Genomic DNA, 72,089 nt, shown 5'->3' with positions numbered 1-72,089 from the left:
CAAGTACGTTAACACGGCAAAATTGATTTAAAATATGGTACCAGTAGCTTCCTTGCCTAGCAATTGGCATAAAAAAGGTTGTACTGGGATAATGATGTACTAAGTTATGGTTAAACCAAGGGAAGTTGTATCCCGATTATCGGTGCTTACGCAAAGCACGTTAAAATTCAAGAGGTGTCTGCGTAAAGAGCAAGGATATTGAACCCGGATCTCTTGTATCTGACTCATCATATCTTCTTATATATGGATTTGACTGGGAATGACAATCACTTCTACATCATTGAACTTATGGCACTTAAAGGCAATTTAATACGCGAAGGCTTTACTGCGGAGTCGAGCCATTATGAAGCCAATAGGTGCAGGCAGACATTGATAAACCCAAATCTTTACGTTCACCTAAATCTTTGTGTGCACACATAAAACTTGACGTTCATATTGTATAACACGCAAGAAGTTATAGTTATTGTTTATTTCAATATTGCGCTCGAATTGGAATAGCGCGACGTCATTTAACCAGTGATAAACGACGTTACAAAATTCAGCTACATGTATTCCTTTATTCAAACGAATAATGCCGGTTACACTTTTTAAAAAAAACATAGACTCAATTGTATAAGATACTGCTAATAAAAAATCGTATTGGATTTTTAAAATGTAAATTCATGTAAGTATTATTCGCATTTGTTATTATAGTGCGAATAAGCTACGCTTTGCATAAATATGCAATTATTAATAGAATATGCAATTATTTTAATATCGACGAGTAAGAAAATGCAATATGAAAAGTAGAATACGCCAAAAATTTCTAAATGAACGAGTACTGAATTAAAATAAATACAAGTTGATATCTGTTTTTACATTTTGGCCGCGGTCGGTGATCGAGATACTCTCGTTTAAAAATAAAATCTGGGTCATCGGATTCGGACAGTTTAATCCCCGGCTTAATCCGACAAACCGGTAAAACCCGGAAAAAACATGAATTGTATTAAAGATGCAATTAAATGCTTATTTAGCGTAAGAATCATGTATCAAATCATTTTTAAAATGAATTTATAATCTTTCATTTTATCTGAAAATTAGTTTTTTTTTTGCTGATTGTAATTCATATATCAATATAGTCTCTATGTTGAGATTGTTAGGATGTACTTACACAAAATAAATAATTATACGACTGTGTCGCAACACACTATTTATTTGTGTTAGTACATACTAACAATCTTTAACTTAATGCATGTTATACTCTTCATTTAATTCAAAGCGTTTACAGGCTTTCGCCCTGTTACGGTTTGAGAGATAGTCATAAAACGCCGAATGGAAAGGAAAGTGTTTGAAGATTTCTCCGATCGTCTCAACAATAGATACATCAATACATACAGGCAATATAGTATGCGGGGGGATGAATTTTGCTCGAGGATCCTGTCATTGTAGAAAGATACCTTAATCATAAACTTTATTTACATGTCCAGTGCATTTTGTTGGATGCATTTTGTTTAGCGGGCATCTTATAGTATATTAAATACAACTCAGTCATGTTTGAAGTTTAGAGTAGATTTTACTTAAATGCCTAAATGCTTTATCTATGGCAGTGCATTGTTTGTGAAACCAAAGTTCCAGGTAAGGTTTGTATCTGCAATTGCAATTGCGTATTACTCAATATTAATAATGAGTGTTTGAAGTGACTGATACTCGATGGTTTTGATTTAATTAAGTTTCAGCATAAAATCTTAAAATATTTTCGAAGGAAATCATGACGATGGATACACTGTCTTTAGATGTTTATGCTAATTTGTTTTCAATTACATGACTATACTCACAAAACGTAGCATACCGAAAGCTTTTCAACGCTTTTAACACTTTGATTCAACTTCTCGATTGTGTGTGTCGCATACATAGTTATAAGGAATAGTTGATAGCAAATTTCTGAAATGCGCTTGACCTGATAGCACGATACTTATGCAAAACTTTTGTTTTAAATTAATTCATACACTTGGAAATTCTGAATTTTACTTCATAATTACAGTCTCGAATTACAGGATATTTTTAAAAATTTCTTACAGATTGACCGAACGTCTCAAAATATTAATATTATGTATTTTTTTAGCTTAACAATTTGAATTTAGTTCTTGATTTGTAGAGTGCCAGCCAGCCGCAACATCCAGAAGTACAATTATCCCCTCCCAATTCATTAAAAAATATTGAATGATGTTATTGGATAAATTCCGAAAACCCTTCCTTCTAAGGTTTGTGGAAACATAGTTCTATCAGGGAAACAAAGAAATAAAAATAATTTTCCCGGTTTTAGTTTCACTTTTTAAAATTTTAGCCCGTTATTATAATATTCCAAATAAAAAATCAGCGTGCAGAGGACTGGGACAAAATGTAAACAAAGTCATTTCGGAAATGATGTTGCATATGCACACAATTTTGCGTGTGTCTTTGGAATGAAATGCTATTAAAGTCTTTTAATACCGTTTTTAGATGTATAATAAACATAAACAATGCTTGTTTTAAGATATATCGCAATACAATTCATCCCTAGAACATTAAAGTAAAAATATTTTTTGTGCTCACTCTGTGAAATAAATAAAGATATATCATTGAAAAAATAATTATCTCTATATATGTTTAAATGACATCAAAGTGCCAGAAAATCTTTTTTTTTGTCTTGAATATTATTCCATAAATTTAAGCTCGGGCATTTGAATGAATCAATGAGTATTTATTAGCTCTATGCCTGTTAGAAAAGTTTGATAGCGAAAAATGACTTGAAATACATTGATAACATGTTTGCCTTCATTTTGTATTTATTCCATTTATTAACCCGGAAACAAAATCGCAGGAAAACAAAACAAACCCGTTTCATCCCATTTTGAAATAAAAGCCTAATTAAATTGTTCCTTTATGCAAATATCACAAGGCATCTGACCTCGAATTACGTCTTTCCAATCATGGACGACGTTTATTGGGATTCTTCTTCCTCTAGATATGTTTGATTTGGTTCCCTCAATATAGACTCGTTTCTTTGTTTACCAAATGTGATTTTCATTCAAATTAAAATAATCTGAAATGAGGTAACACAGAATGTTTCGCCCTGTGATAGCGTTATCATTTTGATAAAATGACGACATTGAACAATATGCGGCAAAAATTGTATTTTACCATGAGCGCTCACTACAGGATGCACTCATACTCCCAGATGAGATTTAACACAATTAATAATTTTGTTTTAATATTCCAAAAAGGATGAATAAATGTCGAAAACAATGGTTCTTATGAAGGATACCGAGTTTAATTTGAAAGAAATGAGCATAAAACACAGTATTTCTAACTTATGAGACTATAGTTGACCACAGTTAATCTTTTAGCATTGACCAATTATGTCATATTTTTGCGCTTTCTGCTATTAAATACACTTGTTATCAGTAAATAATATTTTCAATAAATGCATTATTTAGAAAGTCGTTAAAAGGCTAACTGTCAAAATTTATGTTTGTTATACAGTTTATAGTTTATATCTTTATTAGAGTCTCGTCCATATCCATACTAAAAGTTACATGCAACACATAAAACAAATAATTATATGGCCATTCTATACAGAATTACAGGAGACTATTTGACAAATACATAGAACATATTAATACAAAATAAAATACAGACTGTGTATGTATTGAACCTTTTCAAGACGACTCCTACGGTACCAATATCACAATATTTGCGGACAAGTGTTATATGGCCATGAAATTAAGTACGACATCAAGAATAACTGATATTAAATGTTGTTTTAATTATTTTTGGTTCAATACTGCTTAAAAACACCTCCAAAATCGTTAATCTTCGTTCTTTCCATTCGGCAACAGTATTTGCATGTCCCCCTTTACAGAAAACATGTAAACTCGTTCTTCAAAACTATAGTTGTAGGAGAAACTCTACTGAGGTCTCTTGGGCTTTCGTTAAACGTTAGGACATGAACGAATGGCATTAATATTACAGAAATATGTAATTCAACCATAACTAGATTTTCGTATCGAGCATCCATGCATTGTTTTAAACACCAGGCTTAATGTACTTGAACATTGCGAGCAGACATCACTTGATACAAAATTTAGTTAAAACAGGCAAATGACCATCTGTGGATTCATTGTTATGAAGAAATTTAGATAAATGGTTATATGCAGAAGCTCCATAATATGTTGTTTAAGCTGTACACAAAATCATGCATTTGATACTTTAAGAAAACTTTCGAAAAAGGTTTTCAAACTCCCTAAACCATTGAAACTAAAACGAAAACAACTTGGTATCCACAAAAACGTTGATCAGCTTTGAAATGATGTTATAATAAGTGGCGGGTTCACTTTGGTGTTAGAGGGGCAGGCATTGGGGGCGCAACTTTCAACATGCACTATTTTCACTTAGACCTTTATAGATGTGGATAACCTGTTGGTAGGGTATATGAGGCTCTCCCCAATAAAGATTTGTCCAATTAAAATTGCGAATTTGAGCGTATTTTTGGATAGGTATAGCCTGTGTGCGTGTGCGCCATTCTCTTATATCGCAGAGGATAATCGACACGCGGTTCAATATCATTTAATAAATAAATGATAGATGTCTTAACAAAATGGCTTCGTTTAACAAATTCAAGTTATTGTATTGCAGTTTTAAATTTTACTACTTATGGTGATTATGTATTTAAAATCCATCTAAAATTTTACATTGTTTAAAGATTTGAATCCAAGTGTTTTAATTGGTCTGTAAATTAACTGGCCAATGGACTGAATGGAATCACTGAGGCGTGTCTAATGACAAGGATAAGAACTATGTTGACTATGGCCCCATGAGTATTTTATTTACTCTTCTTGGTATACCAAGTTGCGAGTTCACAGCAGGAACTGGAGCTTGTTCTTTCATGTTTGGTTCTTCACCACACTAGGCGAGTGTTGCTTCTATTAAAAATATTCCTTTTAATTATTGCTCTCTTATGTCTGCGATTCCGCCGTTTAAAACGGGTTAAACCTTTACAAATATTTTAATGACCACACCAAGGCGGTGACCTTGATATTAATAATACCATGTTTATTTTAGCACAGTAACCAGATACTTATAACAAACGATGATCTAGCATGTTCGTGTGTTTTGCCTTACATGTAATTATTTTGAGGATTTCTTGATTGTTTGGTTTTTGGCTTTGTGTATCAATTGCGCTGTGCTGGTATTCAAAATTAGTCTGAATTGAATCTAAAAAGGATGTTGCTAATCGGAGTACTTATTTTTAATAACTGACCAATAGAGTGAATGAAGTCAATGTATGACCCTAAGAATAACTGAAATTGCATATTAAATACCACACGGGAACCTGTTTTGGCTACTGGCTTCGACCAGATGTTTCAATTAAATTTGTATATTGAATAGATAGCAATTGTAATCATAACAGTATAGAAGAATAGTCTGAATACATCCCCTTCGTTACAGTTTCGTCTCAATTAATACCAATCACTCTTACTTGATTCCAACAAAAGCCGATGGCGTATAGAATCATGTTTTCAAGAGGCTGGTAGTATTGGTGCTCATCTTGAGAATCCTCTAGAGAGATACAAACTTCATACCTTTTAGATTAGTGTTAGTGCTATTGAATTAAGTAATGAATATCGGTCCTTTCTGTTAACCAAAGATTTTTGCAATGTAAATTTACCATTTGTCAGACATGGAAATGTTGAGCGTTATCAAAGGATAGCCCGTGACATAATACTCGAGTATTACAGTCAAAACCCGTTGGCTCGAACTCGCTTGGCTCGAATTCCTCGTTGGCTCGAACTTGATTTAGAGGACCGATTTCTCTATACTGAAGGTTAACAATTTCGCTTGGCTCGATTTTTTCGACGCTCGAAGAATTTTCGCCGGTCCCTGGGAGTTCGAGCCAACGGGGTTCGACTTTATATGCGCAATACAAAATCATGACGACAAAATAGAGAAGGAAAGATAGAAGAACGTGCTATTGTCTCACTTGTTTCACTCTTATAAGGTGCTAACTCCTTTCTTGTCGACCATGTTCCTGAAGATCTTTTAAAAAAGAATAATACTACATGGAAGTCTTTAAAAACATACAGCAACACCATTTGCTCTTATTTACAATAAAAATAATTAATATGTTTATGACACGTGACAGACTAGCCTGGGCAAAGGAATAGAAAACTCAACTGAATACAAAGCACGCAATTGAATTCTAATTCAAAAGAAAACTACGTAATAGAAAGTCTTATTGAGTTGTCTCCAGTTTGGTATGCTTAACTAGTAAATTATTCATAGAACGTTTCTCTAAAGTGGCTCTAAAAAAGTAGTTCAAAATTAAATAGAATAATATACACAAATGTTTAAATTTAAACGATTGGAACTAGTACAGAATATTCGGTTGATCGATTACGATGGCAGCAGTCATTTAAATCAACATAACGACATATTCTGAAATAAGCAGATGAAAAGAACATTCATATAGAGAGATGGAATTAGAAGTATTATAAAGAGTAGGAATAGCATGTATACGCAGTTCTATCGCTTATATCATAGTTCACCAAAAAAAAAGATTTGCACATATGATGCTCAGTTTGCATATTTTTCTCCAAATAACCAATTTATGAGTAGTACTTGAATTGTCAAGATATCAGCGAATCACTGCAATAGTGCATATTTATTTTCGCCGATAAACTCGTACATAAATCATTTATTTTTTCTTTATGTATATAAATATACTATTTATGTTTAATTTCAGGTCGACCTTTCCTGGGTTTTCGATCATTGTACTGGTCATTTCAGCGCACGGATTTGAAATAGGTATGATGCAACCATATTTCTTTCTTTTTTATAAAGAACATATTCATTGTAGATTGTTCGACTACTTTAAAAAACACACACCTCAATTTTAATTCAATGCCATCAAATATTGATTGTATAAAAGCCATGGAGGAAAAAAGCAATTTACTACAGTTGTATTATCTTTTTAACTTTGAAAACTCATACGTTCTGCCATCTATATATTTTAATTCATTAGCATTCCTCCCTTGAAATATAATGATAAAACGTGAGTCAGGCATCATTGGTAGATGTTAGATGTAAGTTACGACCTGTCACGATATGTAGCAACATAAATGTATTTAGAAAACAACAACAACATATCTTCAATCTATCAAGGTAACAAACATGAGTTTTCAATTCAATAAAGGACTGATTTTTATTTTCGTGCTTTTCTGCAGTATGAACTCTTGGTCGTGATTTTTCAAAATCGCAGTCGAGTGTTCATACTACAAGAATGCACGAAATATAATAATCAATCCTTATATCTACGTTTCCCCTTTTCATTACTTTTTTGATAATAAAGAATTTGGTTTAATGACTTTTTTGTTTATAAAAAAGTGTTGAGTTTTTCATTCGTGTTTTATATATGCATAACCAAGGTCTTTCTTGCGCATTTCCGACTAATAGGTCAAGAATGGTCGACCGGTTCCGCCTACATAGGTCAAGAACGGTCGACCGGTTCCGCCTACATAGGTCAAGAACGGTCGACCGGTTCATGCAAAGTGTACGACAATTTTATCGTACAGAAAAGAAAGTGCGAATGTAAATATGATTTTATTAACTGCATGTAGACTCCCCCCAATATAATTTAGTTTTATGATAACCGGTATGATTTTCTTTTTTTCCAGAAGCAACGAGCGCACACAGTCGGCTCAATCTACTTCAGGCATTGCAATTATTGCAACACCGTTCGACCCATGCTTATCTTGCTGATAACATTGTGCCTTACAAGGAAGATAGCATCAACGACTTTGATACAAGTCCAACCTATTTAGATGGGTCGCTGCTAGTTGAAACACCTGTTCCTGGCAGAGAGACCAGCGCAAACAAAAGGGGTTGGGAGGATGTGTCGTTTGCATGGAGACAACCTCTACATAAACGTGGTTGGGAGAGTATCCGAGGGTTAGTTTCTTTTCCTCGAAAATTGTCACCTAAGCGAGCATTGGCCATGGTCAGAAATTTGTGGCGAATTCCGGAAATTAGGGAAAAATACAAGGCTTTGTTGAGAGAGGGAAAACGAAGTGATGAACAACTCGTGAATGTACCAGTACAGTCTGGAGACGACAATCCGACATGGATGATGGATGAAATTGAATATGATCAAAACGGAATTCCAACATTCATGCTCCCACACGACGATACGTTCTCCGGGGAAGAACTCGGTGCTAAACTCCCTGCTAATAATCACTATGAGTCAGGCAGATTTAAACAGAAAGATAGGTTAACCAAACGAGGCTGGGAATTTGTCGGCAATTTTCAGGTTGGTAAGAGATCTAGCAACAACCCAAACGTAAAAACTTCTAAAACAACTCGTGGCTGGGAAGATATGCGATGGAAGAGAAACGGTTTACGGCTCTTGAATGGACAATACTCTTTGCCAAGAAAAATCAATCCATACTTAACTCAGAGAATGTTGCCTACTGGTGACCACACACCTCTTGGAAAACGAGAGTTGTATCCATCTGCAACGAATAAAGAGCTCCTGTTAAACGAAGTATATAAGTCTAGGGGTTTGGAACCGATATCCTATGATATTGATAACGAAAAGCGCGGCTGGGAAATGTTCAGCTGGAAAAGAACTCTACCAGTTATCTCCAGATATTCCCAATCATCTTCGAACGTATTTCTTGGAGAGCCCGACGTTTTTCACTCACTGAGACGTAAACGAAGCGTTACTATTGATGGACCAAGGAACGCAGACCAGGAAAAAGCTGTTCAAATGGTTAGAAAATATGTAAAAGGAAACAGGGATGGGCTTAGGAGAATGTTCGAGCTGCCTGAATGGAAACAAAATCAACATAGGTATGATGGGCAGCAAACATCATTACCTCTTGATACGAATACTGACGGAAGGGTAGACCGCAATAGGCGTGGGTGGGAATTCTTAGACACGTGGAAAAAGAATAATTATTTTAACTTGGATGAACATACTGGACTCGTTGAAAAGCCAGAGACTTACAAACGAGGATGGGAACCTATAAAATGGAAGAGAACTTCATTAGATAAAGACAATGGTGATGTTTATGGAAAGGATAAATTGAAACTAAATGACGAAATAATAGCAATGTTTCCACATTATAACAAAGATGAAAACACTTTAGCTCCTACCAATGACGTTATGGAGAAGGAATAAAGTAGCGTTATTGTGTTTTCAGCATTAAACTGTTTATTGATAGTTCAATAAATTGCAATTATATTGTCTAGCCCATTTTATTAAAATATGCTATCTGCAATAAAATGTAAGGAAAATGAATGTAACACAATTTGCCGAAATCCTATGGGGAAATTAGTGTCCATTGTATGCGTACAATTTTATAGGATAACTACGACACCATCTCTTTGATCACATTTGTTCTCGCATTGCAACTGAAAAGCGAACAATTTCCGGTAAAAATGTAATACTAGAAGCGTGTATCCATTTACCAATTCCGATTTTTAAAGGTGAACAATACATAACATAATTGCTCCGATGGGAATGTTGAAAATTGTAGATAAAGCTAATGTTCCTTGAACGGGTAATATGAGATTCTTGATATTGATAATCGCTTGAATGTAATGGGTGGGAGTTGTTTTTGAAATTTACGCTATAATGGCATATTATATTGCATATATCTTGCACATTCATAATTTGGCCAACGGCGTGGGCTGCAATTGAGGTACTGTCGTCATCATATTTCTAATATCTTAAATGGTACAAGCTAATATTTGATATGGCAACAAGATATATCTTGATGTTAAAATGAAGTTCGACCGTTGGGTTTAGACTTCAGGGGACATGATTACGAACAGTCTCAAGTGGAAGAACTGCAGATCCTCGTCCCAGTGTTACTTTTCTTTCCAGTTGAGTTTGATGATGAAATTTACTGAATTTTATTTTAATTCGAAATTTTACAGTTATTCACATTAATTGTTGTGAAACGAATTGAATAAAAGTGATTCTTTATAATTCAATAAACGTGCGTTTCTGAGTCTGAGTCTATACTTGGACTTGTGACCGTTCGCAATTATGGGCCCAGTTCTTTCGAAGAAGTGTCATCTTTGAATTAAAATTATAAACTAAATATGCATGCATAATTTTTGGTATAAATGTATTTTAAATGTTTGCGTTATGACCATTTAGTTAATTCACTAAATTACTAACTTTTCTTGAAAAAAAAGAAAAAAGTAATTGATCATGATTATCTTCATTAAACGTGTCAAATTCTTTAAAAAGATATTTTTTCTCGCATTAAACCAAATCTTAAACCGTGGGCTATGTTTGATCCCGTAAACAAGGACTCAAGATTATTTAAGAAATTTGGATCTGGCTTTAGATTTTCCATCGCTTGGAATTAACATCGTTAATTAAAAGAAAATAATAATAATTGAGGCAGTTAATACTTTGATTTGGCACTGGACCTTAAATGTTATAAAACAAACATATCGTGAGGACATGCTTGCAACAGGCTCAACCTTAACACACTTCTTCTTTCGAGAAAATGGACCCAGGACTGACACATACACAAATGAACCTATAATTACTATAATGTGATATTTATATGAGACGGCAGAATACATTCATGTTATTGCGATGATAAACATAACAACATAATCTGTCGCCATTAAATTCAATTGCAATAAGAATTCGACAACGATCACACTAATCCAACAAATCGGTATTCGCTATTTCATTTATAGAACAGAACAGAACAGAACAGAACAGAACAGATATTTTATTAAGACTTGTACAAAGTACATCATCTTCTTAACCACATATGAATAATAAATAAACAAACACACGGTATGACATAGGTTATACATAATATGAAATAGAATTATAAATACATTAAAAAAAATATTCAAATTAGGTGAGGATGAACAAAACTATTATAATTATAAGTCAATATTTTAAGTTGATCTTCTTATACTCGAAGATTGTTTGACAAATAAGGAAAGTTCTTGTTTATTTCTTGTGTTTAACAGTTCGATGAACTTAAAAACAGACGGACGTAAATAATAATAGCGTTTTATGTATTTCTTTCTTATAGTTTCAAAACGTGTACACATACAAATAAAATGAAATTCGTCTTCTATATCTCTTGAGTTACAGCATAAACAATGTCTTTCTTCACGTTGTATTCGATTACGATTATATCTACCCGTTTGAATCCTTAACGGGTGTGCAGAAAGTCTAAGTCTGCAGAAAAATAGTCGTAAGCTTTTAGGTAATAAATCCAAATAATCTTCATACACAAAAGTAGTCTTAAATTCCTTATACAAAAATAAAACTGGGCTATCAAGGGAACTTTACCATTCTTGCTTAAAACAATCAATTATTCTTGTTTTAAATTCAGTTAGAAAGTACTTTCCATTTATCGTAGGAGTATCAGGCAGAAGGATTTGGCCTCAAAATATTGAAACAAAACCGAATAAAAACTCACGAGTTATACGAAAAAATAAATACAAACACAAACGATTGATGTAGTTGAATGCACTAAAACATTCTATGTTGAATGTTGGACGAAATCATGAGAATACCACGGCATGTTTTGGTTATTTTTGCGATTTGTCAATGGAGGATAGTGCGCAATGCGCATGCGCGAAAAATCGCCATAACGGCTCAATTCCAGTTCCTTTGTTATTGTTCCTAGGGCATATATTTAATACTCATAAAAAACGGTTTCTTCCAGTAGAAATAGATATCCCTTTGAAGAAAAATATGTACCTTTTTGGCGCAAACAATCCGTGGGGAAGCAAAACGTCCAATACTTTATTCCAAGACGACGGACATGTCGGGTCTTCAATATTAAACCCGACTTTTGGATATAATCCAATGTACAAGGTTCAATATATGCCCACCCATGACTCTACGGGTGAAGTGGTACAAAGACATCATAGATCGCATCCCTCCAGCCCCGACATGGCGGGCGAAGTGGTAAAAACATCATAGATCGCATTCCTCAAGCCCCGACACGGTAGGCGAAATGGTAAAAAACATCACAAATCGCTTCCCTCCAGCCCCGACACGTCGAGCGAAGTGGTAAAAAGCATCACAAATCGCTTCCCTCTAGTCCCGACATGGCGGGCGAAGTGGTAAAAAACATCACAAATCGCTTCCCTCCAGCCCCGACACGGCGGGTGAAGTGGTAAAAAACATCACAGATCGCTTCCCTCCAGCCCCGACACGGTGGGCGAAGTGGTAAAAAAACATAACAAATCGCTTCCCTCCAGCCCCGACACGGCAGGGCGGACGAAGTGGTAAAAACATCACAGATCGCATCCGACACAGCGGGCGAAGTGGTAAAAGTTATATGCATTTGCTTTATATTTGATGAGTTATAAGTATTTCTGCGGTATACTTAAGTTACATATAAATGACATTTGCAATGTATTTGAAAAACAAAAACCACAACGAGTTAGCTTTTGCTGCTTGAAAGACACCTCATGGTCGTATCTGCGAAATATAAGATCTCGCTTCTTTCTCGTTGTCTTTCATAAACTTGCTGAAACACGCCATTTTACACATACATGACATACACTGGTCGTTATTTTAGCACTTCTTTGTCTTACTATGAAGTGGCTATGAAGCCATGACCATAATAACAACACATTCTTACATTAGTTGTTCTAAATATTTCAAAACACAGTCAGAATAATTAGAACACCGCTTATGTGTTTGAAGAAGCCTAATTATTTATAGATGATACTTAAGTAACTTAAATCATGAGCCATAATGTTTGTTTTTTAATTAAATTTTGATGGCTCCTAACCACATGTAATTTTTGGATCATTAAAGTGGCACTCATATTTAAAATAAATACATACATATGTACAACAAAAACAAAATTTGAGTGATAAACTTTTATCAACATACTAAATAATTAATTTATGGAAATATTAACTACTGATAACAAGATTATAATTGTGTATATTAAATAGCTGAAAACGCACAAATATTAAATGACTGGTGTGTGTTAAAAGATTTACAGTGATCTACTATAGTCTCATAAGGTAGAAATAACGTGTTTGCTGCATCTTTCTTTAAAATTAAACACAGTATCCTTCATAAGAACCATTGTTTTCGGTATTTATTTATCCTATTCGGTAAATTAATACAATTGTTTTAAGTGTGGTACATCTTATTTTGGAGTAAGAGTGCATCTTTAAAAAGGTTATTGTTTACTCATTATTGATATGTTAAAAGCAGGATTAAAAGAACATTTTACATAAGTTAATATACCATTTATGTTTACTCTTGATTTCAACTGCAATCGGATGAGTATTTGCCCAGGTTAGTAATACTGAGGTGTACGTAATCCACAAAATGTGATGATTGCATTTACTTGTAATAATACTGGGGCCGTATTCATAAAACGTCTTATAACAAGTTATATCATAGCATAGTCATTATTTTTTTAAGTTAAGTTAATCTCACTTATCATATGAAATAATTGCTTCATAATATCTAAAATACTTTATTTTCATTGATTTGATTCAAAATACATACTTTTAAGATTTATTTTGACTTTTCTGTTAATTTGATTGCAAAAGTGTTTTTGGAATTTGACTTAATTAAAGAAAAAGATGGTTTATGAATGCCAGCCCTGATATCGGTTGAAGCATTAGTAAATAAAGAAAAGGTAGAAAAAATGTTTTTACGAGTTTCATTATTATGCTCATTTCTGTTAAACTATGTCACAAAATTATACTCGTTTTTGTTGTTGCCCATCAAGCATCAACATTTAACATCGTGGTGATTGTGAAACGTACTAGCTTGAGATAACTTGTTTTGCCATGGGCAGATTGCAACTAGAGCATTGAAAAGTACGAGAACCCTTTTTCTTATGTAAGCAACGCAATGTGCAGGTATTATGCTTTTGTTTCTCTTCACCAAATTGCTTCTGTGGCGTTAAGTAAAACATTTAGCATGGATTTGTCGACGAATCAGAAAGGCAGAAAAAGAGCCAAAACTGAAGATGTCAATCATTTTCAGACCGTATGCATATAACCTAGTGTTGGAATTGGAAGAAGGGTGTGTATATTGCTATAGTAGATATGTGTACCAATTTATACGTTAAAATGAGGGTGTTTAAAGGTAAGGACTAGTATTCAATATTGATCTTAATTGGATTCAAGGAAGATGTAGCTAACCGGATTACTTGTTGTTTATAACTGACCAATGAATGAAATCAATGATGTATGACCATAAGATTAACTTAAATCGAATATTGAATACCACCCCAGGCAGTTGTGTTTTTTTTTTGTACGGCGACGAAAAGAAAAAAGACGAACCAACATAGATGAATATGTTTTATCTTTAATGATCTAACCACACGCATGAGCAAAAAAGAAAGCGTTTATTACTTTAGCTCCCACGAGCTTAAGTCGATTAATAAGAGGGGCCTGACTTAGCGATATTAGATCAAAATATATAGTGTATAATCACGTGAACATTTGCTACAAAGAACCTGTTGCAAATATATTTTCTTCGTTTTTTTTCACTTTCAAGCTGATAAAGTAATACATATAAAGTAATGACAACAGAAATGTCTGTGGATAATTAACATTTTTTTTATTTCTTATAAAAGTCTATTCGTGAGTAGATAAAGTCGGGTTTAAGGACTCGGGTATCTAATATTGGTCTTAATTGGATCGGACATATACAGTGAATGGAGTCAATGATGTACATGTATGACCATAAGATTGACCTAAGCTGCATATTGAATACTACCCAGGCCCACAAATAAGCTAATTCTCTGATAACTCAATTAACCTTAAAGCTAAATGTTGATGCCTGGCCTTGATTTTAATATTGGTCTTAATTGGATCTAAGAACGATGTAGCTAATCGGATTGCTTGATATTAATAACAGACATATACAGTGAATGGCGTTAATTATGTATGACCATAAGATTGACCTAAGCTGCATATTGAATACTACCCCAGACCCACAAATAAGCTCTGATAACTCAATAACCTTAATGCTAAATGTTGATGCCTGGGCTGGATTTCAATATTGGTCTTAATTGGATCTAAGAACGATGTAGCTAATCGGAATACTTGTTATTAATAACTGATCAATAGAGTGAATGAAGTATTAATAACTGATCAATAGAGTGAATGAAGACAATGAGGTGTGACCCTAAGTTTAAGTTGCATATTGAATTTCTGCCCAGGTGATCCTATACTTGTTTATTATTATTTAATATGTATTTGTTTACTGATTACTTATATGTAAAATAAATGACTTCATACATAAAAAAGAACATTGTAGGGTATACATTTTTCTCTTTATTTCAACTGGAATGGGACGTATGCTACATATTTAAAATCCTTAAAGGTCAAATCCAGTTGTTTGTTATATTGTATTCAGTAAAAATCGGTTTTCTTTTTCTGCACACTAAATAAACTTTTTCCAATAATACCAAATTAGTATACGGTAACCAGGCAGCTAAAATTCACATCTGTATGGGCGTGATATCATATGGACTTTTGGCTTTTGTTTGAATAAACGCTTAACACGAAATTTATTGAATACATTCTAGAAATACGATCCTTCAAAAGCACGCCTTTTTTATGAAGATATGCGACGTATGCAAATACAATAACGGTACCAGTAACTCCATCGTCTGGTCCTCGGCTTTGAGAGTAATAGCGGACAACTTGGAAGACTCAGTACTGGATAAACCCAATAGGTTCTGTTCTGTTATGCTCTATTTAGATCGCAAGATTTGATTTATATAAACAAAGTATATACATTTAATCTTTACTTGCGGCATCAACGACAGGCAAACATGCCCCTAATTTCTCGAACTACCTTAAATCCCTTATATTAAAAGGACCGAGCTCAGCAATTTGTTTTTGTTTTTTGGCATTATTTTTAGCATTATTTTCCATTTTAATGAACTCTAGAGACATTCAAGGGTAGCTATTTTTAAAAATTTAAAGATAAACGTAATTTCATTTAAAATCAATCCTATTTAAATAAGACAAATCGATTATGAAAAAAAACTAAAGCGCGTTTCTCTCATGGTTTTTCGATTAACTAGGACCTGCCTTAGAACTATAAACCTATATTTATCATTATACGCTTTATATTCTGAGAAGGGTCAGGGCAGGTATTTATGAAACATCTTAAGAAACTCACCTAACTTATGTCACTTTCCTAATTTTAGTATCATAACAAAGATAACTTATGATATCTGAAATTCATTTTTTTTCATTTATTTAATTTTTTCTTTATAGCTTTGTGTTATCCTTTTTTATTTGACTGTGCACATTCTAGGTTATCAACTTAAGTAAGTTCATGAATACCTGGGGTGGTATTTAATAAGCAACTTAAGTCAAACTTATGGTCATACATCACTGACTCCATTCACCGTATAGGTCTGTTATTTATATCGAGCAATCCGATTAGCTACATCGTTCTTAGATCCAATTAATACCAATATTGAATGCCATCAATGATCGTCATTGTTGTCTATACATCACTGACTCCATTCACCGTATAGGTCAGTTATTTATATCGAGCAATCCGATTAGCTACATCGTTCTTAGATCCAATTAAGACCAATATTGAATACCTCTCCTGATCGCTATTGTTGTCATCACCAGCATCATAATTGCCTTTTCAACACAGAACGGAGACGATATGAAATCAACGATTTATTGTAAATCTTTTGAATGTTTACACGTTTTGATATGAGCATTGTTGTTGACAAAACAAACAGACCAATCATCCTCTGCATCAACTACCCAACATGATTATCATAACACACTAGGTTTGATAACTATCAACATCAACGTGCCAAATATATACGAGGGACATTCAACAAGTAATGACACTGTCACACTCAGCTTATGTTTAATTTCAAAAAATGGCATAAATATATAATTTTATAAGCTAAGAGTCTAAAGTGTAATTAAAATCATAAAAAATCTCCGTCAAATCATTTTCAATTTTAATTTTTCAGAATGTATTTGAACTCCATAAAATAGATAAATTTAAGTTTCAGGTTAAAATAAGTAGCACACAGTTAAAATACTTTTTCCACGCCAGCCATTTATACTATCACTTATCATTTAAATGTCCCTCGTCAAATTATAAACACCCATGTGCAAGTAATACAATTTTAAAAAGCAATAAATGCGAACATAGTCTAACGAATTGAACACAAAAAGAACACCAAATTTTATGCATAATGAGTTTTGGAATCGACAAAAATCAAAAACATGTATGGTAGATAGGCCCGAAATAATTCCGGCACATCACTCATATCTGTGTTATACTAACATGAATATTCTCATGGAAAAAAGAGAGTATATCTATTTCAGTTTACTTTCTCGATATTCTTTCGCAAATGTTATGTTATGATTGGCGGATATAATTTATTTTACAAAAAAGCTATAAACATAATTCCACCATAAATGGTTTCCAAAACATAGCCAGCTATATATCTTAATATGATTTGATGTGAAAAAGCAAAGTGAAAATTTACCAAAATTATGATTATAATGTAACAAAATATAAACATTATTTTACCTGTTGTATCAATATTAAATAACATACAAAACAACACACAACGGATACGAATTTTCCAATTTGGCGATATGTATGAGCTCAAAATTCAATATACAAATGCAAAGGTACAAAACACATTATGAATTACAAAAATATCACAAATGACTTTCTCCAGTTTGTTGATTATTTGGTAGAGGCGGTCGTTTCTCATCAAGGGTTCCAACTCCAACAAAAAGGGTGTTTTCTCCTAACAGTCCTCTTGAATTACACAAGGGTTTTGGAACAGTTTCCTTTGGAACACCAAGAAGGCAGTTACTTGGAATAGATTTGTCTAAAGACAAAGGCTTTAATGCTGTTTTGCTGTCAACTGCTAGAGAGACGCATGGAACACTGAGAGTCGATTTCGAATTTGAATCTGTCGATGCATAGTTCAATCCTGTCTGATCACATTTTAAAGAAACATCACACGAACTAACGTGTAACGGTGAAACACCAGTAGTTAAAATGGAATGATTAGTTACATTGTTAGAAGTGTCTGGAATTTCAAGAGAGTTTCCATCACGTGGACAAGGTACACAACTGACTGAATGTTCAGAGTCTGGATTCACACTTCGAACGGTCGGCCGAACCTCCTCTTCCTCGTCGCCAAAGCAACCTGTTATATTCCCCACCTCTTCATCGCAAAACTTTTCATCTTCTTCCCAATCTATCAATGACATTTCCTCACTCTTTGCAGTATCAAGACTGCTTTGTCGAGAGTTGTTTAGACGTCTGGCAAGCCTGGCTTCATTAGCAATTGTTAACGGTGAGCAACAGTCCTCTATTTTATTTGTAGGTCTTAATTGTAAATACTTTTCTTTGATTTTGGATTTTTCCGAACCTGAACTAGCAGATCGTCGTATATTCCACGACTTTTTTTGTTCTTTTGGAGATTTGATCTGCCGAACAGAATACGTATGTCTGCAAATATGTTTTCTCTCACTATTACCTTCCAGTGTGCCAAGTAAAGGCTGGGACTGAGTATTCGGGAGGTCTGCACTTCTGTCATCATTAACACCTTCCACACAACCCAGGGTCTGAGTACTTGTTGGTATCTTGCTGTACCAAGACACTGCCTTCTCTTTTCTTGACTTACTTTTGTAATTGATATTTTGCTCACTAACCGGTCTTTTGATGCATGGTCGTTCGCCAAGCAAACTTGGAGAAGGCGATGAGGTGGAGTTTCGATTAAATTTCCCAGCGTCTGGATTAGAATCACTATAATGTCTCTCCCTCGGGGGAAGAGGTAATAAGCGACCATCCATGGAGGATATACTCGGGACCTTTAATGTATTCTTATCGTTTGGCACATTGATTGTAATCGCCATAGGATCCAGAAGCATACCTGAAAGGGGTGAACATAATATATATCAGACTGTGGTACCAATATAGCATCAATATATGACATTTAATCTACGTTCATATACCTAGTGGATAAATATTGTAATGCTTAAAGCAGATATACTCGATATTTGATAAAATCAAAAGACAACTTTATCAATTGTCATTATTTCTTACGTAAGTCAATCATATCTTAGTTATAATCAAATTGATACACATTGCTCACACGATTTTGGGCTATAAAGCATTAATTCCCAAACGAGGACGACGTCATTATCAAAAATGATAAAATCTTGACCCGTTTTATTTGAAAAAAGCAGAATCTTACTAAATAAAATAATAAAGAACACTGACCTCTTTCTGCGTCCGAGGTCCAAAGCGTTGCAGTGGGACTTGGCGGGCTCGGTTCACAACTAGGTGGCCGCAAGGTGAGGGTTGGGGGCGGAGGGAGCAACCGGTCCGTCGGCCCTGAGTCACCTTTGTCATCGTCGCTGTCGTCCTTACCGTTGCCGTTCACCTGTAATGTGGTTGCATTAATGATGTGAATGAAGGACGAAATATCGAAGGATATATCAATCTGTGAGAGTGCAGCTTTTAACGCAACTGATACGTTTACATACACGGCTTTTCCCGCATACTCTATATTAAATGAATACAATATATCTAGCATGGGAGGCAACAATTAGATGTTTAAGTTACATAAGAACTTGAGGTTGCCCTAAAAGATCAATGACAAAATGAAAATAAAAAGCACTGGGATTCTACAGAACAGCGTTCATATTCAAGATGAAGGGTAAATATTGATGGCCGGTTGTTTAGCTTTCCTTCACCGAGTACATTGGATTAAAGAATGATTATACCCATTGTATTTTTCCCTTTGGCTTCAAATATTTGTTTAAGTGACACTTGGGGATGTGACGGGGTCAAACCATAATGCAGCCATTATAGGTCGCGGGCAGACAGGGTTAGCGTTACCCTAACCCGACAAACTCAACAACAACAACATACCCATTGTATTTTACCCTTTATTAATTATTAAAATAAACCTAATTAGACGAGAAACACCTGAGCAATTAGCGATTATAAATACAAAATACAAGAAATGAACACTATCTTAACATTCTCATTTTATCTGTTAATTGTATGCCAGAAAGTCTTTTAAGGAAAGGGAGACAACACGCTTAACTTGGTCTGAAAAGTTTTAACTGTGTTGTAGGCCGCAATTTCGTTTGTTGAACTACTTTCAAATACTAGATATAGTGACAAGGGAAATAACTCAAAACTATGTCGCAATTGTTCTTAAACTGTTGTGTGTCGCAAACTGTTGATTGTCGCAAGGACGATGACATCTTTATAGAAATCCCGAGAACTAACCTGGCCCAATGCAAATTCCCGGACCTGTCTCCGGAAGAGGTCTTCCAGCTCCGCCTCGTCATCTATCATCTTGTGGGAGTCCTGGAGAAAAGAGGTTAAAGTTCATTATTAGTACACTCAATTATCCATGCAAATTGGGCTATGCCTACATGACCTCCTTTAAATCCTAGTATCTAAACATATTTGAAACAACAATATTTTCAGTTGAAAGAATCAGCTGCCGATTATTTAAAGCTTAAATAAGTTTTCCACAGGTTATTTTAAGGTAATTTTGCATGTTTAAATGAGTTGATTGGCTTATATTCACTTTTAGATACATTTTGACCAATCAATGAACATTTTGGCTAACTTAAACCAAACAAAGGCATTGACCAGTTTAATACAATTGACAGCGGCTGCGAAATGTATGCGTCCAGTGGTTTAAATTTCCCAACATATTTATTGATTGGTAAATATTATGTTTTAGAAAAATATTGATCAATCAAATAATTTAAATGTACCAACTCGTCACCTTAGTGCAATAACTCAATAACTGCATATAGAAATATAACAGATATTGAGTTCTTGCACTTAGGTGACGAACTAGCCTTTATAAACCAGTGGACAACTTATCAAGATTTGTTGTTTTTTACGTCTGGCTGCATGTGTGTATGATTTTGCTTGGTTAAAAACACTCTGTCTATAACAATATGATTGTCCTTATTAAGATGAATTAAGTGTGTTAGAGATGGTATTTTCAAATCATGCAGAAAGCGGTTAGTGCGTACAGAATATCAAGACTTTTTATCAACAGCTTTTTTACATCGAAAATTGCCTGTAAATAACCTGATTCATAGGAAGTATTAAAACACTGTCAAAGAGTTTGAAAGAAGTGTTTGTTGCTTACAAACAAATACTAAAGTGTTTAACAATAGTGCAAAAAGGAATTATGTTTGTGATTAGTATAAAGAAGTTAAACATCATAGATAAGTTAAGAACAGTAAAAGTAATTGTGTATTGTTTGAAATACCACCTTAAACTTTGCCATCTCAAAGTTTTCCCGCAGAGCTGCTTTTCTCATTTCGTCCATTTCGTGTTTCAGTTCTTCTTCTACTTCGTCATCGAGTTCTTTGTATTTGTAAGTCTCCTGTTTAACGCATGCAGTAAAATTAGTAAACAAACCATCCAAATTAAAGGTATTCGACCAATGATAGATTGTTGTATATATTTTGGCTAATGATGTGGCATTTTACAGCAGAAGTTAATTCGTTAATTTAAATGACATTAGATGTCCGATATACAGATATTCTTGCCATACTATGGAGCAATTTTCGATAATGTTAGTTATTACTCCTAGTAACCCACATTTCATTTTGGTATCATTTGAAAGAATATTGCATACTGATTTCATATTTGTAGAATAAATGCCTGAAGAAAAAGTATGAATAGGGTTATTGTAGTATGAGCTTTGTTCTTTATTATAAATGAAAACGGACAATAGTTTAGTTTTAATCATTCAATGCAAAAATAGTATGTCTCCCATATTGTTTTCGGTATTAAATATACATATTTACACATGAAACCAATTTCAAATATTATGCGTGTCATAAGAAACCCAGAATTGATAATAATTAATGTACATCGGATAATTTAAAGCTTTCGACGATTATGTTTGCAAAAACTGTATCTTCAAAGTTAGGTTTCGTCGTTTGATTAGCGAGCAGTAAATCTTTCATTATCAACGACACTCGAAAAAAATGCCAATGGTATAGCGGCTCATCAAGTATCACAATTTACAATTACGGTCAAGAAGTCAATCAATCTGCCAGGTAAGTAGTTAGTTTCCAGGTCGAATACCTTACGTTAATGTGATTAATGAAGTGCAGAATATGATAACGAGAGAGATAGATGTTAATGATTGATTTATTGAAAAGGGGGAACATATCTATGAATGTGAGAACGGGGAATATGTCATAAAAATGAGATGTTAATTATTAATTGATAAAATTCACACAAATCCAAGATCTATGAAAGGTGAGAATGAAAAGAAACTCGTAAGATATGGCTACCTTATTTAAAGCAACATTTACTTTTTAAAAACACAAAGGTAATGTTATTTTAATAATATACTTTTCAAAACTAAAGATTTACTGAGGCCTTTTTTTAAATGGTTTGGTAAGGGTAACATTCTTTTCAAAAACAGGTTGAGTAGGTAGGCTTTATTTTTTTTCTTAATAGGCTATATAAGAGCATTATTGTCATTATTTGAGAATGATGTTAAAGTAACCTTCAGTATAAAGCTTTGAATGTTTTAAATACATACGAAAACACACACTTAAATATATATATATATATATATATATATATATATATATATATATATATATATATATATATTTCTACCAATATAAAAAACGGTAGGGTGGACGCTTATTTCGTAGGTAGAGTCGGGTAACCCGAACCAAATGTATTTTATGCCTGAGCAACACCATACAATTCCTTTCAATAACTACATCATAGCCATATCTTAAGGGTAAAATGTGAAGAAAACACATATGATACCACGCAATGTGGCTAGAAGCAAAGAGCACACAGCTTATTACGGAGAGGTAGACATCACGTCTAGAATATCCGCTAGCCCAGAATGCTGCCTTGTAACATACACACAGTTGGAAGCATGAGTTCAGAGAGAAGTTTGCAATAGCCTTTATTTTAATTTACACTTTGAATACAGCTTGTTCTAAGTAAAGCACGTAATTTCCTTCAATCATGATCTTATGATTCTAAAGTGATCTAGTTAATAAGCATTCATTAAAAATGAATTTAAAAGCAATACCTGATGGTTTACAGCAAAATGTTGGAACTTTTGATTCCATTTTACTTTCAATGCTTATTCAAATGATGATAGACAAGAATAAAGGAGAACTCCTAAAATCTGAGAAGAAAATGATTTTTTGATGGATGTTATTAGGAAATTCTTTAAACTTAGAAGGAAATGATGTTTATTTATAATGTGTATTCTCAAGCATTGTTTCTCACAAAACAATCCGTACTAGACGTGCACAAATTGTTTTACTTAGTTTTCATAATCAGAATGTTAGTAAATGTTCATTAAACACTAGAGTATTAAAATATTATGGTGTAACACAAATAAAAGAATGCTTTTAGTAGATTGAATGACTACATGCTGCTGTCAATACCTCGAGGTGTTTCATAAGAACAGCGACCACGACGTTGACAAGGACAAACTGGGCCATGAGGACGAAGATGACAAAGTAAACAGGGGCGATAACTGGATTAACGCAACAGTTGATTTTACAATCTTCGCTCTTGTTACAATCCTCGCGTAGAGTGTCCTGCAAATAAGAAATTTGTTGGTGAGTCCGAGTTTTTCACTTTTGATTCCTCATAATACATACATGTAGATTATACATACACTGGTATACAAATGTAAAACTCATGTAACAAAATTGTTTTAGAGGAATTATATTTGAGCTTTCTGTTTTGTGGCTGTTAGTAACAATGAGAAAAGAAATGTTTGTGGTTCACACGTGTACTAATTTATCTAGCTCGATTATGAAGGCACGTATTTAGAATATAAATCACGATGTCCAATAAGCGGACAGACTCTGGGAAGCCAACGTTTCTGGGCTCCAGGGGGAATATGGCTGCAAAGCTGAAACTTAAAGAGCGCATCACCAGGAATGGAGCCTGTGGCTTAATTTGACTCAACACCGGGAACCTCGCCCGGCCCGGACACTGCAAGGATTGACCGATTGAGAGCTCTTTCAGAGTATTTTACCTGGCTATAAACCAATACTGATGTCCATGTTGATATGCTAAAAACGTATCCTTGCTAGGGAACTAACCCATAAACTCTTGGTTCAACTGGGTTGAGCACATGCAGGTAAGCAAGCTGCATAATTATTGTTAACAAAAAAGAAACCGATAAGCCTCAGTTACGTCCCTTAGGCCACAGTCTGATCTGTTTGTTTGTTGCAAATCGATCAGAGCAATGGATAATAAACTCATATGTTGGTTGAAACAATAATTTAAACTGACAAGAAACATGTGCATAATATTGTTAAGAGCATTTACGTTTGCAAATCTGTTATATCATAGACATATAAGCATGACGTGGGAGTGTTCAGACGTCATATAAAGATTTATTTAGACTTTAATTGTGAAAGCTCTTAACAATAAGCTATCATCTTTTGTTAACATCAAGCTCAAAGAAATAAGTTTACACATTTTGGGAGATTTAACATTTATGAGAGCATCTTTGCCATGATAATCTTTTTTTAATCTTGAGTGATCCACCTTTTTTGGCGCTAACTGCATTCGTAATCGAATTTAAATTTGAAGAGAATGTTCGTACGGCTTATTTTTTACTGATGCATCCAAAATGTATTTTTGTTTTCTGCTAACAGTAATTTTAAACCAAGGAGATGAAAGAATGGAAATTACTAAATGATCGTATGATACACTGCCTGTTTGAGCATGTGAATTTATTACCTAATTACTGAAATTTGAAAATATTTTGTTATTTTTCTTGTACTGTTTTGCATATTGCCAGTGAAATGCTAATAATATGGCATACCAAATTAAACTAAGTAATGTTCGATTTCAAGATAAAACTGACAGATGTCAGTGCGCAAATATATTTGGAGAATTTAACGAAAGAACAAAGTTCAATATCGAAACAGCTGTCTTACGGAAAATGTCTTATATTTCAGCACTAGAATAGGCTTACCTTCATGATACCGTTCCAGTTATCTCCCGTTGCCACTCGGAACAAGGTAAGGAAGGCCATGCCAAAGTTGCGGAAGTGGGCGTGTTCTCCAAGTCCCTCACATGGGTGGTCCTCCGAGCACTCTGTAAAAGGAAACATATTGTGAGGAGTGGTTAGAATTTACTTCAAAATGACGAACAAATGACGTTTCAAAAATGCATTTTCACAGATTGATCGTTTCGACATACTTTTTTTTATCTTTGACTGATTTTCATTTGCATAAATGTCTGGAAACCAGTGATATAAGACTGCTGAATAAGATATATTCGCAGTTTTATATTCACGTTCAAAAATTAATGATTTATGGCTAAAAGCGTTACTAACGCTTGAAGAATTTGTTTTTTTTTGACATAAAACTTTGTGAACGTAAATCTGATTATTTGGCAGCAGTCTTATATCACTGGTTGCCAGATATTTACAAAGAATTGGCCTTAAATAAAAAAAAGTTGTCAAAACTGCCAAATGAATCATTGAGAGTGCAGCATAAAATTGACATTGAATATGTCGATCGATATTGGGTACTTTATTTCCCCATTGCCTTTGTACACATTTGTCATACTTAGAAGTACTATGAAGGCCGTGATCTCATAAACAAGTTTGTACCATAAAATATGTATTAATTTCCACGCTCTAGTCGGTAGTTTCAAAGCAATGTGTCTGCATGGTAAACAGAAGGTTCCAAGACAAAATATCATACGCACTAATTTGTTTTGCACGGAAACTAATTATAGTCGCTTGTTTCAAACCACAATATTGATCAAGCGTTGAAATGAATGAAGTAAAGGCGAATGAGAAAGAAAAACCCGTCTCTTAACAGCTAGCAATATGATTATCTTTCTTGTGGCGTCAAAATGATGTCTTATTACGTTTGAATAAAATAACCATAATTTCCTGCTGTTGAAAACTTAAAGTATTCAATAAAATAAAATAAACTAAGACGAACACGAAAATAAAAAAAGTGTTATGCGTGCAAGTTACTTAATACCGGCCAATTCAAACTGGTTACCCTAGAATTAGGTCAGACACAGAAACTGGCTGCAATAAGTGTCCAATTGTTATTAGATTATGTTTGAAAGGCACTACGTTTTATCGTTATAAAATTTAAAAGACAATGTTAATTAAGTAGGTAATTGAGGACTATTTGACGATTGAATGTCTTTCACAGACAAATATATTTCTTTTGTTATTTTATTTGTAGGCATTTCACACAGTAGCAAGCTATTATAAATTTAAAATTTTAATCAAGAAACCAAATTAAGCCAATACATGTATATACAATTCATTTGAGCATCATAATACAAACAAGGACTATCTCATGTTTCTAAGCCGGGGCAAGAAGCGGACACAAATACCATTACATCAACTCATACGGTCTTTACAGTAACATTACAATCAACCTTCCACCTACCAAGACGTCCAAACAGTTCCACACCGAGTGCCGCAAATATGAAGAAAAGGAGGAAGAAGAGGAGGCCAAGATTTCCGACCTGGGGTAAAGCCTGTATCACCGTGTCAAGCAGGGCGCGGATACCCTTGGCCATCTTCAGCAGCTTCAACACTGTGGATAGGAGTTTCATGTAAATTAGAGACTGCTGAGATTAGTAGAACAGGAATTGAAGTTCATGGTAGTTATGTAAGAACTATGACAACCATGACGATATCCAGTCGTCTTATCATGAAATTGTCAAGCCTTTGTCCAATCATCACCAAATCTGGTCAGAATGTGTATGAGCAGGATATTTTTGTCAGGTCCGATAACCAGCCATGTGGCCTCAGTAACTCCATAACCCTTGAATTGGCAATGAAGGAGAGAAGGCAATTCAAGCTTTTCTGTTCGATCCTTACGCTATTTCTATGGTTTCGATGCAGAACAATGAAATACAAGTACATTGGTGAGGCTTTAACATCTGATATTTTATACATACCTCTAGCAATCCTTAGCACTCTCATTACACGTATAATGGTGGGGTTGATAGGAATTACATTTGTCTTCATTTCTTCAAGAACGATGCCGACGATAGACAGAATGACAATGAAGATATCAAGTTGATTCCATCTAAAAGAAACCACATCGGATGAAATAAAGTGACGTAGAGGCAATGACAATGAAAATGACAAGCCGTCTTCACCTTAAAATAACACGTCTTTCATTTTTTTTTTCATTCAGACATATTTTTTCTTAATCAACTATTTATGGAAAATAAATAACTGGTTCGTAATGTATTACTTATATTTTGAGAATGGTATTTTAGTTGTTTCGATGGAGTACAAATACGCACGCGCACTGTCGTACGTAAGGCCAGAAACTGTTTGGAATACATGATACGGCATAAAAGTGTTTTGAAATCAACTTTTGCCTTCTAGATTTTACGATTAACTACCGAACGTATCAAAGTTCATAAAATCAATTGAATGCGTAGTGACATGCCAAACAGTGAAACATCAACTATGTTGATTAAAGTCTTGCCTGTCTCTCATGTAACGAATGGTCCCAAGGGCGATGATTTTCATCGCGGCTTCCAGTATGAACACCGATGTAAAGAAGTAGTTGAAGATTTGAAGGGCAAACTCCAACTCCTAGGAGAAAATGAAGAATGAAATGTATTGATACACAAGAAAAAGTACATTTTTTTCCTTATATTTTTCATAATATATATCTTATAAGAACCTCAGGGATATGCCTAATACACCTTCCAACAGTTATTAAATAGTTTAAACATTATATATTTTACAACGATTGTGATGAATGCTATGATAGCTTATACTAAGTCACACTCGTTGGCACGATTTTGCGCGAGAGTGTGGTCTTGTGTTGTGTGGGAAACCGGAGTACCCGCAGAAAACCCACATGTCTGGCTTAGTGACCACTAACCAAACTCACATGCACCCAGGCCGGGAATCGAACCCGGGTCGCCTTGGTGAGAAGCGAGTGTGCTAACCACTGCGCTAACCGGACATCCTTGATATTAATTAATTTATATCGTTTTTATTTTTAGTCAGAAGTCCAAGCCTTCCAAGGTAAAGATCACGTATTGACCTACTTGCTAAATATCGACAGGGTAAAGCCTATTTCGAAAAGGACAGATCCAAGTTTGAAAAAGTAACCGTCGTAAAAGAGTAATACAAGTTATGTACTGTTTTAGTACAATGATGCGTTTTATTATAAAACTAAATGGTCACACAGTTTTAAACCTTTTATTTTATAAGGCAGACTGTGTGGGATGTTTATAGTTTCAAACAATGACTGCATCGTATCTTGGATTTTTTTTTTCATTAGGTGCTCTAAATTGTATTCCTCCGTCTGCAGATAGAGTTGGGATCTCTAATCATAGAAGTACTTGAGATTTACATATAAGTTTATTATTATTTGTTTTATTGTTAAGTTTCCTCAAGTTAATGCATGCTTTGATAAGATTTACCTTTTGCGTTTTATCTTTATTAAGGATTGTTGGGATAAGAGTGAGGTTTGTGCACATAAACTGGTTTAACCCCCCAGTAAATTTACATTTTACTGACCGTTCCAAGGCGGTACCTAACAATTCTTGATAAACATTACTAGTTTTTTTATATATAGTATATATGCACTGGAGTTGTGGAGTTTTGTGCTGTTCTTCTATGTTTCTTGTTTGTGAGTTTCTGTTCTATGTCTTTGGCGTTTACCCAGTGCCATTAAACCGGGTTTATGTTTAGACTTTTTGCTACTGAGCTTGTTTCTGGAGCTTTTCGCATAAATATATTATGAATATATACCATAAATTAATTACAAGTATGTTAAGATAGGTATAGTGTAGCAATCTTACAAATAGATTCAGTAACCCTGATGCATGAGAAATGTGTAGTACTATACTAGATTTATATGAGCTATGTTAAATTGAACAAACCTTTGGCATCATGTAAAATTCCATCGCCATAGTAATGACGTTTAACCCTATGACCCCCGCAATGGCGAGGTCAAAATATTTGCTGTTGATGACAGTATATATAATGAGTCGTGGTTTCCCATAACGAGCCCAGTATGGACACTGTTGTAAACCTGTAATTATACATAACAGAGAGGGGATATCAAATCATGGTTAGGATAATTCCTTGTTGTTCGTCGTCTTCTTCTTTATAATGTTTAATATCCAATTTTGAGAAAAAATGAGTTTTATAATTATCACTGTTCTCGTGAAAAAAAAACCCCTACACCTTGGTTTTAAAATAACTCAAAACTCAACTTTCCACCCTTTTGCATTGGAAAAAATGGAAACTTTGTAACCGATTTTCTTGAAAATGTACAACTGTCAGAACATTCCAATAAAGAGGCGAGATGTTGTGTATGTCTTTTGATTGATATGTTTTTTGCTAACTTTTCGTTTTTTTTGAGAATTTCTTTGCGACAGAATATCATTGAAAATAGTTTTTAAACTAAAATCGCGCTCAATGACCTTGCATGATATTACACCATTTCCAATTGCTATATATTTATGCTTGTAGTTATACAATTCTTAAAAATAATTTACATTCAAGGAAATTTACATGCACACAATGCATGCAAATAAACGGGATCTTTTATAAAAAAAGGTACAATGTAGCATAAGGCATGTTGACGGGATCCTTTATAAAAAAAAGGTACAATGTAGCATAAGGCATGTTGAAAATGTTGAAATATTCAACCACACAATGCGATATATATATGTATATATCTTAACGTTTGTACACAACAGTGTCTCTTAAAACGCCATTTATAAGCATAATGGCATGCCAACGTGAAAGGGAACATTAATGATTAGAAAAGAAACATGCTTGCTGAACACGACGTTCATTCGGAAAAATGAGATATTGTGAAATTATTTGCAAATTGTTATAAACGATGGAGAGAGAAAGAGTTAATAGATGAACAGGAAATATAAAGCTAATTATCAAACTGTTTACCTGGTTGAGCAACTATCTCTGTTAAATATATTGCAACCGATTGCATTTATAGGCATAAAGACAGGCTAATGCAGCATCATGAAATCTTTTTCATTAAATATCAGCATGAACTCCAGATAGACCTTGATAGACAAATGCTTATGACCGTTTTGATCGTTCGTTAGTTTTTAATTTTACGAATTTTGTAAAAAACAATAGACAACAAACTTATTCTCGTTTGTTAAAACAACACAAACAGTCGTAGACTTGTTAACGTACAACATTAGACAGGGCCAACAATGAATCCGTCCCCTTGTATCAGTGAACGGGTTGAGTCTGATGTCAAGATCGAGTTCTGTGTCAATGTAAATAATGCATGTCCTCCGTTCAGTTTCGGCTAACAGTGGCTTACTTAAACAAACTAGTTTGATGTGTTTCCCTGTGGCCTCGCAGAGCATACACTGCAAGCGGGGAACCAACTCGCAATAGTTTGCCGAAAATACATAGAGTTAGCCCCAACTGAACTCAGATATTCTATATTGATATTGAGATATTTATGTGGATCGTTTTTATGTGTCTCTATTTGCCTGCCTGTGATAACAGGGCCAACAAACGAGAATACAGTAAGATGTTTTGTTGATGGATTTTTTTCTGTGGTTATCATTGCATTAAATGGAAGCTAGGACCTCGAAGAAAACGATGGAATGTAACGTCAGACTCCAACAGTTCAAGACACACTGGGTCATTTACCATCCTGCTTATACTTACGTCTTCGCTTCTGATCTAGCTTCTGTTGTCGCTTTTCAGCCCTTCTGGCCTTCTCTTCCTTTTCTTGCGACTCCCTGCACTTATGGAAATTTTCAACCACCACGCCGACAAACATGTTCAATACAAAGAAGCCGACGAGAAGAAGGAATGATATAAAATAGATCAACCTCCATTCATTGTAGTTTTGCTCCGGCTGTAACAAAGGAAATATCATAATAACCATCTTTTTCAGTGGTATCAAATTTCCCTGTAATAAAACGAACAGAATATTATCTGCGAGCAATTAACTAATTTTACAATGTGGGCGTATTTCTAACGCCCCCACACATAGAAAAGAATAACTTTAAATTGAAAAAAACAAAAACATCGTAAATCAGTAATATTATTACTCACGAACAAAACGTACACTCTCAGGAATATTCAATAAATAGAGCCATTTAAATAGGACGTGCTGTTCAGTTAACAAGAACAGCATTAAAAGTGCATGATTTTACAAATGCAATATACATGTATGCTTTTCTGTTAACATAATATGTAGTTACTAACTAGTAATTGAAATTGAATAAGATCAGTTGTTAATGAATTATTTTACTTTGTTCAAAAACGTTTGCCGGGGGAGGGGGGGGTGTGGGCGGGGTAAAGACATGGCGTCATTCTCTGTATGTTTTGCAAAATGTTTATGGTAAAATTACGACGGCTTAACTACAATCTTACCTGCTGATCGACTCCAACTGCATCCAAACCCGTATACATAATGCTGACCCAGCCGTCTTTGGACGCCAAGACAAACAGCGCCATCAGTGCCTACAGAAATTGAGGAGATAAAACATTACGTTCTGGAATTGGCTTAACTGTGTTATATATTTAGAAAATAATTTTCAGTAAAATGCGGAAACCCAAAAAATATCCAAATATGAAATACTTATTGAGACGGTTCAAATGCGATATGAAAAGTGTGACAATGCCGACGCACATAGCCTCGAAAAGAATAAAACGTATATCAGATAGAAATTCTGTTTCAAAGCAACAATGCTCTTTAAAAGAAGAAAATAGAATGAAATAAAAAACACGCATCCAATTACCATTCCAAGATTATCAAAGTTGTATTTTCGATTGACCCAGACATTGCGTTTAGATTCCAAACAGTGAGTTCTGTTCTGGATATGTGCTACGTCCGGTCCTTTGCAGTAGTAGAACGTTCCTTTGAAAAGCTGAAATATTCATACATAAAGTGCAATCATACAATATTTATCAACAGGTCAATACAATTTTTTTTCAAAATATACTAGTTAATGTTACGGAGGAAAGGGCTTTTGACAACAAACAATATCATAATAACGCGTAAGTACTTCGACAAAATATCAAAACTGCTTAAAGATCTAGTGGACATTTGATATGACCTAAAATAATAAGAATATACTCTTTTTCTTTAACATCACTGAAGTATATTAAAAAAAGTCAAAGATTAAGCAACATTATAAACCGAGAAATCAATTACATGTACACCCATAGAAATATGCAAACAAATTGGGACGTATTTCAAATTGGTGGCACAATCCACTTTCCGGTAAAGTATGTTTAACAATAGCAATCAATAAACTTTAAAAACATGACTACATTGAGTAACAAAAGCGTGTACCGGATCAAACTTCATGAATGTCTTTTGTTTGTGTGTTTACCTGCACGCCAAGTATGCCGAATATGATGAAGAATGTACAACAGATGAGCACGATGTTGCCTATTGGCCGTAGGGAGGATAACAGAGTCTGGACCACCAGCTTAAGGCCTGGTGCGCGGCTTATCACTCTGAAAACAAATGCAAACACATGTAGATTATGGATTATTTAATTCAATTACTTTCCTTTGTTGTATTTCTTATTATTCCAAAGAAAGATTTATTTGCCTAATTAACAATCCTAGTTAACTTAATATCAAGTTGCATAACTAGTAAATCATGGTGAAATGATTACACTGCTTATAGACATCTGCCTCTTACCCAGTAGAACAGTTAACCACTGAGCGCTAATTTCACCATCTCAATGCATCTCATTTTGATTGCTTTCAGTAATTTTTACTCATAAAGTTGACATAAACTTGATTTCACAAACTGATTTATGTTGTATGAAATGAAATAGTTATGTACCTCAGTGGCCTGAGTGTGCGGAGAAGTCTAAACACTCTGAGGATGCCAAAGATTCTGGGGCTGCTGTTAGCGGTGAGAGAGATCATTGTGTCAACAAGAGAGATAACCACGAGAAAACCGTCCATAACGTTCCATCCACTCTTGAAGTACGCATGTTTTCCAAACAGTAAACCTTTTGCAAGAACCTATAATAAAGAAACAATATGCAAGTGTTGAGCCAAAGTCTTTCTTAAACGTTATATCAAAACTGTCCACCTACATAATATGACCAAGCTCAGTAGTAAAAAAGAAATTATACTCATAAACAGTGAATTTCGTGAGCGTCAGTCTTTTTGTTACTTCATAGAGAAAAATTAGAATAGCTTAAGTAATCGAGAAAATATGGTCATCATGAAACGATCGGATTGCATCGCTTTGAGACAAAAATATTTCTTTGACGTGCAACAGGTACAACGAAACGATCAAAAAAACCTTTTTCATAAACTTGACTTATCATTTAGTTAATGCTTTTAAAGGAACATTCCTAGTATGCCTCCGCATTAACACACGTTAGGAAGTTGTATCTTAATGATAGGGCTAATGCTTAATTATTACTAATGACGTCAATAACACAATTAATCAAATCAATTCTTCACATTGACGTCCGTTTGCAATTAGCCAGTTTATAACAGTATTTCTAACCACTCACGCATGTTATGTAATCAAACGTTTTCTACGTAAAACATTAACATATATTGACTACTCGCCTAGCTTCAAAAAATATAACCTAGACCCTTCCCTAAATCATACTTAGGATCAAGAACAAACACATCAAGAACCGCTAAACGTAATATTTAATGCCTAGTTAAAACAGAATTACGATATTCTTGTTCTCTTTGGTCTTGTTTAACAAACAATTTAACATAAACAGTATAAATATACGTTTCAGGGTAAAACACATTTCACCAAGTCAGCACCAAAACCTTTTATTTCACGAGTTGCTTTGCCACGAATGAAATATCTCTCTTTCGTTCACTTGGTGAAATATATTGCAATCTGGAACCGCAAGTATTACTTTTGTATTTCATGCTTTTGATGCATTAACAGTAAAGAGTAATTGATATTAAATTGGCATATCGGACCAAAGTTTAGCCAAACGACGTCAAACACATAGTAAAATAATCTACCTTAATTTAACAAACCACCGGAAAGCATGAAATTAATCACTAATATAACGATTATAATGCCTTGTAGTATTATTATTAAAAATGCATACTTACTTTAACTGTCATTTCAATGGTGAAAATGGCCGTAAATATATGATTTGATATCGTGAGAATTTTCCGTTCCTGAAACATATTAAGGCATTCTTCTGTGATAAGAAATCTGAAGAAATGTGTCTCAAGAGATATTCAACATTAAGCCTTAAGTGGCGGAAAAGTAACATTTTAAAAGGAAACAAAAACACATTAGGTCTTTAAGTTGTAATAGAAGTCATTGAACAAAACAGACATTTGAAGCCAATGAAATTGCAGATAATCAATCATTAGGTAATAGACTTAATCATTAAGAATTTCGACTTTCGCGAGTGTTTAAAGTTCCACTCAACTGCCACTCATCCCATACACATTGACTGAGATTTTGCGTTGACAATGTATCAGCAAATGAGGTTGTATTCTATGTCAGTTAAAAGACATGAAATAAATTATCAATGATTTAAAATGGGCGGAGTGAATGTAGCGAATACATGTCAATTTGCCAATTATTTGATTAATAAAATATCAAAGGCTAAAACGTTAAACCAATGTAGGTTTAACTTACAGTACTATCAGGAGGAATGTCTGGTCTTTCCATTGCAAGTGTGATGCAGTTCAGTGCAATAAAAAACAGCACGGTATTGTCAAACCAGCGTTGAGCAATGGTGTGAAAGGCAAATCTGCGAACGAGGTTGTTGGGACTAAAGATATACATAGAGTATTCTTGTCTTTCGAGGAAAATCCCATGTGCTTTTGGACACCATGAATAATTGCAATTCTGAAAAAAGAAGATATTCGCGCTTAAGCAGTTAATTTTCTTTATTAAATGATGACGTCATGTTTGTTGTTGCAAACTAATTTGAAACATCAAACAATAATAACGGTCTGAGGAAATGCCAATAAATGCATAACATATACATTTACTCACTTACTATCAAATGAAATATTGATAGATTCAGTACGGAAATATTGGTATCGATCTCAAAATAGATTTTATAATAGGTCTTATAAAGAAAAGTAAACTACATATAGTTGTAGTTTTCACAATCATTCATCTCTTACGGTCTCATCCATTGCGTCTGGATCTTCTTCATCGTAAAGAGAATCATCATGATCGTCCTTCTCATTTGTAGGTTCTGACAAATCATTCTGTTTGTAGTCGTCGTTGAAATAGCCACTCCCCACCGAAGACATTGAAGGTAACGCGCGTCTGGATGGGAAGGTATTTTGTCTGCTCAAATGGAATGAGTTACAAATACTTTTAGCACTACTTGAGGAATTATTTCTGCTTTTAATTGAGTTTCTTGGAGATGACATCCTTCTTTGGAAGATCAGATTTTGGTGGGAGCTAAATGCTCGCCTGTTGTTTAACATTATGTCCCCGTTGCATTCGGAACTGTTGATGAAAAACACAAACCTAATGTTGTGACGATGTTTAATATCAACAATTCTATGGAAACATTAAAGCGTTCAAGAAGTAAATGAGCACATGGACAGTAAAACAACATACTATATGAACATATTTCGGCATAACTGAGAAGGATTCCCATGCATGAGGTTTCGTCATTGTTGGGAACAAAATGCATTTAACAGATGGCTTTATTTTATCAAATTCGTACATGTATTTCATGAATCTTTTATGGATGTAAATACCTTTTACAAACACCAGTTTTTAGAATAGGCTGTGACGTTGTCGGTTTGAAAACCTCGTCATCCTCTTCTTCGTCATAATCACCAAAATCTACGTCGTCGTCATTGTCTTCCTGTTTCGTACCAGGCTCGACAAGTTTAGCCTTATCGCCATCTTTGGTCCGCTTAAGTTTCCAACTGTTTCTACGACTACCGTAACTATGTGATCTCCAAAGGCGAGGTGAAGGGCGCGGAGAAGGCCGAGGTGAGACACGTGACATCTTCGGAGAAGTTCGGAAGCTTACTGTAGGAGTCCGACAACTGGACGCTCGTGAGAGGTTGCAACAAAGGCGATTGCTTGACGTAGATAAGGATGAATTACAGGAAAGACGTTGGGCTGTGTTGTTGAGCTGAAATACAAAAAAAGTTTAAGATAAAACGTAAAATATAAGCTATTTCAAAACGTTGTATCCAAAATTAATATGCATCATAGAACATATCTCGCATTTTACAACATCTCTTTTTTCATTGACAAACACAAATGCAATGCGAAATATATACAAATATCTACCGTGGATATTTCTACTGTTAGTGAGCTCATATCGGCATGTCTGCCAACTTCACGTTCCGAGTGTTCGTTCGGAGATCCCTGCGGGGTTGCAGTGGGTGTGGCTTCAGTGTGGGTAATAATGGGTGGGGGCAGGGTAAACACCTTATTCCCTTCTTCTTTGGCGACCATATTCAGACCAAGTAACAACTCTGTAGTGAAAAAAGAATGTATATAATTATTAGAAATTATTATGTTTTCATTCATCATGATAGTTATGATTATTCTGAAACCAACATACATTGTGTGGATACTATATCATAATCAAATTACAGCAACTCTTATTTCAGACAAAGTACATGTATTTATAAGTAAGGGATTGGTGCATTGATGCATTGAACACTGTTCAGTTTTACTTAATATTGTTTCTGCTGTTTTCTGTTTGATCTATGCGCATTGTGCATAGTTAGGAATTTGCGACAAACTTGAGGTGTCTATTTAGTTACCTCGTTCTTTATTGTTTATTTTAACATCTAACACTTCCGCTACTTTAGCTTTTACTGAATCTCTCCTCTCGTTGTTATTGGTCTCTTGAATAATTTCAAGCGTTCTTTCTTTTATAGACTCTCGCCGCCTTTTCTTTTCGTCTTCCTGTTAAAACAAAAAAAAACAATAAACAAACAAACTTATGGTGCATACATTTTAGAGTATTTTGATATTAGTTATGGCTAAAATTTATACTTAGCTAACGAGTTTATGATTATTGTGACCAAGTTTTTTCGTGATTGCTTATGATCCTTTTGCATGTTTGGTTGTTTGCTGTTTTGTAAACGTATTCATTAAACATTTTATTAATCGTTTTATTTTTAAGTGGATGACTAACGTGACTTTGAACATTCTCACGTGATTTGCGTAATGACAGTGATTAATGTACGCAAGGGAAGGTTTATTTTTAGCTACTAGCTCTGTTTTGCTATGATATTTTGGATTGTACAAAAATACGATTCTAAAATTTAACCAAAATATTTATAGGAGCGATACTGTGAAGGTCTTACCAAAAGCAGTCGTTACTCATTTTATTTTATAATACGCCCTCAATATAGTCCGTTTTCACTCACCTCGGAAGAAAATCCTTCGACCAAGATGGCGACGAGAAGATTAAAGAGCACATAGTTGCCGAATGTCATCAAGGCAACAAAATAGAGGGCGGCCCAAGCTGAAGTCTTCTCCATTCCGTTGTATAACACTGTATTCCAATCCTCTTGGGTTAGCACCTAGTGAGGGTGGTTTGAGATTGTTTAGTATTTACTTGATTGCTACTGACATGTATAAGACGAGTTTTATAAAAAAAAAGATATAGTTATTTTTATTTATGCATACATTAGTCATAAAAGAAGAAGAAAATTGTTATTTTTTACCCAAATAATATCTTACTTAATTGTTGATTTTTGCAAAACAAATACAATCTATATGTTACGTTAACCATACTTATAACTTGTTTTTTTTTTTAAGATGGTAATATCATACATTTAATATTCTTTTTGTTAATATGATTGTAAATGTTTTTACAACAAGAATTTTTTAACATTTCAACAAATGCTGAATTCCTAACATCGTTAACAGTTACATGTATTATATACTGAGGAAGATGATTTTAAATGGATGTTAATAACAATAAATATGGTTCACGAATTAGTACGTTGAAAGCCAGCTGTTATCACAAAACTATCAAACAATGGCAACAGGCCGGGGTTCTCAAGCAGGGATGTTTTACACATGCAGGGCACAACTGATTTCATAAGCAAGCAAACAGTAACTGAAAATGTGGTGCATTGATTAGTTAGTTAGTATATTAACTGTGAAATGTCTTGATCAATATAACTGATGTGCCGTCGCTATATATGTCTCTGCATTAAACTTAATGAGAAAGCAGGGAATCTGTCTACACATAATATAATGTACACAGCAACGATTAGATAGATTATGGTATTCAAGAAATATTATGGAAATATTTACCTTCTATCCTTCTTACAATAAATTCTGTAAATGTGATCTTCGTATTTTTTAACAGAATGAGACAGAATATGTTCAATTCGTGACAAGACAATAGAGCATATGCTGCAGGCAACGTAATAGCTCAGACCGTTTTTAGACATATTACGACCTGGTGGACTTCTATTAAGACAGAATGTGTGCAAATAACGTTTGAACGTAAATCTCAGCCACATGAATTATAGCTGTGCAGTCAAAATAAAAAAAAAACAGGGCGGAACAAACTTTGAAGGTTTTCTCCATGGGTTTGGACAAGGGAGACATTCTCAAACTTGTAACTGCCTTAGATGCAAACACGACATTTCAATCCAAAAATGCATTCTTATAAACGTGATTAAAAGAAAAGAAAGATTTGCATTCCCGAACGAACAACCACCTTAAAATTCAAAAACACGTGATCAGGAAAAGCATCCTTCGTATAAAGATAGAAATAATAAAAAAAATAAAAAGTACAAAATTGAGTTTTGTTTTAAATACCTGAAACACCGTAACAAGTGACCATAATAGCGAATTAAAGTTTGCTCGGTCACATTCGCATATTGACGGGTCGAGGGACTCTATACAAGTACATGGGACTGCTGATCCGTCGGTCCTCCAACAAAATTTACCCCCAAACAAGTTCATACCTAGAACACTGCAGTACAAGAGAAATATACAAATCATTCAAAACGCAAAAATGACCGATAAGCAATTGATCAATAATGATCAGTGGTATATAGAACCCGTAACGGTAATGTCCATAAGTTTTAAATGCAATAAAGGTTGGTGTTGTTCTGCTGCTCTTTGTGTTGTTTACAATTGCTTTCATCTTAAACGCGTGTGGGACTTGTCCTAAACTGAACTAATCTATCTCCTCGTTTGCAGTCAGCTAAAGCACCTATTACAAAGCGACTAAACTAAAGTGATAATAAATACTTAGCCAAGAGTTGTTAAAAGCATCTACAAATTCAGCTGTGTATTAGTGAACGTCTAAAGGGAAACCTATTATTAATATGTTTGAGCTCAGAACTATATGTGATGTTGCATTGCTGTTTTGTTGTTACCATAACTTAAAACTCTTCCATACGGACTCTATATCTTTGGGAGTATCTTAGGAGCTCGAACATACACTCATCTATAGGAAGGTATGGATATGAAAGATGTATCGGTCATGGTGAGTTGTATTAAGCTGTTAGTGAGTATACGGCAGCGAGTTTGAACGAAACAGAATACACCATACCCAATAACAGGACATCACTTTGAGCTGGCCAGTAATATATTCACCTATTAACTTAACTTTATAATTTTCTTCTCGATTTCGACACCAAAAGGAAGAGGATGAGTATACAAGCCCTGAGATATTTTAAGACATAACGTCCTAAAATAGAACTCAGAGCGTCCTTTATTGTGTTACATTGCAACACATAAGTAACAGCTCAAAGGATATACAAGTATTAGTAAAACAACGCTTAAGTATGGGGGGACAGGCATGCATGTCTGGCCAGCCAAGACTGGGGACGGCATTTGGATCTACCTGGAACACAGTTATAATGGCCCACAACAGACTGTCAAAGTTCTTCCTATCACAGAAATTCCGACCGTTCCTCAGTATTCGGCAAAACTTGCAGCCGAATAGATTCATACCAAGAACGCTGTGTAAAAATAACATTTCTGAGACAGTTGCTTAATATATGAGTTTGGACAGTGTTGCTTTTCCACAGTGGTATTGCTATCACAATTTTTCTATGTCATATTATGGGCACTTAAATAATGTTACAACCTGTGAAACAAATGATTATGTTATCAGGTAATACTAATAAATTACCATTTACATTTTTTTGCAAAGCCAATGTTAATAACAAATAGTTAAATTATGCATACATTTGTTTTTATATTGATAGAATATCAAATATTTACTTACTAAACATAACTTTGGTCAGCCATACAAATGACAATAATGCTAGTTATTTGCAGTGTACAGACCAGATATTTAATGTCCAGTTAATCTTATGGTCATATATCGCGGACTCCATTCATTGTATTACTACTAAACACTGTCAGTTATTATAAACATGTTATCTGATTAGCTGCACCATTCTGACATCGAATTAAGACCAACACGGAATATTAGCTCAGACAATATAACAGAGTATAAACTACAGGCACTTACCTAAATATAAACATAAACAGTAACAATAAGGCAAAGAATGTTGCAACGTTGTCCATTGTCCTCAACATAACAATAAGTTGGCGCTGTAAAGCGGGCATGAAGCGAACGAGCTTCAGGATACGCAGAAGTCTGAAGGTCCGCAACACAGACAAACCGCTCCCACCGTCCTGGTTCATTAGTTCAACTAAACTGGAATTGTCAAGTAACCACCAATTAGGGTGTTTAACAAAACTGTTTAAAATAACTAGATAATGTACGATCATACAATTTTCAATGAAACAGTTGAATAAAGCACTCTAGTGTTATCTTGCAAGTGACATAGCATATGTATTATTAAAAGTAATCGGTTGAGTTTAAATCCATTACGCATTTATGCTTTGCAGCCTCAAAGCAAACTATTCCAAATTATCTTAAGATACATAGTGCGCTATGGTCCAATATGTTTTGCGTGAAAATATGTGCTTTGTGTTTTAACCTGCTATTTTTAGTTATATACTTAGTGATTTCTTACCAATTCTTCACGTACAGTTCAAGGGAGGCAACCTCAACATTTAAGTATTACAATATTTTGATATTTTTGTAATGTGTTTGATTCCTTATAACTTCGTATTATCTCGTTAAGTGTCGTCTGGGCCTTCATCATGATCGTGGTTACATAACAGCCGAATACGCGTACCTAGCAGTTTTCATTATTTTGTGTGTTCTGTCTGCTATTTTAGTGACAACTTTGTGATTCCTAACAAGTTCTTCACTGACAGTTCAAGGGAGGTAACCTTAACGTTTAAATATTACAGTATTTTTATATTAGTGTAATGTGTTTGATATCTAATGACTTCGTATGTATCTCGCTAAGTGTCGTCTGGGCCTTCAAACATAATCGTGTTTACATGACAGCCTTATGCGCTTGTCCGAGTAATTCTCATTATTAATTCATGCGTTTACACTACTCATTATCAGCATTTTACAATAATGTGAATAACGTTGAAACAGATTTAGAACGTATGCATTTATTTCATTATAAATCGTGCTTAGCGGGCGACAAAAACATGATAATCTGAGAGATACAAATGGTATTCACCATTTTACTCTAGACATATACATCTCTACCAAAGAGAAGACAATGACAGCTTGATAAACACGTGATAAACAAACCTTAATATGACAATGATACCATCGAACAAATTGAAGCCGTTCTTGATGTACCCAAACACGCCATAGGAGATGAGCTTTAGCAACATCTCAGCCGCAAACAGAGTGGCGAATACCAAATTACTAATTTCTAGTGCTCGTGTCAATTCAGGCGGCTGAAAGGAAAAAGACACCATTAAACGGTTATTTGGTTATAAATATAATTGAATTTCCTCAAGTCCATCAGTGTAATTTTAGATAGAAAACGTTTTACTCTTTAAATGTAAGCCGAAAGAAAGAAGTTTGAGAACAATTCCGTGCAGACCATAATTTGTAAAACAACCTTAGTACACTTCTTTGCTCACTGGTGGGAACATTTTTGAGCAAGCCTAATTTATAAAGTATAAAGTGAAAAATGGAAATATAAAATTGTATTCCCCACCGACAAAAACACTTTACTGTCGTTATAATATATAACATTACCACAGACAACGGTAATTCGAATAAATAAGCAATTTGAATGGTTTGTAACTAAGGAGAGGGAGTGAAATAAAGAAGCAGACCCCATTTTAACTCTCTCTCTCTCTCTCTCTCTCTCTCTCTCTCTCTCTCTCTCTCTCTTATTCTGAGCTAACCTGATTGTGGTACTCGATTCCCATGCTGAGAGTATTGAACAAGATGGATATCAGGATGCCCCTCTGGAAGACCTTGCTCTCAACAATCTTCTTGACAAACTTTTGAGCAGGTTTCAAGAAATCTGAACACATGAAAACAAAAATAATAGTCATACATGTATGTTCTTCTATTCATTACAAAATCTTCACTCGTATTGGTAGATGCATGCTGTTTTAGCGAGTCAGAAAGACCCCCAATACAGTTGACAGTACTTTTAAAAGTTCAATATATGATTTCATCTTTTTCAAAATTACCGTTCCAATGAAAAATACTGTTGTATTCGGCTTCAAAAATCAATCACACAATTCATTTTTGAACGAGCGTGAATTTCTATAATATGTGGTCCTCTTACCAATTTTGCGTTATACCCAAAAATCTCCATTTCATAGCGATGATAAACAGGGTCCCATTGTACATAAACAGGGTCCCATTTGTATCTTCAAACAAATATATGTAAACAATGCAACTAGCATCATGTAATTTCTTTCGTGTTCAACTTAAAAACCAGCTTCTATAAAACAAGTTTTTTTTCAAATAAAAAAGAAGAAAAAAAATGACAATGATAAGTTTATTTAGCTGTGTGAAGTTAGCTAAACATACGACATTGGACATTGGACATTCAAAATCGAATGTTGTGCTGGCACGACATTGGACATTGGACATTCAAAAGTGAAAGTCGTGCTAGCACGACATTGGACATTGGACATTCAAAATCGAATGTTGTGCTGGCACGACATTGGACATTCAAAAACGATTGTCGTGCCGGCACGACATTGGACATTGGATATTTATAACCGAATGTTGTGCTGGCACGACATTGGACATTGGACATTCAAAAGTAAAAGTCGTGCTAGCACGACATTGGACATTGGACATTCAAAATCGAATGTTGTGCTGGCACGACATTGGACATTGGACATTCAAAAGTGAAAGTCGTGCTAACACGACATTGGACATTGGACATTCAAAATCGAATGTTGTGCTGGCACGACATTGGACATTGGACATTCAAAGGTGAAAGTCGTGCTAGCACGACATTGGACATTGGACATTCAAAATCGAATGTTGTGCTGGCACGACATTGGACATTGGACATTCAAAAGTGAAAGTCGTGCTAGCACGTCATTGGACATTGGACATTCAAAATCGAATGTTGTGCTGGCACGACATTGGACATTGGACATTCAAAAGTGAAAGTCGTGCTAGCACGACATTGGACATTCAAAATCGAATGTTGTGCTGGCACGACATTGGACATTGGACATTCAAAAGTGAAAGTCGTGCTAGCACGACATTGGACATTGGACATTCAAAGGTGAAAGTCGTGCTAGCACGACATTGGACATTGGACATTCAAAATCGAATGTTGTGCTGGCACGACATTGGACATTGGACATTCAAAAGTGAAAGTCGTGCTAGCACGACATTGGACATTGGACATTCAAAATCGAATGTTGTGCTGGCACGACATTGAACATTGGACATTCAAAGGTGAAAGTCGTGCTAGCACGACATTGGACATTCAAAATCGAATGTTGTGCTGGCACGACATTGGACATTGGACATTCAAAAACGATTGTCGTGCCGGCACGACATTGGACATTGGACATTCATAACCGAATGTTGTGCTGGCAATTCCTGGTTGTCATAGATATTCGCGCAGTGATACAGATTATATTAATAGTCAAATCGTTCTTTAAATAGTTCTGGATGCAGCAAAGTGAAGGCAATAAAAAAGAGTTCCATACGAGTACTTGTTTATCTTTGCCCGTTGGGAAGATAAGAATTTCACGCATGGACAAATGTTTGAATCTACTTTTCTGAGGTGGCAGAAATATATATATATCCGAAGTCTTGGACTGGTGATAAGTCTAATTTGTCCATTCAAATTATTGTATTAAATAACGACATTCAACTTGGCTTTAATTTTTTTAAATATGGTTTATAATAACGTATATCTGTCTATTCATAGTGACCAAATATTATTTAGGCATCCAATGGTAGTGGTAAATATTAAGAGAAAAAATATAATGAAACGACAACCAGTATACAAATAATAATTGTTGGACATAGGTCATTTTTACTCATTAATTATCTGTCAGGAGTACCCTTTAAAATAATACCAAAATTATATGGGATCCCCATGCATCAAAATGTAGCATTATCGCCAATGGTCTATGCATTGACAAGTTTAGCTGTGTGTATTTTGCCTTAAGTCACATCCATGTCCGACAATATTATACATTTGAGGTACCTAACACATATTTAACAAAGAAACTTGTATTTGAAAGTCCGCAACATTGTTATTGAGAGTTGTATTAAAACAATCCTTTCGATTGATATACATACATATTCCCATGTAAATGCAGACCCATTCATTAATGTAATATAATTATTCTAAAGCTCTGTAGATAAACACATACTGAAGTGCACATTTGGGTTTATATAATTATTTGCGCTTTGTTTCCTTTCAACCATTGTCAGTTCTGCCCAAGATGCCATTTCCAATGGCGTTGGTGTCACATTTTACATGTATAAATTGTATATTCTGTAAAACCTATAAGAACTTATGTCGTATGTGATGAAGACGTCATTTTGAATTCTTTAATGTCGATGCGATTGATTATAAAACGCTTTGTGTAATTCTGTCGATTTATCAAAAAGGTTTATCGAACACAATTATTTCCTATAAACTTTACCAAATGAAGACGACGTAGCATGTTCGACTAACTGAGTCGATAAAAAAACAGTCGACAGGCAGGAATAGGTTACTTTATCGACTCATCGACAATATTTTTTTGTGTTTACGTAAAACCAGATAAAAAAGATGTACGGACGATTACATTTATACTTGAAGGAATCATCAATGCATGTCTATATTTTCCATATGTCATTATATACTGTGGATATAATTATCTTCACTTCCTTTATAAATGGTACTAGATGTGTAGCAGTGGTGTGTAAACAATTAAGCTTATTAAAAATATGCCATTTTGAAAGCATTATCACTGTTTGTCTACATATAATCCGCGACCATTCATAAGTATATTCATTTGAATCTTTCTCTGCATATGTGACATCATATATATCTGAATCATGCTTAAGTTTCAAATATTGCGATGGAATCGTCATGACAATGCTCTCTTGGTGTTAATAAATTTTATAATGGTTCATTGCTTTGTGATCTCTGACCCTTTTCAAATAATTTCAAGACAATATCTCAAACAAACAAAAAATCCGAATAATGCATGCAATTAAAATTAATTTAAAGTCGGTAAAAAACATTCATTCATAAAACATGTCATACATTGATTTAAATGTGCTAACTGCTAGCACGACTTTCACTGTTGAATGTCCAATGTCCAATGTCGTGTCAGCACGACTTTCACTTTTGAATGTCCAATGTCGTGCCAGAACAACATTCGATTTTGAATGTCCAATGTGCAATGTCGTGCCAGCACAACATTCGATTATGAATGTCCAATGTCCAATGTCGTGCCGGCACGACAATCGTTTTTGAATGTCCAATGCCCAATGTCGTGCCAGCACAACATTCGATTTTGAATGTCCAATGTCCAATGTCGTGCTAGCACGACTTTCACTTTTGAATGTCCAATGTCCAATGTCGTGCCAGCACAACATTCGATTTTGAATGTCCAATGTCCAATGTCGTGTTAGCACGACTTTCACCTTTGAATGTCCAATGTCCAATGTCGTGCCAGCACAACATTCGATTTTGAATGTCCAATGTCCAATGTCGTACTAGCACGACTTTCACCTTTGAATGTCCAATGTCCAATGTCGTGCCAGAACAACATTCGATTTTGAATGTCCAATGTCCAATGTCGTGCTAGCACGACTTTCACTTTTGAATGTCCAATGTCCAATGTCGTGCCAGCACAACATTCGATTTTGAATGTCCAATGTCCATTGTCGTGCTAGCACGACTTTCACTTTTGAATGTCCAATGTCCAATGTCGTGCCAGCACAACATTCGATTTTGAATGTCCAATGTCCAATGTCGTGCTAGCACGACTTTCACTTTTGAATGTCCAATGTCCAATGTCGTGCCAGCACAACATTCGATTTTGAATGTCCAATGTCCAATGTCGTGCTAGCACGACTTTCACTTTTGAATGTCCAATGTCCAATGTCGTGCCAGCACAACGTTCGATTTTGAATGTCCAATGTCCAATGTCGTGCTAGCACGACTTTCACTTTTGAATGTCCAATGTCCAATGTCGTGCCAGCACAACGTTCGATTTTGAATGTCCAATGTCCAATGTCGTGCTAGCACGACTTTCACTTTTGAATGTCCAATGTCCAATGTCGTGCCAGCACAACATTCGGTTATGAATGTCCAATGTCCAATGTCGTGCCGGCACGACAATCGTTTTTGAATGTCCAATGTCCAATGTCGTGCTAGCACAACATTCGATTTTGAATGTCCAATGTCCAATGTCGTGCTAGCACGACATTCACTTTTGAATGTCCAATGTCCAATGTCGTGCCAGCACAACATTCGATTTTGAATGTCCAATGTCGTGCTAGCACAACATTCGATTTTGAATGTCCAATGTCCAATGTCGTATGTTTAGCTAACTTCACACAGCTAGTTTATTTAAGGATGAAAATCTGTATTGAAAAGGGCCCATGTACGCTCATTTTTAGCATTTATTGCTTGGCAAGAACAACAACACTCACTTCTGTGCGTTTTCTTCTTCTCTTCCTGGTCCTGTCGGCAGACAGCGCACTGGTTCATCTCGTGTTTATATTCCATCTCAAACTCGTTGTCATGGTCACCAGCGAACTCGCAGTCCTTGTAACAGCACACCTCATGGTCACCAGGTAAGGCACACTGGAATCGAGGGTAGTATGTGTCCTGAACGGCGTCTGGTAGGTACGTGTCAGAAATGGTCGCTGTAATAGGAATGTTACGTGTCAGAAATGGTCGCTGTAATAGGAATGTAACGTGTCAGAAATGGTCGCTGTAATAGGAATGTAACGTGTCAGAAATGGTCGCTGTAATAAGACAGTGTATGTGTTCGGTTTTTCAGAAATGGTTGCTGTAATAGGACAGTGTATGTTCGTTTTTTTCAGAAATGGTTGCTGTAATAGGACAGTGTATGTTCGTTTTTTTCAGAAATGGTCGCTGTAATAGGACAGTGTATGTTCGGCTGTCAGAAATGGTCGCTGTAATAGGGCAGTGTATGTTCGGTTGTCAGAAATGGTCGCTGTAATAGGACAGTGTATGTTCGGTTGTCAGAAATGGTCGCTGTAATAGGGTAGTGTATGTTCGGTTGGTCAGAAATGGTCGCTGTAATAGGGTAGTGTATGTTGTCAGAAATGGTCGCTGTAATAGGGTAGTGTATGTTCGGTTGTCAGAAATGGTCGCTGTAATAGGGTAGTGTATGTTCGGTTGGTCAGAAATGGTCGCTGTAATAGGATAGTGTATGTTGTCAGAAATGGTCGCTGTAATAGGATAGTGTATGTTCGATATGTCAGAAATTTTCGCTGTAATAGGATAGTGTATGTTCGATATGTCAGAAATGGTCGCTGTAATAGGATAGTGTATGTTGTCAGAAATGGTCGCTGTAATAAGATAGTGTATGCTCGATATGTCAGAAATGGTCGCTGTAATAGGATAGTGTATGTTCGATATGTCAGAAATGGTCGCTGTAATAGGATAGTGTATGACCGATTTGTCAGAAATGGTCGCTGTAATAGGATAGTGTATGTTGTCAAAATGGTCGCTGTAGTAGGAAAATGTATGTTCGATTTATAAGAATAATTACTTTATGTACTTTATGAATGATTGTATTAAGTTTATACTTAGTTTAAATTTCTTCTAAACCTTTACCGAAACCACTTTCACCCATTTTGTATTTGTCATTAATAGGATGATAATCGATCAAATTGGTCTGTATCCGTCTGGTAAATAAATGTTTTGTTCTGTTCTTTATGCCATATTGCCGTTTATTTAGCAAAATCATATGTAAAGGTTCTGATTTTATATCTTGTATTTAACTCGTATTTAAACGGAAATAGTCAGACGACAATGCAGTTTTTGAAAATATATTTTAAAGCGTTGTAATCTGTTGGTTGTTTCCCTTGGAGTTCATGTCAGATCAATAATATACTATTATGATGTGCAAACTCCGAGTTGGTTTATAATATGGTTCTGAATAAATGACGATTATCATTTGAATATTGACTTCTGAATATAAATATTGAAGTTATGTCCATAACAGCTATTAACTTGACTATTTTTCTTTCAGTCTGCCCTATACAGTCAAATACCCCATTCGTTTCACGGAAAGTGTGATGCCGATATAGTTGACATTTAACCACCTTCGGCGAAATGAAAACAATAGTTTGTTGACGTTTCCCCGACCTATCCTAATTTTGCAGCCAACTATGAAAAAGAAAACAAATATTTGCAGCCGACTCTTTATGATTTATCATAAGCAGACACATGAGTTGTGTCTGTTATTTGTTTCATCTTGGGATAATTTTCTGGAGCTTGTATAGCGACGTTTTTAAGTATGAATATGATAATAAGAAACTATTAAAAAAACAATAAATAATTATGATATATCCTGACCTACCTACTCTTTATGATTTGGCAGTGAACTCGAAAACAAACAATTATTTTGTTTTGGCCTGAGGTGAAGTTTTTGTAATCATTATGAAATAGCATAATACATCAATATGGGAATATAATAGGCATTCATTTCTACTTTATACACCCATAACCAGTTTACATTCGCTCTAAGCTAATGATTAAGCATGAAGGGCGTATATTACAAGCCATGCTTCGAGCTAATATAGCAGAATACAAAGCATATATGAATTATAAAACAAATATATAATACTGTCGAACGCCGATGGCTCGAACTCTCAGGGACCGGCGAGAATACCCCAAGCCTCCAAACATTCGAGCAGAGCGGGATTATTTAACTTCAGTTTAAATAAATCGATCCTTTACATCTAGTTCGAGCCAACGAATAATTCGAGCTATGCGAGCTCGAGCCAACGGGCTTCGACTATAATAATACTCATAATATCAAACTTAACTGCACTATAATATCTACACTACTTGCCTTTCTCATTTACATGATGGAACTTGAAATTATCAAACTCATCATTAACTAGCGTGTTGGATGCAGCAATGGACACATTCTTAGCGCTATGCGTGGATATCACATCTGGAAGGATGTGGAGATGTCTAACACTTCCGTCAAAACTGAAGGACGGGTTCCGGCTGTTCGAGTTTGACATGTTGGGCGATAGATGGTTCGGCGAAGGAGGGACAAACGACTTGAAGAGGGAAGGCGTCAGGACCTCGGCGGCAGCAAGAGCTAACGTGTTCAGAGACTGTGACGATGAATGTAATCCCGCCGATGGCACTGTCAAGAACGGCCTTCTTGGCGAAGATATCGGATCTATTTCTGAAGCTTCGGGACTAGCTCTAGGCGCTACATGGTTAGGGGTGCTATCGGGACAGGATGACACATTCTCGTGATGGAGATATAGATAATGATAATGCGCATTTCTCATATTCTTACTACGTGCATGATTACATACATGGGAATGCGTGTGGATACCTTTCCTTTTCTTTTTCCCAAGGACAAGCTGTGGTAACACTTTCTTGTGGCTTTGGCCCGTCTTTTCATAGTACACTTTTAACAGTTTCCGTTTGGCTCTGCGATATAGGTGTGCTAGATATTTAAGAATTTCGTTGTAACAACTGCTGGGTTCAGAGTTGCTGGCAAGCGTGCTGGAGGACTGGTATCTCTTTCTCTCCTGCAACATGCGTTCTGTCTCGCGTTTCTTCGTTTCGGAAAACTGCGTTGCTATAACGACTAGACATAGGTTGATCATGAAGAATGATCCAATCTGGAAGGAAATTGAACATTTGTAATGCAATCTAGATTAACTGCTTTGAACGGGGAAGAAAAACTTAAATCCAAAAAAACAAAAAAAAACAGAAACCGACTTTTTCGTCGCTCAAAAAAGCACAATTACAATTTCCTGAAAGTAAAATGTTAACTTAATTAACTTTTTACAATGACACAATCACTGTCTTAACGTTTTATGAATAAGTAAAGATAACAAAAGTTATATTTGTTATTCATAGTTGGCAGTGTAGAACAGTTAAAGCTGCACTCTCACAGATTGATAGTTCTTACTTTTTTCTTTGTTTTTTTTTTTGTCTCAGAATCATCCGATTTTGGCACCAAAGCCTTCAATGCAGACGTATAAGATCTTTCACAAAAGAACAGATCTAAATTGTTTGGAAAACTGCCGAAATACTCATTTTTTTCTTAAAGCGTTAGTAACGCTTTTAGCCATAAAACATAAATTTTCGAAAATGCATTAAATATATAAAAATTGCGATCTGATCATTGGTCAGTAGTCATTTATCACTTGTTTCCAGACATTCACGCAAAAATTTGCTCATTTCAAAACAAATCATGAAAACATAGTCAAAACGATTAATGTGTGAGAGTGCAGCTTTAAACAAACCAGGTTGAAATTTAACACGCTATCTATGGACACTGCAAGTTGCATTCTAAACGACCGGTAAGAAAATCATGGATGTCCCTGGCAAGAAAATAAAATACTGATAATTATGTCTAGCCTGACGAAACATAGTAGAGTCTTACCACAATTAAAGCTACAAAATATGTCCAGTCCCAGAAGGAATGGGCATCTTGCACGTAGTACATAATGTTCACCCAGCTCTCCAGACTTATCACCTAAAACAAAAAAATACATTGCGTAAGAAAAACGTATATAAAAGCAGATTAATGTAAGTGTTATTATTCTTTACCTTTTAAGACTGATATTTCAACAACACCATTTAGAAGAATAATACACATTATAATGGTTTTCTGAAATTGTTTTGACACTGGACCCATTTGGAAATACATAAATGCGATCCAAACTTGAGGTTACATGAAACATCGGATAACTCGAGATTTTATGGAAGTCTCGAGCGTCCTCGAATTATCGCAAGTTAACTGTACAAGATGTTGCTTAATACGTAGATGAATATTATTTAAGAGTTATAACATCTACTAGCAGATCCATGGGGGTGCGCTCGGCGACAGTCCCCCCCCCCCCCTCCCCCTTAATATCGTCCAAGTTTACTTTTATTTACAATATATAAGACAAAGTATTAAAATACGCCCAAAATGCACCATTTTGTAATATGAATTGTTTCAATTTCATTGTGGAATTACCCCCCCCCCCAAACCCCCTGCTAACAAGTGAAATCAAATAATTTCGGTTCAGAGGGAGAAGCGCAAGTCAAAAGGTTACGCCCCTAAGTCACAGCCCCACTAACGTAAAATACGAGGTCCGTCCCTGACATCTTAAAAACGCTTCATGCGATCTGGTATATATTCAGAATAAGTCTTTCAACCATAATTGAAAACGTACTAGACGTTGTGTTGTTTTGTTTATATTTTGTTGGTTGGTATTACCTAACATTTATATGAGTACCACATGAGTTTGATCTGGAATGTACGCTAAACTTACTCTGTCAGTCAGTACAAATTAAACACAGTAGTCATTGTGTTCAAAGTTATAACCAGATAAACAAACACTTCAATTTGATAACAGGTAGATAACAAGTCGCAATGTTAAATGGAAAACAGAGGGTATGAAAGGAAATATCTCAATATCATTAAGTTCAAGAAAATAGTTTAAAATAAAGTACGGCATTATCGCTGTGGCTGTTGAGTTAATCCTTGCTTTTAGGTTCAAAATTTATTATTGAAAAGAGGTGCAGAGTTTACCGCTATTTTTTAATTGCAGAGTTCACACCTGACGTTAGGTGCAGAGTTTAGTAATGTCTTTTGGTGCAGGGTTTATCACTGAATTTAGGTGCAGAGTTCATCACTGAATTTAGGTGCAGAATTTATCACTGAATTGAAGTGCAAAGTTTATCACTGAATTTAGGTGCAGAGTTTATCACTGAATTTAGGTGCAGAGTTTATCACTGAATTTAGGTGCAGAGTTTATCACTGAATTTAGGTGCAGAGTTCATCACTGAAATTAGGTGCAGAGTTCATCACTGAATTAAGTTGAAAAGTTTATTAATGACTTAGGTGCCGAGTTTATCACTGAATTTAGGTACAGAGTTTATCACAGAATTTAGGTGAAAAGTTTATCAATGAATATAGGTGAAACGTTTATCAATGAATTTAGGTGCAGAGTTTATCACTGAATTTAGGTGAAAAGTTTATCACTGAATTTAGGTGAAACGTTTATCACTGAATTTAGGTGCAGAGTTTATCACTGAATTTAGGTGCAGAGATAAATTTATCATTGACAGTTACCTGAAAAATGGCAACCCAGGCGAGGCCGATATTGTCAAATGATATAGCCCCTTGGAAAGGATTCTTATCGCTGGCATCGCAGACGGTATAATACTGGTTCCAGTTAACACATGAGCTGTTCGTGGGCGTATTGTTGTGGAATGGCTTAGCGGATGCGTTACATTTGATGCCCTCAAACTGGTAGCGTGGAAGGTTTTGGCACTCGCGCCCGCCCGACTCCCCGGGACGCGCGCAAATGTAGTCCTCATAGTCTTTCATTGGAAGGTAGTATGGAGTAAGATTTAAGCTGAAAAGAAACAAATAGTTTTTATTACCTTTTCAATATTTACTTTTGTATGTCTACTCGGAATACTTGTTATTAAAAACTGACCAATAAAATGAATGAAGTCAATGATGAATTAAAAATAATGGCCGTTTTAGTCGCATCAATATATAACAATAACTTTGCTGGAGCTTATCGTGTATTTTTATAAGGGCAGCTGTCCGGACAAGAAATTACAAATTACACAGCTTAACCCCACCAAGTCATAAAATATTTGCTGTACCTTGTCAAGTTATTAAATTTCATACATAATTGATTCGAGTAGCCGATTCTGACGAATTACAAAAGTCTTAGCAATGACATGTACACGTCCGATTGGTAATTGCTAAGGTTCTAGTGTTCCTGTAATTATACCAGAAAAGGCACCACGCATCAGAATAAACAAACAGTAGGAAACTATCTCTCTATGGAAATAACGAGAATGTTATTGCGCGGAATTAAAATTGGCAGTAAACAAACAAAGTCCGCATATAGAATATTGATGACAATTCTAAACCTCAGCGACACAGATGACGCACGTTTCTGAACACGGATTTGTAAAAATCGAGCCAAATCTATTGGGACTGTCTGGTTTATTTGCGATTGTAAATCATAGCAATTTTCTACTTTAAGGTGGTGATGAATCTTTCAGTATCAAAGGCGAGTGACTTTGGTCATGCTTCTCACATGATTATTTAACTCCATTCAACACGGATCATATTTCTAAAACAGGTTTAATAGTTGTACTATTATCTCACACAAATAAAACAACGCAATTATCATCATCGGAGATGTAGAAACTTAAAACCGCATCAATAAAATAAAAAAAAAATATTGACAAAAGATGCACATTGCTTAGTATACGTAAAATTTTTATACAATTACACCAAACTTATTTTACTATATTCCAACTTGATAATGTCTTTTCTTGTATTACTGGTTGCAATGATTACACACAAACGAAAGGAGAACTTTTTAATGTCTAAGGCAAAAAAGAAACCGTACGTCTGTTTAAAGGTTAACTTACTTTATGTTTACATAAGCTATTTTTGCAAATGATATTTTATGGATTTGCAAAGGACATGGCAAACAGTTATACAAGTGGACAAATTGATTTTAAAATATCTTAGTCCTTTCTGGGCATTAAAACAGGCAATGTTAGCTATAGCTATATCGTAGAAACACAGATCGATTTAGTTCTTTAAAGGGACCAGACACCAGATGGTTAAAAAATCGAGAAATACAGTATTTCAACAAAACAAACCTAAAATTGTCAGTGGGGGCTGGTACGAGGCCCATGACTCAGATGTTAAGAAATTGTCAGTGGGAGCTGGTACGAGGCCCATGACTCAGATGCTAAGCAATTGTCAGTGGGAGCTGGTACGAGGCCCATGACTCAGATGCTAAGCAATTGTCAGTGGGAGCTGGTACGAGGCCCATGACTCAGATGCTAAGAAATTGTCAGTGGGAGCTGGTACGAGGCCCATGACTCAGATGCTAAGCAATTGTCAGTGGGAGCTGGTACGAGGCCCATGACTCAGATGCTAAGAAATTGTCAGTGGGAGCTGGTACGAGGCCCATGACTCAGATGCTAAGAAATTGTCAGTGGGAGCTGGTACGAGGCCCATGCCTCAGATGCTAAGCAATTGTCAGTGGGAGCTGGTACGAGGCCCATGCCTCAGATGCTAAGAAATTGTCAGTGGGGGCTGGTACGAGGCCCATGACTCAGATGCTAAGCAATTGTCAGTGGGAGCTGGTACGAGGCCCATGGCTCAGATGCTAAGAAATTGTCAGTGGGAGCTGGTACGAGGCCCATGACTCAGATGCTAAGCAATTGTCAGTGGGAGCTGGTACGAGGCCCATGACTCAGATGCTAAGAAATTGTCAGTGGGAGCTGGTACGAGGCCCATGACTCAGATGCTAAGAAATTGTCAGTGGGAGCTGGTACGAGGCCCATGACTCAGATGCTAAGAAATTGTCAGTGGGAGCTGGTACGAGGCCCGTGACTCAGATGCTAAGAAATTGTCAGTGGGGGCTGGTACGAGGCCCATGACTCAGATGCTAAGAAATTGTCAGTGGAAGCTGGTACGAGGCCCATGACTCAGATGCTAAGAAATTGTCAGTGGGAGCTGGTACGAGGCCCATGACTCAGATGCTAAGAAATTGTCAGTGGGAGCTGGTACGAGGCCCATGACTCAGATGCTAAGAAATTGTCAGTGGGAGCTGGTACGAGGCCCATGACTCAGATGCTAAGAAATTGTCAGTGGGAGCTGGTACGAGGCCCATGACTCAGATGCTAAGAAATTGTCAGTGGGGGCTGGTACGAGGCCCATGACTCAGATGCTAAGAAATTGTCAGTGGGGGCTGGTACGAGGCCCATGACTCAGATGCTAAGAAATTGTCAGTGGGAGCTGGTACGAGGCCCATGACTCAGATGCTAAGAAATTGTCAGTGGGAGCTGGTACGAGGCCCATGACTCAGATGCTAAGAAATTGTCAGTGGGGGCTGGTACGAGGCCCATGACTCAGATGCTAAGAAATTGTCAGTGGGAGCTGGTACGAGGCCCATGACTCAGATGCTAAGAAATTGTCAGTGGGAGCTGGTACGAGGCCCATGACTCAGATGCTAAGAAATTGTCAGTGGGAGCTGGTACGAGGCCCATGACTCAGATGCTAAGAAATTGTCAGTGGGAGCTGGTACGAGGCCCATGACTCAGATGCTAAGAAATTGTCAGTGGGAGCTGGTACGAGGCCCATGACTCAGATGCTAAGAAATTGTCAGTGGGGGCTGGTACGAGGCCCATGACTCAGATGCTAAGAAATTGTCAGTGGGAGCTGGTACGAGGCCCATGACTCAGATGCTAAGAAATTGTCAGTGGGAGCTGGTACGAGGCCCATGACTCAGATGCTAAGAAATTGTCAGTGGGAGCTGGTACGAGGCCCATGACTCAGATGCTAAGCAATTGTCAGTGGGAGCTGGTACGAGGCCCATGACTCAGATCCTAAGAAATTGTCAGTGGGAGCTGGTACGAGGCCCATGACTTAGATGCTAAGAAATTGTCAGTGGGAGCTGGTACGAGGCCCATGACTCAGATGCTAAGAAATTGTCAGTGGGAGCTGGTACGAGGCCCATGACTCAGATGCTAAGAAATTGTCAGTGGGAGCTGGTACGAGGCCCATGACTCAGATGCTAAGAAATTGTCAGTGGGAGCTGGTACGAAGCCCATGACTCAGATGCACAACGATGTCAGTTTTATTTAAGTTTTTGACAATTTACCTTTCTCTTCGATTGTATATTATCTGGTGTCTAGCCCCTTTAAAAATCAGTTTGATTTATAATTACTCACTGTTTATATGGTATATCGTCGCTGATGTTGATGAAGCATCTGTTACGGAGGACGCCGGCCCAGAGCTGAACGCCGATGATGCCGAAGATGAAGAAGACGAAGAAGCAGAGGAGCAGGACGTTACCCAGCATGGGCAAGGTATCCAGGAGGAGCATGACAAGGATTCGCATACCTGGAAAGATGAAAGAAAGGTTTTATATTCTACAGCTATATTTTCAAACAAGAGAGAGAGAGAGAGAGAGAGAGAGAGAGAGAGAGAGAGAGAGAGAGAGAGAGAGAGACCTCGGATGTATATGGACGGTTTACAATGTCAGAAATCTTAACAGTTTAACTACGCTGCAAGTAGATCGCATAGTCATTTCAATAGAGCAGTTAAACTTAATGACTTTACTCTTAAGAATCTTAATTATTTTTGAAATAATTTACGCAATCAATTAAAACTTTGTTATACAAAATACATGTTAAAACAATACAATGAAATATTACAATGATTTAAAATTTTACGAACTACTTCTAATGATGTACCGGCATAGTCATCCGAGGTTGTTTTCAATGGGAAATGGTCGAGGTGTTCCGAATGAATATTGATACTCTAGCATGGAAAGGAATATACGCATATTGGTAAGAGAGGTCAGGTACGAATAACTAACAAGGACACGTGGTATCTGAACCAACATCCATGATTAACGAAAGTTCTATACATCTGACAGAGTGATTGTTCACAGCGTGGTTTAAGGCTCTAATTAGCGCGGATGTGAGTTATTAGGGGGCAGCTTTGTCAAGATGTGACATATCGAAGTGTCCTCATTAAATCGGTATCAATCGTTTGGTATCAATCTAACACTGACGCAAGAGAGCACTTTATTTGTAATGAACACACGTCATAGACAATACAAGCTTTGAAACAGATTGATATTTGTTAAGTATTTGTTGAGTGTCTTTTATGTCCTTTTACATTGTCTCTGATGTCAGGCATATTTCTCTTGGAAAAGCACACACTATTGATAATAATTATACAAACAGATCTTTAGAATGAACTAAAACAACAATGCGAGAATTATAATAAGTCATAATGTAACGCTTATTAAACCTTGCCGACTTACTTGGTATTCTGTTGATGGCCCTGAGGGGTCGCAGGACTCTGATTGTCCTAATGGCTGACAAACTGAGGTTCTCGGAGTCGATTCCGTACTCCATTGTGCTGTAATGTACATAAAAAGAAATAAAATACATAAACACATAAATACACACATAAAGGACATAAATATTTAACGATTTAGAAATATATGCATTTTTATTGAAGAAGATATACAAAAAGTGATCATTTTAATTAAGTGTAATAAAATTTAAAGCTATTACTATTCAGTACATCAAACTTTCTGGGTTTCAGTATTATCCATGATAGTCATGTGTTACAAAACTAATAGAAGCAAACTCAAATGGCTGCCTGTCTTTGCATTAATAAGCGCATAAACATCTTATGGAATTTGCCCAAAAAATGATCTGCGACTTATTTCAATATAATTAATCTGTTTAATCAATTGATGGCATATTAGACAAAATATATGACCTGCCCTGCGTTCAGTTAGGGTGTTTGCGGCTAATGTTTGTAATTGGTTTCCCGTTTGCGGTTTATTCACTGCGATTCAATTTGGATTCGAAAACACCTATCCGAACCGGATTAAAACTAGAGAACAAGTGAGAAAGGCACCAAAATAAAGAAGGACGGACAATTAAACATTCAACAATGAGAAAGAGTTCCCTCCCTTGAAAATTATTAAATTTTCTCAAAATTTGTTAACTTAAAGGGGTTCTTGGATTACCACGGGTCACAACCGATGTAAACACACATGCAAGTGACGTTTATTTCTAAATAACTTTTTTGACAGAAAATATCTGAAAATGTGTTATGGGCCATTAGAAAAGACTATGCTATTTTCTGTTTCTACACGTTTGAAATAGTTTGAATTTGCTTGTATTTTAATGATGCAGTCCTTGGCCAAGATTTCAACTTGACGGAATTGTGTAGAACAATGCTTCGCTTACCGACTTGATTGTTTACATCGTTTGTGACCCGTGGCGATCCATGTGAGAACCCCTTTTAGTCACGTGATTCCTTACCCGGGTTACGTTAGCTAACATAAACGATTGCAAGCCTTAACTGAACTCAGAGCAGACAGTATTTTGGAAAATAATGCATACTGTATAGGTTGGTTAAGTAGTTATTTTAATCTACGTGTTAATGGAGTTCATATCGATATCAACAAAGCTGAGCATCACAGTACAACACCAGTGACCTTCACCCAAGGCGAGTATACCTTGCAACCTGATCAACAGTGTATTTACACACACCCATGCAATTGAACGATGCGTTATTCACGTACGTCCGAATTAAAGCTTACTGCATTGTTATTAATTAAATGCGCATACAGCCACCAATATAATAGTAATTAGGAGGGTAAATTTAAGGTTAGGTCTTAAATAAAATGTTACTGTCAATAATAATATAACCTACATTTTGCCACAATGATATCATTTTAATGATACATTTTCTGTATGCATTTTATAATATATGCCTCTTATATTTGTAAAATACACCGAAAATTGGAATGCAAGTCGGCATGGTTATTCTGAACTTAGATTTAAAAGTATATTAATTATTTAACCAGACAAACATCTCGACAGACAATATCAAATCTGATTTGAAAAACAAAACAAAACGACAACGTAGTAATGCACCAGTCAATTGTAACCACGGCCACCACAGTTCCGGGGAATAGCGGGACTTTGACTTTCAGTCCAGCCAAGCCCGGGTAAAATCCCCGCACAGCGGGGACGAACTGCTGGTAAAATCCCCGCCAATGCCCCGCCTCCTTGGTAAGGCCCATTCCCCGCTATTTTAGCGCTAAGACAAAACCACCGCATTTACCCGGCACTGCGGGGTCACCTGGAAGGTAAACACACGGCCCATTTTCCCCGGCTATCCCCGGTATACCCCCGGACCTGGGGGGTGGGGGTGGTATAATTGATTTGTGCATAATACTACGAGATGTGATTGAAAGTGATGATGCTATTGGTTCTCTTTGAAGTAAAGCATAATGCATACTGTGAATGTTTGAATCCCATACACTCGTATACAATTTTTGTTTGTGGGTTAAACAACATTTGTTCATGCAATACACCACACATCTAGGCAGAAAATGAAAACATATCTTACTTGTCAACTACGTAGTCAACAACTCTTTATAGCATGAAAATGCATAAAAGCGATATTAAGTAAAATATCTATGTGTGTATAACGTATTTGATAAATTCTATGGCACAATCCATGCTTCGCAAAATAATAATGTCAATTGTAAATTATTCATAGATGACCAAAATTCGTGCTGGCAATTCTACTTGTTTTCTAACAGCATGGTAGCAATCGGAACTCCTCGGCCATTCTCCAGCGAAATCAACCGCGGATGTATGACGGTACATCAGTAGAAGTAGTTCGTAATATTATTAATATTTTTCAAGTTAATTGTAGTGTTTTAATGTTAAATTTGTTTTACCAATTTCAAATTTATTCTCAATTAAGTGTTTTATTGCATAAATGATTAAGATTCATTTGACCTAACTGCTCAATTGAAATCACTACGCGGTCTACTTGCATTACAGTTAAATGTACGTAATTCTGACATTGTAAACCGTCCATGAACATTCGAGGTTGTTTTCGATGGAATATAGCCGAGGAGATACGATTGCATGGTATGGATATACTGCTGTAGGACGCAGAATATGTCACCAAAACACACAGCATGTATAGGATCATGCGGGTGTGTTAAGCAAGGTATACACGAATATAAACTATCAAAGGTGTTGGGTGCATTCGACACGGGAATCAATGTTTCTGTTAAACGACAACACGTATGGTTAAAACATTCACTTTCGGTACGGGGTGCGGGGTACGGGGTACGGGGTGCGGGGTACGGGGTAAATGCGAGAAATATTCATCCAAATATAGAACATCCAGAAATGAAAACGGGAGTAAATATTTTAGTATATTATACGATGGGAAGGATAACGTTTTCAACTATTCTACATTGTTCTCTATGTCTTTATATATGCCGAACTATTTCAAAGCTTTTGCGATTCTATATACAGATGGCTTTAAATGGTTCCCCAAAAAAGAAATAACTTCGTGTCGGCAAATATGGCAGAATATATTGTGTTATTTTCCGCATAATGAAATATGAGACCATGCAAGAAAGCTTAATATGAACCCAAGATTTGAGAATAGCGGATGCAAATTAATTACTATGAAAGTATATATAGGAACCTTTATGTTTATATCGTGCTTGTATTTTGATAATATATTCTGCATCCTTTGTGCGTACGTGTTATATACATGTTTTTTCTATACCATTCATTAATAATGTCTTATACATCTGAAAACATACGAAAAACTGCTTCCTTTTCTATTCTTCTAGTAAAACATCAATAAAATGACTATCACATTCCAATATTATAAAAATATCAATAATAAATTAAAGTTAAAATCTAATTACATTGAAGATTAAAAACTATAAACCATGGAAACTCTCATATCAAACGTTCCAGCTCTAGAAATTAAGACAAAAGAGAAAGAAGTAATAAAAGAACTCAATCATCTATCTTAAGCAACCTACCCTGCCATGACGATGAACATATCAAGTCTGTTCCAGGATTCCGCTAAGTAGGTCATCTCGCCCCAGAAGCCCATGGCTATGATCTTGATGATCATCTCGATGGCGAAGAAGGCGAAAATGAAGTGATCAGAGTTCTCCAGGATCTTGCAGCGAAGGGTGGTACAGACATTGTCATTGCATGGCTGGTACATGCCCAAGGTGACGCAGTTGAGGATGATGACAAACATGCTGAGCCGCTCGAACCAAGTGAAGGTCAGTTAAGGAATATATCATTTAGGTCGGAGCTATTAAAATGCTGTCATACCAGAAAATATGCGACATGGAATAAATCAAGCAATCTTCATATCAACAAAATCTCAACACATGATATACCAACTTATTTGAATTCGACTGAGCCGAAAGCTCATTAAAGAATCACTCACTTAAAGGTCCCGTTCATGGGAAGAAACCATTTTTTGGTTCTCTGAGAGGCCACGAGAAAGGTTCCCATTGTGAGTAGTAAACCCACAATCGCTTTGGTAAGACATGGACATATATACAGCTTAGCTACTCTCACACTATATGTCTAAAACGTGACATGCAAGTTAAACTTAACGAATTAATAATTTATCATATTACTATAAAATCACGTTTGAGTACGTTCCCAGGACTGGTATTCAATATTCAACTTCATTCACTCTATTGGTCAGTTATTAGTAACAAGTAATCCGATTAGCTACATCGTTCTTAGATCCCATCAAGACCAATATTGCATGCCAGCCCTTGTTAATATGACAGTATGCATTTCATATTAAATAGAAATGCATATATATAATGGTAAATACTAAGTTCTAGCTAAAACATTGATGTATGTGTATCAGAACAAAACAAGCTTAACTGGAATAGAACCATACGTCACAATTTGTTTTTGAATTGTAATAAAAGTAATTTTACAGCAATATTAAATGCTCAATTAATGATTTTGAAGCTTCTGATTGAACGTCTTGACAACTTTTGAACGCAGTCTTTCATATTTTATCAGAAGATTGATGTTTTATGACGTAAAACGTTTCTAACGCTTTAAGAAAAATGTGTTTTTCGGCAAAAATAGGTGCCAAAGATTAGTTTTTCGTTGTTGTAATAAAACTAATTTTATAGCAATATAAAATGCACAATTAATGCTCATTGGAGTACACGTGGAATGAATCTAAATAGAAACAGACAATAATTACATCCGTTCGATTTACGAGCAAAAATAAATGTCAAATATGTGAAGATAGAAAACAGACCTTGTGTAAATCAATTTTTTGTTAAGTGAGATGGATTTAGCTGTTATTGAGAGAGGCATGGTCGACGTATTGCCAACAGATGCATTATAAGAGCAGTTACAAATGTTTGTGTCAAGAGTTATTTGTAACCTTAGGTATTTATCTCTACATATTTAAGCCACTACTTACCTGTTTTGAAGGTACACATGTTCATTCAAAAATAAAACATAAAGAATTCCTATGCCAGCAAAAGGCTGCAAAAACCAAAGTCGATATCAGCTAAATTTCAGCAGAACAACTATTAAAGAAATGGTGTTTGTGTGTGTGTCAAAGTGGGTGGGGGCGGAGATGGAATATATATAATTAATGTTAATTTAAAATTTAAATACAAAAGCTACCAGTGTATAAAAGAGACATGAGCAGGACACATGATTCCTCGCCATGTATTTATGCAGCTAAGTGGCCTTAAATGACCAAACCATATAAATTTTAGTTATAGAAGAAACAAGAATATCTTCACAAGCAATCAAATCCCAGGGCTCAATTTTTGCCAAGACTGTTATCTTAATGAAACTGATGGGTATATCCTGCGGATTGTCTTCTATACAATAACTTAGTGATTATCTTATAATGTGGAAAAGTATTTACTAAAAAATATCGGACCTACAAACTATTCCCTGGGGCGGAGTCTAAGCGCGAGACTTGGTGTTTCTTATTGCGGCTGGCTAGAAAATCTGTCATTTTCAGGGAAATTTCTATTTTGCTTCAACACTTAGGCGATAATATAGTATAAATTGAATTATGACCAGACAATGTGGCACAGTATATACATGTCAAACAGTGTACATGAATTGTATAGATTTACAACATTATACATTTATGTTGAACATAAGGCTATACTATATTTTTTATATAAGTCATGAAAGGTTAAACATAAACGATACTAGGTCATTACCATTGCATTAGATTGACAGCATGGTTAAATGTTTTTCAAGTCCCGGCGACGTTAACATTCAATTGAATTAAAGCTGCACTCTCCCAGATTGACTATGTTGACAACTTTTAATCGCAATTTTTCATATTTCATTCAAAAATGTATGTTTAAGACCAAAAGCGTTACTTATGCTTTAAGAAAAATGAGTTTTTGGTAGATTTCCAACTATTTGAGAACTGTTGTATAGTGAGTTATCTTATATGACTGAATTTAGGGCATTGGTGCCCATATTAGCTGATTCTGAGACAAAAATTAAAAGAAAAGTCAAAACGGTCAGCCTTGAGAGTGTAGCTTTATATAGCCAGATACACTGAAGTTACATTTTCAAGATATGCCTTACATTCTTTCAATTCAAAATAGAAAATATGCGTACTTTTACATCTTTGAACATACTTTATTGCAAACGGTTTGGTTTGAGCTCATTTTTAGCTAAGTCTCTTTTATTCTGTATGATTTCCTCCAGCTATTAGCGTAATATTTGTTTGATCAACTCATAGTGTTTCCTGTTAAAAGATATCATTTACTTTATCTAAAGATATAATTCTGTAAAAGAACTCATGTCCTCCCTACTAATCAGGGGCGAACAATAATTGGTAATTATATCCACCAGGATCAATTTCGCGGGGTCCAAATGACGATCACGTGTTGTTTTCTTTAATTGTTTACGGTTGTTTTGTAGTACTCAAACTCACTGTTGGGGCTTTGGATTCATTTTGGTGGGTTCAAAGAAAGTTCAGACTCTTTTTGTTATTCCGAGAAAAAAATATAGTTGTGGTCATTATTCGTAGCAAAAACACGATAATTAAGAGCAATAAAATGACCATAGCAACATAATGGAAACACTCGTTTGAGTAGAGTATTGTCTGAGAGCAATAATCACATATATGGTCAACCGGTACTTAATTGGACAATGATTATAACAAGGATTCTTTTGCAATTATTCAACCATAATGGTACAAGCACACGGTTAAGAATTCTTAACTAGGATAAGTCGCAAACGATCTCGTGTAACGCTGTCTGTTCCTAAGCCTCAAAGTATATTGATATAGTTTTGTTCATTTGTGATATGACGGTGTTGTTTGTCCGTTATAAAGCCTTTTAATTTTTATCTGCTTGGCCATTAGGGTTACCTAAGTTTTCTTTGTATCATTGCCTTCCATGGCGAGGAATCACGTGCCTTCAAACGGGGTTCTCACGTGGATCACCACGGGTCACAACCGAGGTAAATAAACAAGTAAGTGACGTTAATTTCTAAATAACGTTTTTGCCATAAAATATATGAAATCATTTCTTAGCCTATAAAACCCAATTCTATTTTCTGCTTCTACACGTGTGAAATATTTTAGATTTGCTTCTACAGTAAATCCCCTCTATTCAGACCACATATGGGACTTTGAGAAACTGGTCGTCATAGCGGGGTGGTCTCATATCTAAGGTTGTGTATTTCAATAATGCAATCCTTGGCCAAAACTTCACCGTGCATCGTTCCAAAAATTCCGTCATGTTGAAATTGACAGGAGATAAGACAAGACGAGTGAGTGCTTTTGTGAGGTATACCAAACGAACCTCATTCGTATATCGTAAATTTCGCAAAAACCAATTTGTAAATGACGGAGACTGCATTTAGCCGGATCAATTTGTCTCCATGTTTTTGCAATCTGTCCATGTCATGTGCGAGCGTATAAGCACTCGTACAAGACTTTTATGATCCAATGCTCAAATACCTAAGTAACAAACTAGTAAGAAAATGCTTAATTATCATTTGCAATCTACACACGCCTTTAGCTAACATCTTAAAATTGCCATTTTTAAGCGTTCACTTCCAGAATCAATATTGCTGATGACAATTTGCCTAGATAAGAAAACCACATAATCTCTCCCTTAATTGAAGCTTGATTTCTGTTTTATGTATACTGCCTAATAGACAAATAACATGCGTCTTCATAACAAATATCTTCATACCAGGAATCTGGTATTGATACGTTTTATAGAAAAAAGTGCCATAGGAACTCTAAATTAACAAATTTTGAGGAAATTTAATTATCATTAAGGGAGGGAACTCTTTCGCATTGCCGTAGGTTCAAATTGTCCGCCCTTCTTCTATTGGCGCCTTTCTCATTTGTTCTTTAGTTTAAATCCGGTTCGGACGTTTATTTTCAAGCCAAAAGCCAACATGACCTTGATGACCTGGAAGTTGAACACCCTACTCTTGCGACAGACAACAGGTCACACAATGCTATCTGAGAACACGCCATTTTGTACTTCATGTTTGCTAAATTGGAATAATTAGTAAGGATTTTCGCTGTGAGGAACAATTTGTAGAAAATTATCTCAATTTGACATAAATGCCACATATTAAATGTCCAAAGTGTTCTTACGTGACCTAAAACCAGATCAAGCTAACCAATTTGATTATTTTACCAAGGTACGAGTATCTTTAGTATGTCATTTAATATCGATGCCTGTTTAAGTGAAACCTAAGCTGCCTGGAACTGCACAAGTCAGAACCCTCTTGAAATCTTTCAGAGATCTGAGTTATTTATCATAAAACTGAAAAAAGGCCATTTGCGTCATCAAGTCCGTATATAGAAACATTCATTTCTGTCCAGCTAATGAGAAGTAGATTATTGATTCGAGTTTCTGTGTCTTAGTGCTTCTATGAGCGTCGTCTGCTGTGCAGGTTCCGTTTTTGTTAATGCTATTTTTGCTTCCAGAGTTGCAATAAAATCACTAGCCTTTGTGTAAGCGATATCATTCTTAAAACGAATGTCCGGGTCTGTTTTTCCATATATAACCATAAATCAAGATTTTTTTTCTCACTTGCGATTTTGCACTTAGACTAGGCCATGTGTTATGACAAACATGCAATATTTGAACTGAGCTGACCTTTTGACAACATTTAAAACAAATCAATTGATCGAATTTGAAGCCGAGCACATACTAAACTCGTATCAATGTTTCTATTAGATATACGGCTTAAAAGGTCACTCATGTAAGCTGACATAGGAGCTGTGGATTCATAATTGTGCTTGGGGGTCCGGTGGCATACCCCCTCAGATTTTTTTGAAAACCATGGTGCAAGCAATCAGGTGCATTCAGGGCGTTCTGAGGTGCTTTATATTAAATAACTGGAAAATGGACAGTTTTAGGATCATGAAGTCAAGTATGTATACTGCAACTTTGGCTGATTTTTTGTAAGAATCATGTGGACTCGCGTATAGGCAGGTACGCGCCTGTGTATTTCCTTTCTAAGTTTGACAATTAGAACAGATTGTTTTTGACGTAATGCCACAATCATCAACGGGTTCTAAGCCCGTTAACGTCTCATTAGCGATAATACGTTTATTGCCGTCAGAACAAGTTTGAAAAAACCCAAGTTGAGATGCCGAACGCAGCTGCTTCAGCTATTTCTACATGATAAAGGTTGCCATGAACACAAATTTGATTGACACATGCGGGAATTATAACAGGTAAAATGATTAACTGTTCAGCGTTTCTTTTTTTTCTGACCACACTCATTGAGGCAAGTTTTTCTCATTTTTTTTTTTTGGGGGGGGGGGGGACTACTTTTAACTGATGAAAAAACACTCCAATTAGCGAATTTCAATATGTATACGCATAAACATATATATCTTTATTAAGTCACCAATAATAAAAATAAGATCTAGTTTAAGCCAGTCTAAGATGAATTACGCGAGTCCATGCCAATACGCTGTCCAACAGTCTTACAGTATCGTGCGCATGAATACGTTTAGTATATCTCTGTGTCTTAGACACAGCTTATTTCAGAATGTATACTTTCGATCACAATTTATAACATAGAACGATTACTGAAATAATTGGATACATGTTTTGTTTCCAAACAGGAACGTTAAAATCAAAATTTGGCCAATAACAAACCAACATTGAACATTAGTTGGAACATTCAATTTAAACATTCAAATGCAAATACATGTATACATGGAAAGCAGTATGGAAATGTACACTTTTAAATTGTCTTTCCAAATATCGAAAGAAAAACTCCTCTAAGGATAAAATCAGACCAAGTTTGATCACACTTCTTGCATACTAGATATGGCATGTACGCAATAACACTGAGATATGCAAGATCTCCGCGAAGTCTGTCGTTTTACAGTCGCAACAAGAGGGATAACCGAACTATTATAAACGCCATAAGGTTTTGGCATTACTGTACATGTATTATGGCAACATACTTACATAGACTCATTTGAAAATCTGGAACGCTTTTTAGTCGTTTGCACGCAGACGTCGTAAGCAACGACAATGATAAGTACGCAAAGGACGACGACAACGAAACCAAAGGACGACGTCCACGATGCCAATGACACAAAGGTCATGACCATTGTTGGCTCGTTCACCTTTTATACGGTCATACTTTAAAAAAAACAATTGCCTGTGAAATGCGAATAAAATACTTGTAACAATGAAGAAACATAACCAGAAGTTTAAAGAAGAGCACGGTCATTAACATATGGAGAATGCGACATCAAATGTTCATTTAGTTGTAGTAAAGCTATTGAAAAGTGTATTATATCAGGCTAAAAGTTACAGTAGTCTGTTATAAAGAGAACCTGGCAGTTGCTGTTTCGTGTTCGTCAATAACTGTAGAAAGAGTAAAATCAATTTTAACAAAGTTTCAGAACACAATTATTACCATCATAAAATCGTAGAACGAGTCCTATCAAGAGGGAAGCAAAAACGACCGGTGACTAAAATAACAGATTCCATCTACTTCACCGTTACCAAACATCTATAGGATTGTTATAATGTTCTTCGAACAGATTATTAACAGATTCAAGTGCCTACCTCAGCTGGGTTTATGCATTTTCTAGCACTTGTCTTTATAGAATGATTGTTTCAAAATAGGATTCTAGTACGTGCATAAAATGAAATAGAAATTAAAAGGATTTTTATTGGTTGATAACAAGTACTCTCCAGATGCCATATGGAGTTTCCCCAAGATGCTTTTGAAAAAGAACACAATTGATGAGCCAGTGCTTGAGTCAATAAAACCTCTTAGTGCCATTTGTGAAACAGCTTTAGCAGTAAATATGCACTCGTAAATTGGTACTTTTAAGCAATTTTCATACAGGTTATTTGAGTTGTGTGATGCTAATTATGTGCATTGTAAATGTCTAAAAATAATCACAGAACAACGACATTTATCAACCTCCATAACGATTTCAAGTTCATATTGACATCCGTAATATACGTAATCTTCTTGGAAAAGACGCACAATATAAAATGTCAATTTTGATGAATAGTTTCGTACAGTATCTGTGTATTACACAAGGGCTTATCAGTAAAGCAAATGTTTTCCAGCATCTCTGGAGAATGTATCTTAATCTAATCAGGATAATTTACAACACCTATTGTCGTTTCATAACCAGGAACACTGTTTGGTTTTGCAGGTACTTGAAGGCAATAAATGTTACCAAAGTACATTGTTTACATTTTTGAATGGTTATGAATCATGCAGTGCATATCAGAAACTAGAACATTGCTGATTCCAAAACATGTATTTACTGCTACACCTTGAGGTTACACATTCCCCAATGAAGACCCCACTGAAACACAGTTCGATAATAGACTATTCAATATAATACTGTTCAATAATTACTAGAGAAGTGGATAGGGCACTGTACTTATATTTTGAGTATTTTAATACCGCGAGTTCAAACTAACACAAAAATAAACTTTAAAAGGCCACTTGCCTTAACGGGCAACTCTATAACACACTATTCAATAATGCACTATTCGACTAATTCAATGTCAATGACACTGAAGTTTCAAATCAAAAAATGCCTCCGTTAATTATGTTGGAAAATTGCATGGTTTATGAAATAACGAAAATTCGTGTCGTCATTGCTACAACATAATTGCAAAGACGATACGAATTTAGAGTTGCCCGTTTTAGCAGGTGGCCCTTTAAATCAGGTGGTCGTTCAACCAGGTTTGACTGTATCTGGAAATTTCTATGTTATGCGATGTTAAGTCATGAGTATATACTAATCTGTTGTATGCGATGTTGTATTACACAAACATTTTGTAACCAGTAGCTTACAGTCATCGATATTTGATTAAAGAACAGTGCAGCACTAATAGATTGCGTATAGTCGATAATATAAAACGGAAGAAATATAATTCAATAAATTAAGTAAGTTTCTAATCATTGTTCTGTAAATCTTTGTGTACTGGACACCATTTAGAAATATGATTATTAAGTTCGAGTACATTTTAAAATCAACCTTTATTTACATACAGTACATTTCTGAGATTTATTATTCATTTTTTCAGTGCAACTCCACAACCCATTTCTATCCAAGAGAGTTCGTGTCCTGTCCGAACTAATACAAAAACGTCGAGGACATCTCATATACAATCAGCCTTTTTTACCCGGAAATGAATCTGGTTTCTGGCTGCACATTAATATTTATTGAGTAGATTATAGTCTGAAGGAGGGTGTTATATTTGACTGATTGGAATTGGGAAGCGGGTCATTTATTTCGACACATTTTAAGCCAAACAGGCCTTCACCGACTTCTATCGCCAAGCAATCTCTATGGAGGACTGCTGAAATAATTTGTACCTCTGGCAATGGACAATTCGCTACCAGCAAATGGCTTTTAGATCGCACTTAAATAACAAAGTTCAGGAAAGCAAAACATGCTTTCAACCGTATCCTTTTATACGTGGATATTAAGCAAAGCAATCGACGGACTATTTCGTTCAGTGTGTTTTGTCTCCTGAATATTGCCTTTTGAGCCGGATGACAATAATACTGTCGCACCAGCATTGGGTTGCTTGGTAACAAATTGAAGTGTATACGCTGGTGGCGCAGTTAATCGGTTTTCTAGATAGTTATTGCGGGGGTGAAATCTGGATTGGTTTCCTGCGAACTCTGCACGACAAGAGCAGAAGCAAAATGATTTGGAAAAAAGGAAACATTAATGCCCTGATCCAATAATTATAGTTCTTGCGGTTCTAGATTGGATAGTGTTTATGGCTTCATTCATTCGATTTGCATGACTGAAACAATATACGGTCGAACCCCGTTGGCTCGAACTCTCAGGATCCGGCGCAAATATCTCGAACCTTGGGAAATTCGAGCAAAGCATAAATGATAATATTCAATAGAAACAAAATCGTTTTTTTTCATCCAGTTCGAGGCAACGAAGACATCCAGCCAAGCGAGTTCGAGCCAACGGGATTCGACTGTATATTGTTGCGGTTATGCAAGCTCCTTTTTGAGACAAGGTGTGATTTATGCAAACGAAAAGCAAATGACATCAATAATTACTGGTTTCTCCAGCTCAATTCGAAAATAAGAGGTTTGTATAGAAATGTCATAAATAATGATTTTTTCTTGAAACATTATCACGGTCAGGTCATTTTTAAACGATGGCCTTTAAACATGTCAAATTTGCTTTAATTTATTGGCGCTTCGTACGTTAAATTATTTGTGTAACCATATATAATTAGCACATTGTACAAACATTTATGATCGCAATCGTATGTTGCTGGAGCACCGTTCATTTTGGACCTTTTGACTCTTTTGTACACCATATAATCTGCTGCTGCCTAATGATACGACGGTTCGTGTCGGCCTACAATTTTAGAAAGTACCAGACTCGGCATTGTCGCATTGAGGGTTCATTTTGGACTTTTTGACCCGTTTGTACACCATATAGCTTGTCGCAGCCTAGGGATACGACTCTTCGTGTCGAACAATTTTAGTAAGTACCAGACATTGTCGCATTGATTTTCACAGACAGAAGTATTACAAGTGCCATTGACGATTCATATTCCAGTAACACGATTTTAGACAGTAAAGTGCTTCGCGCATTACGATCCCCAGACGTGTGTACTTTAACATTACAGACGCGCACAGATTTTTCCCTATTTCCAAATCGTCTTTATTTATTCTTTGAGTATCTTTTTATAGAAACCAGCGTATAATCCGACTTAAAAAAACTAACGTATGCTAATTTGCATTCTGCTGTAACAAAGCTAATGGAATAACACCATGAATGAAATGAAGAGCGCCTAGTCCAATGTAAATCAGTTGCTGTTCCCCAGAGAGGCAAAAATATCGCCATCAAAGATGTCGTCAATTTCCTGTCTCTCTTCCGTTGGTCGGACATAACCCAGCCGTCCGTCTTAATCAATGGCGCTGGGAAGCTTTCCCCACAATTTTGAGCGAATTTGTGATTTGCTTTGCTTTGTTTTAATCTAATGTTTTTGGTGTCAATGTTTCTTTTTCAGATTTCAGATCGAGATCATATTAATAAGAGGGTTTTTGTTGGTTAACAATGGGTCGGGTCATTTGATGTCATCTGCTCAAACGGTCAGGTAGTTCTCGCACTTTTTTCTGCACACAGTTTACTTTCAAACTCAGAATCTTATATCAAGCCATTACAATACACACTTGACTGTCAATCCAGGGGCAGCAGTTTCGATCCCCCGTCGCACCTCATCTTTCGGGAAAGACGGCGGAAGGGGGTCCCGTGTGACAGTGCTATTCACTGGTGCTCTAACCAGGGTTACACTCTGTCTGTGCACTATGCTCAAACGATCTAAAATGACTAACAATCTTTTTGGAGCACACGCCGAATGGGCAAGGCACGAATGCGAGTATAAATAATCTTATCCACACATACGTATATCGATCAGTCGACTTTCCTGTATTCGTCCTACCAAATTATATGACATGAAATGACATGTGTGGAAATCTTCCAGTATTTTAAAGGACGCAATAATCACAGTGTATGGCCGATAAGTGTCGAAATATGTGACAGAGGTAATATACTCCAATTGTAGGAAATGAAAACATACAAAGACAGGGTATTATTAT

At 35.7% G+C, this 72,089-nt stretch overlaps 2 protein-coding genes across 11 annotated transcripts in view; one reads left to right on the top strand and one right to left on the bottom strand.

The window, feature by feature from the left end:
- LOC128225117 (uncharacterized) overlaps positions 1–9,281 on the top strand; it is an 11,879-nt gene extending 2,598 nt beyond the window's left edge. Inside the window, exons 2-3 of the mRNA XM_052935151.1 lie at positions 6,761–6,822; positions 7,692–9,281. Of these exons, the coding sequence (XP_052791111.1) occupies positions 6,761–6,822; positions 7,692–9,196 (1,567 nt within the window). The 3' untranslated portion in view covers positions 9,197–9,281. The remainder of the gene's footprint in view (positions 1–6,760; positions 6,823–7,691) is intronic.
- A 7,430-nt stretch (positions 9,282–16,711) lies between these two features.
- Positions 16,712–61,214, bottom strand: LOC128208004 (voltage-dependent T-type calcium channel subunit alpha-1G-like). 10 transcript variants are annotated; one of them, XM_052911294.1, is made up of 35 exons: positions 60,974–61,214; positions 59,521–59,544; positions 57,407–57,504; positions 56,304–56,475; positions 52,657–52,942; positions 50,977–51,069; positions 49,411–50,206; positions 47,012–47,227; positions 42,268–42,389; positions 41,657–41,808; positions 40,505–40,693; positions 39,869–39,986; positions 37,422–37,577; positions 36,810–36,954; positions 36,328–36,515; positions 35,781–36,166; positions 35,190–35,523; positions 34,693–34,905; positions 34,152–34,220; positions 32,893–33,077; positions 32,429–32,555; positions 31,832–31,960; positions 31,464–31,553; positions 30,750–30,942; positions 30,003–30,020; positions 28,970–29,121; positions 27,556–27,665; positions 27,014–27,144; positions 26,497–26,646; positions 25,050–25,171; positions 23,497–23,652; positions 21,330–21,443; positions 20,318–20,398; positions 19,298–19,460; positions 16,712–18,947 (listed from the first exon to the last, which is right to left on the bottom strand). In XM_052911294.1, exons 1-35 carry the CDS (start codon positions 61,198–61,200, stop codon positions 17,719–17,721), a joined length of 7,134 nt encoding a protein of 2,377 aa, XP_052767254.1. In that variant the 5' UTR covers positions 61,201–61,214; the 3' UTR covers positions 16,712–17,718. The 10 variants fall into 10 exon arrangements, with proteins under 10 accessions (XP_052767254.1, XP_052767228.1, XP_052767277.1 ...); XM_052911268.1 differs by lacking the exon at positions 39,869–39,986 and adding an exon at positions 38,833–38,989; XM_052911317.1 differs by lacking the exon at positions 39,869–39,986 and adding an exon at positions 38,833–38,989 and having other exon boundaries at positions 49,915–50,206.
- Between the last annotated feature and the right edge of the window lie 10,875 nt (positions 61,215–72,089).

This window comes from Mya arenaria, chromosome 2, assembly GCF_026914265.1.
Source record: "Mya arenaria isolate MELC-2E11 chromosome 2, ASM2691426v1".
In the NCBI taxonomy this organism is placed as follows: domain Eukaryota; kingdom Metazoa; phylum Mollusca; class Bivalvia; order Myida; family Myidae; genus Mya; species Mya arenaria.
The sequence above is the reverse complement of the archived record's forward strand: the minus strand, read 5'-3'. Positions and strand labels throughout refer to the sequence as shown.

Coding starts and splice junctions, on each gene's coding strand:
- LOC128208004 (XM_052911268.1), bottom strand. CDS start 61,200: ATGTTTGTCATCATCCTCAACTGCGTCACCTTGGGCATGTACCAGCCA. Junction 51,070..52,656: donor CCTGGGTTGCCATTTTTCAG/GTAACTGTCAAT, acceptor TTTTTGTTTTAG/GTGATAAGTCTGGAGAGCTG. Junction 40,694..41,656: donor GGTATCATTGTCATATTAAG/GTTTGTTTATCA, acceptor TGACAATTCCAG/TTTAGTTGAACTAATGAACC.